Below are 71445 nucleotides of genomic sequence, written 5' to 3'. Positions count from 1 at the left end.
ACATCTATAAAGAGACGAGCCACAGGCCAGGATTCAGCCAGCCTGCCCGTCAGCCACAAGCTCCCACCGTCCACAAAGACTGTAATCCACAGCCACGCTTTCACAAAGACTCACAGGGAGCGGGCACACAGCAGGCTGGCACTGGCAGGAGCCGAATCGGCCCACGGCCCCCGAGAGGCTGGCATGAGGTGTGACCGTGGTGGGGGTGGGGGGGGGGAGGGGGGAGAGGAGGGGGGGGACACGTGCACGGCCGTCTCAAGCTGTTCAGCTGCCCGCGATGCCGTTTCTTCAGGGGAAGAGAATAATTAATCAATACTGCAGCCGAAAGAACCTCCTTTCCCTCCTTCCGTGGACGCGATCAGCGAGATCGCAAACAGGAGACGATGAACTGCAGCAGGGCCAGCGGGAGCAGCAGGAGCAGCCAGCAGGCCAATCCCAGGCTGACTAACTTTCAGCTCCTGTCAGATGGCACTTGGTCATGTGGCCACACAGCCTGTCTCTGATCCAGCACTTACGTGTGCAGCAATCTGCTCCTCCTGGAGCTGCAGCTGTCCCCAGCTCACCCCCCAAACCACTGCACCGCCTTCATACTGAGTGTACAGTCTCACGCCGGAACACTTCTGATGTGCTGCTGGGCTCCTAACAGGACCGAGCTCTCCACATTCTCAGCGCTCATCTTTATTTCTTTGGGAGCATTTCTCCCCCCCGCTTCTCTCAGCATCCGAGCTGACAGAAAAATGACTTTCTCCAGAAAGTGCGGGATGGAGTCCGCGGACGCTGGGTCCTAGCAGCACTGCGGTGGCTGTGGGGAGGAACAGGCTGGTGGGGGGGGAGACAGGCCGGTGGGGGGGGGGGCAGGCCGGTTGGGGTTAGGAGGCGGTTGTGATTTGGCTGGGCGGGCGGTGGGGGCCGCTCGGTGCCCGTTCAGCCCTCCCACGCTCCCCTGACTCACACGCGGTCACACGCTCAGCCGCGTCTCAGCGGCGATGAGTACTGACAGACACGTCACCCGCCCCCGCGGCTCGGGAAAACTGCCCTTCTGAGCACACACGCGTCAGGTCAGGTCAGGCCAGGTCAGGCCCACTCCTGCCACCGCCCCTGACCAGGGCCCTGGCCTCACAGCTGGAGCTGCTCCCTGGACCCAGAAAGGTAAAGGTGACTGAAAGCTATTCACACACTTCTCTGCTCCCCGCCCCGTCCTGCACAGGCTCCCCTCCCCGCTCCATCCTGCACAGGCTCCCCTCCCCGCCCCGTCCTGCACAGGCTCCCCTCCCCGCCCCGTCCTGCACAGGCTCCCCTCCCCGCCCCGTCCTGCACAGGCTCCCCTCCCCGCCCCATCCTGCACAGGCTCCCCTCCCCGCCCCATGCTGCACAGGCTCCCCTCCCCGCTCCATCCTGCACAGGCTCCCCTCCCCGCCCCGTCCTGCACAGGCTCCCCTCCCCGCCCCATGCTGCACAGGCTCCCCTCCCCGCTCCATCCTGCACAGGCTCGGGTGGATCCACAGATTGCACTCCACAGCCGCTGACAGCAGAAATTAGTTTTCCAACCGCAGGAGAAAAAAAAGCCATTTGTTTGGGTAAATTAGAATGATAATACACTCTGGAGCAGCAGAAGGTAATAAGCGATTTCTCTACTGTCTGTGAAAGTCAAATAAAGCTTTGAAGAGGAAACTGTTGCGCAGGGTTTCTGTTCTGAATTCTCAGGCGGAGCCCCTGATGTTATTTATAAGATTATGGGATGCCGGACATCATCATATTCAGGCCCCTACGGATCTTAAGCTACAGCCATGCTGGAAGACCCTGAAGGAGGGGGGTCTGTCTCTGGGGGGAGAGGGGGGGGGGGTTATGACTGTACCCACTGCTTTACTGTCACTGTGCGAGTGTAAAACAAATCGCCTATTTTAGGGTCATTAAAGGGAACAGCTACAGTGGGAACACTTACAGTACTGAGATGCATCACCCATTGGTCCATATGAATACCACTCAACAACAAATCTACAGACAACAAACACCACACTACCTTTAATGTAAAAAAAAGAAATAATAATAACTTCCCAAATCGACTGCCACCGATAAGACACACAGCATGCAGTAACACTCATGTCCACAGAGCCCTTCTGGCCATTTCAGCCGATTTTTCTGAAGTACTGCAGAGACTCACACAGCGGCCGTACGCTGCAGGCCTCTGCAGGCCTGGGGAGAGGCCCGGGCCTCTGGGGGAGTAAAACTGGAGCATTCTGAGGGCTGCACATCATCATCATTACCGACCCGTGGGAATACAGCCTGGCAGGGAGGCAGGGAGGCTCAACAGATAGGCCTCCAGGACTATCAAGAGTACATTTGGACTGGAGATTAGGAGGACATTAGGACTGGAGAGTAGGAGGACATTAGGACTGGAGAGCAGGAGGACATTAGGACTGGAGAGTAGGAGGACATTAGGACTGGAGAGTAAGAGGACATTAGGACTGGAGAGTAGGAGAACATTAGGACTGGAGAGTAGGAGGACATTAGGACTGGAGAGCAGGAGGACATTAGGACTGGAGAGTAGGAGGACATTAGGACTGGAGAGTAGGAGAACATTAGGACTGGAGAGTAGGAGGACATTAGGACTGGAGAGCAGGAGGACATTAGGACTGGAGAGCAGGAGGACATTAGGACTGGAGAGTAAGAGGACATTAGGACTGGAGAGTAGGAGAACATTAGGACTGGAGAGTAGGAGGACATTAGGACTGGAGAGTAGGAGGACATTAGGACTGGAGAGCAGGAGGACATTAGGACTGGAGAGTAAGAGGACATTAGGAGGACATTAGGACTGGACAGTAGGAGGACATTAGGACTGGAGAGTAGGACATTAGGACTGGAGAGCAGGACATTAGGACTGGAGAGCAGGAGAACATTAGGACTGGAGAGTAGGAGGACATTAGGACTGGAGAGCAGGAGGACATTAGGACTGGAGAGCAGGAGGACATTAGGACTGGAGAGCAGGAGGACATTAGGACTGGAGAGTAGGAGGACATTAGGACTGGAGAGTAGGAGGACATTAGGACTGGAGAGCAGGAGGACATTAGGACTGGAGAGCAGGAGGACATTAGGACTGGAGAGTAGGAGGACATTAGGACTGGAGAGCAGGAGGACATTAGGACTGGAGAGCAGGAGGACATTAGGACTGGAGAGCAGGAGGACATTAGGACTGGAGAGTAGGAGGACATTAGGACTGGAGAGCAGGAGGACATTAGGACTGGAGAGCAGGAGGACATTAGGACTGGAGAGTAGGAGCCTTACCGATGCAGACGTCGATCTTGCCCTTGATGGCGGCCTCGTGCAGGGGCGTGTAGTTCCAGTTGTCGCGGGCGTTGGGGTCGGCGCCCTGGCAGAGCAGCAGGCTGACCACCTCGGCGTGGCCGAAGGAGCAGGCGTTGTGCAGCGGGATGAGCCCGCCGTCGTCCCGCGCGTGCACGTTAGCGCCCGTCTCCAGCAGGTGCTCCACCACGTCCTTCCTGCCGAACCCTGCCCAGGACACACAAACCCAGCTCAGACCACGAGGAACTCGCCGACACACCAGTGGTTTCACAATTCAATTATTAGTACTGAAAGCATTTCATCAGATAAGGGTGAACGTACGATTTCTGACAGAAAAGTGCGTGATCCATTCACCGTTCATCTAAATTTTCAGGGTAACATATTGAAATGCTACCGCACCATACTCCCAATTTTGAAAGCACACTGCAACATCAGTTTAATATAAAATTAATCTCTAAAATAGACTTGAATTAAGAATGAACACATTTTAATTAAACTGGAACATAGCCTAGTTATTCAAACCACTTAAAGGAACAAACAGGATATTCTTCAAAACAAGCAAATCACAAAGATCTGCCAAAAATTAGCATTGCAGCTGTACTTTGATATATTTTTAATTTTTGTTTTGTTTTTTGGTCTAGTTACAGACTGTTGTCCTCAAATGTTCACAAAAAACAATTACAGCCAGCTGTTACATAAACAACTTAATTAGCACTAGCTACTAATAATTTAGTGGCATGTGTAAAAATATTCCATACCACGCACAAGGACCTCCAGCCTCATGCACCTTGATATATATACAGCCTATATATTTTAATTTATTTATTCCTGATAGACAGCTCCATCTTTGTCTTAATTTTACACCATCAATCTGTGAGTCAGCTCTGAGTCACCACAGCCCACCAGCATCCAGGTGCCGTGTACCTGCCCCCCCCCCTCACTCCACTGGCACAAGGCCACCATCATCTCCGCGATATGATCCACAAGCTTGGCACAAACGCAAAGGATATATTGGGCTTCGTGGCTTCTGTATCAGTGCTGACATGATTTGCGTGTGGATCAAAGAGAGTGAATGTATTACCAACTTCAGTGTAATTCAAACCGGCACCTCTTAACGTTTCTTTTTTTCTCCCAGCTTCATAAAATAAAACTGTGCTTGAATAAATGTGTGCCACACCATTTAAATCACAGTCAATGGTTTCACTCCCATTACTTCTGTTACTGCAGCACACAGAGAGCAAATTCACTGTGAATAGCCTAACATTTACTAGCCGCAACATCCATTATGCAGAGGCTTTATTTTACTTTTACAAGTTTTATTTACAAGGAAGGTCAACTAAGCAGTGAACCCTCCTTAGCAATGATGTCCGGGGCCCACTGGCCCCCCTCACAGTTCACTGTTCCAACAAGAATGACAGAAGAACCCAGTCGAAAACACGAGCCAGGCAGCAGCAGGAGACGAGGACGTGCAGCGCATTGAGCTGCAGTGAGAAAGAGAGGGTTCACTTAATGCATCAGCACAGACCCACCATGACACTCACGCTAAGGAGAGTAAATGGACACAAATCTCTGGAGCTTTGCAGAAATGGAGTGTGGATTTGAGAGCCCCGCAGCTCAGGGCTTCATCGCCTTAAAGGGCAGAAGCACAGGCCGTGTGTTCTGGGCTGTAATTGGCTGGAAATCCCCGCTGAACCCTTACGGGTGATTACAGAACTCTTCCTCCATTTATCACAGCGTGTGGGTCCAGATCCCCAGCCTGTTCTGCAGCAGCCAGGCTGCAGCGTGTGGGTCCAGATCCCCAGCCTGTTCTGCAGCAGCCAGGCTGCAGCGTGTGGGTCCAGATCCCCAGCCTGTTCTGCAGCAGCCAGGCTGCAGCCTGTGGGTACAGATCCCCAGCCTGTTCTGCAGCAGCCAGGCTGCAGCGTGTGGGTCCAGATCCCCAGCCTGTTCTGCAGCAGCCAGGCTGCAGCGTGTGGGTCCAGATCCCCAGCCTGTTCTGCAGCAGCCAGGCTGCAGCGTGTGGGTCCAGATCCCCAGCCTGTTCTGCAGCAGCCAGGCTGCAGCGTGTGGGTCCAGATCCCAGCCTGTTCTGCAGCAGCCAGGCTGCAGCGTGTCAGGATTTTAACAGACAGTCAGACCTGCGCTAGCATCCGCTCCACATTTAGCCTCACGGCTACCTGGCCGTGGCCCTTTTAAAAAATAAATCAGGCGGCCGAAAACTATTCCAGCACTTGAATGCCATCTTGATCTAGAAGGAGGGTCGAACGGTAAGAGTGCAACGGTACACTAATGTCAAAGGGGCTGGTTTTCATACAATCAGGGGGAAAAATAGGAGTTGTCAGGAAAAGAAATTAGAAGTGCAAATGAAAGCGACCAGCAGCAGCACACAATGACTGTATCCAGCGCACTTCTCCCGCACGCACCTGGCTCTCTCCAGACCTCTTTAGACAGGAGGACTGTGGGAGCTGACAGGCGGTGTTTGACAGAGGCGCCCGAGTCAGACGGGCCTGGACTGAGCAATGAGGCAGGAATCCATCAGGCCTGGCGCTGTCAGCCTCCCGACTCGCTGGAGCGCGGCGCTGAGAGGAATACTGATGCCGCCTCTGAACGCCTCCTTTGTGGCGTCGCTCACAGCATCTCCACAGCCGCGGCTCAGAGGCTCAGAGCCAATTAACACTCAGAAGAGTGGAGGGTTTATGGAATGCTCTTTCAGTCAGTGTTCTAGAACTTCCACTGCTTTCAGTTAACCCTCTGTGATTGTGACATCAGCATTAGAATGTTCAGTTAAGAACATTCTAATCACACATCTGTGATCGCACACATTAAAGGGTTTTTTGAGTTTGAAGCGTCTGATACTACGCAAGACAGAGGCCATGGCCGTGTTCTGAACCAAGGACAGGTCACAAGAAGTTTTTTCACAAAAGATTTTTCTAAAGAAATACAAAGGCCCATTCTGTCCTCAAGTAAACCCAAAAAGAAACAACCTTCCCAACTTTCACGACCACCAACTGGTGAGTAAGTTCGCATTATGGCAACATGTAATAGAGAGGTACTGATTTGAGACTGATCAAAATAGCCAGCTAGCTATTCTCTCCCTGTGCCTTATCATTAGCATAAATTATTTAGGCCCTTGATGTCATAGGCAGTAGAACATGCAACCTCACAAGCAGCTTCTTCTACATTTCAAATTTTCAACTCCCTGTTTTCAGACAATACTGCCGCAAGAAGCGAAGCGTTTTTGCATGCAGATTTATTCAAATGAAGTAAAACAGGCCGACACCCTAAAGGTGCTTATGACAAACACTTAAAAGGATCACTTGATACAACAAGCTTTTATTCTCGTGAGACAAACCCATCTTTTTTCTAATGAAAATCTAATGTTTACTTATACACCAGGAAGTTCTAACTGTTTTATTCACACACCAGCAGGAACACATTCATTAGCATATCTCAAATAAAAGCACAATAGAAAAATGATTCATGCTAAATTACGTCTATTTGCATTTGCAATCTTTTTCTAGTTAGCTGATAACATATCCGTACCATTGGACAATACTAAAATAAAATAAAAACATTTTAAGCCCTCTTTTTTTGTGTAATGCTTTACTCTGCCATACTTTTACAAAAAGCACAACTGCAAAAAAAATAAATAAATAAATAAAAGATATTTTTCCTGCTGGTGGGAGAAGAATGAAGAACGAGGAAAAAACGGCATTTTCCCACCAGATAGCAAATTCCTGACTCCTCAGGCCAGCCCTCTGGGGACCACAGCACTAAGACCCACATATCCTCCGTGGAGTCCTGCAGACTGAGAGCCTGTTCGATGGAAAGCAGCCATATGACTGTGCGTTCAGAAACGCAGGCTGCCTTCTGGCTTCTACTGCTGCTCAACTCATTTCAGTGCAAAAAAAAAACCTATATCTTCATTTTCTTCCTATACACGATCACTCAGAGTTCATGAGCTGTGAGTTCCTGAGTTCCTGAGCTTGAGTGGATTATTCACACCTCAATCTCAGTCACTTCTCAATCTCAACCAGTCGTCTGTTAAAGACTCAATGAGAAGTGGCGCTGATTCCCCTCTTATAATGATGCTTTATGCACCAATAAAACTTTCACCGAAACTTCAATCAAAACTGGGAACCGAAATGCGATACTGCAACAGCACTGCAGCTGAGCCCCTTCCTGTCTGCAGCACTTCAGTGCCTGGCATGAGCACCTGCTCATAAACTTCACGCTTCCTGTAGAAAGACAGGTCAATTAAAAAAAAGATTGTCGCCCTAGTTTCCCCAAAATGTTGCACTGGTTAAAACCTACAACCAACATCTCCACAACCACCCCAGCCAACCAAATTAAGCGGCAATCAGATTACAGCAAGCCTATGGCACAAAAGCCAGCCGAGTTTACCATATCCTCCGTCAGAGTTTGAGCGTCTGTAAATCTACACTTAAGGAAATGCAACTGCATATTCCTCTTCAAGCCAGACACTCTTTTTTATCTTAAGGGAAACCCTTTCTGCATTCCTTTGACTGGAAACTGTCATTGTGCAGTAAGACTGAAGACCTGAGCCCCTGGTATAGCTTACCATCCCACAGTAAAACTGGCCATAACTGAGGCTCTAGTCTTTTGAATGTTAAATAATGACTCTGCCCTTTAGTGATGCTGCACGTCAGTATGTTGTACTTTTTAAGACCTTTTAAATCCAATATTTCTAGACTGGCAAAAGCCTAGAACAATAATTATCTCTTAAAGAGATGCATAAAAAGACCGCACAATGCCTGCCATTGTCTACCAGGCACAATTAAAGAAAGAAAACTAGTAATTTCATATGTTAATGTTTAAATGCGTTTTGAAACGCCTTTGTTTTTTGTCAATGAGAGACTAAAAGAGGTTGAATAATCTCTTATAATATCCCACAGCAACATCCTTTCCCTTCGAGTAAACAATGGATATATCTGTCCTTCCAAAAATAAAGAGTAAAGTTAGAAGTGAGTGAAATTTTTCAGTAACCCATCTGAGAAAATGATTTACCAAAGCCTCGAGTTGTTTCTAAACGGTTGTATTCAACATGGTGGAATACGGAATTGAAAATTTAAGCATTGAAAATTCTCCCAGGGTTCAATTTTCATCTGATCAATCAATCAAGTAAAACGCATTTGCTATGGCAATTTTAAAAACTGGTTTATGAACAAGCCCTGAGATTCTGATACATTCCAGTACTTCCTCCAACATCAGTGAATCGTAAAATTAATTGACATTTCAGTCAGTGATCGGTGAAATTAGATGTTCATCCAAGTTAGGCCTAACTGTTCATAATACAGATATGACTATTTTCTTTCTCAAATGTCAGGTGTAAACACAATATCTACATAAATATTTATACAGCTCATTGCATGAGCTATTCTAATTCTGCATCCTAATGTCCAGTCTAAAAACTGGGTGGGCAAAAACTGAGAACTCACAACCATCCGGAAATGACAGTAAATGTGTTTCAATTACGCTTCCCGAGTCAAAACTAAATAAGATAGTTAGCCAAATTAAATGAATTACGAGAACTAGCCTAAACGTCAACTAAAAAGTTAAACCATTTTCGTTAATCCTGTTATACTATTGATACCCGTACAAGGCAGAACTATGATGACCAACAGTTAACTGACGTTAGTTGAACTCGTTTGACTAGTTATGGCTTCTACTTGCACTGATCCATCGTACCATCGTATCAATTTGTAATTACGACAAATTATTTCTAACTGTTAGCTAGTTAAATTAGATCAGCTAATGTCAGCACTGTGTGTATTTACGTCAGTTTGCTAGCTACTTAGCTTAGCCGGTGCGATCTGGCCTTAAAACAACCTCTCGTGTCGAGAAAGCTAGCTGTTGTTAGCTTGCTAACGTTGCTCGCGATACATAAACAGTCTACACCGTCAGCTAGCTAGCAAGATAAAGGCGATTCAAAACGAAAACAACGACGAACTGACCTGCAGCGAAGTGTAGCGGAGTAGATTTGCGCCCAGCCATGTCCTTTGCGTTTACATTCACCGAGTCCACAAGTCTTTTCACCCGCGATACGTCTCCATTGCGACAGGCCTCAAACAGCTCCCGAAAAGCCCCACTGGTTCCGCAGCCGCCGCCCCCCGGACTAGTGTTGCCTGAATCGGGACTCGAGCCTCCGCTGCCGCCCCCGCCGGTGGTTGTTGTACTTGAGCTGGTGCTGCTGCTGCTACTCAGGGCCGGAGCGGGGTGATCGGGGGAGGCCAATGTTATGTCCGAATCCCCGTTCTTATCCTGTTCGGCGCCCACCGGAGCCAAACTCGCTGCGCCCACTGGCGCTGACGGAGAACCGGGAGGAGTCGAAGAGAGAGAAGTGTTCCGAGGAGGGGATGGCAGGCTTTGCTGCTGCTGCGAAGAGCGACGAGACGCCGCCATTTTCACAACATAAGTCCCTCTAGTAACAAAAACAGGTCTCCTGGACTTCCGGGAAATGGACAGTTCCTATTTCCGGTTCAGATTCTCCAATGGTTCAAAACTTGGGCGAGGAACCATTGAGTTCATTGCGAGGGACCCACATACATTAGGACTAGCGCATACTCGTTCTTTCCCAATGGCTTTAGTCGGATTGCTAGGGGGACCAAGGTAATACCTATAAAGGTAGCCAGGTTCAAATTAATAATGTCGATTGCACGGAAATGACTTAAATTATTCTTCACTATTTCACTTTAACACTTAAATAATAGTGGCTTTGAATAATTTCTGTCACCACCAAGGTGTAGAATTATTGCTCATTTTCATCTGCAGACTGAAAAGGCTTCTCTTCAGTTTGCACCTGGCAAGTAGATTATTGGATTTTTCAAATATAAAAGAAAGCCGTCTGCATATAAAGTTATTTTATGGGAAGCATCTAAAATTTGCATTCCGGTACTGTTTTTGTTTTGGCTGATGCAGCAAGGGTTTCTAAAAATATGGCGGATGAGGCTGGAGAGAGTGAAGATCTGTGATTTGTGGCTCGCTGCAGTGTGAAGCATTATGACGAGAGACCATCAGCGGCTGGGGGATGCTGTGAGTCAAACAGGATTTCAGTCCATTGAATAAATGAAAACCAATATCTGAAGCTAAACTTCAACATAGTGAATAAAAAGTTCCAGTTGACACTGTCAAAATGCTTTTGGTGTTGTGATGCAATGACTTATTCAGATTGTAATTTTTTATTTATTTATTTATTTATTTATTTATTTTTTTGGGGGGGGGGGGGCTTATTAGACTGATTGTTTAAATGCAGGTTATTTGTGTGGAGTGTCTGCCTTTGATGATGCTTGTTCTGCCTGGGTGAATTAGATGTGTGATTACCAGTTCCGTTCTGTTGGCTGGTGCATTACTGGTGATGTTATGTCACAGTTGATCAAACCTATGGGGTGGTAATTGTAGCAGAGGGTTGGATCCTCATTGGCTTTAATCAGAATCACAATGAGTGCAGCATTTCAATGTGTTTGAATAGATGAGGATGTCTTTAATTTCAGTGGTCAACAACAGGGCTAATAATTGCCCAAGTGCTAATAGAATGTAGAATGTAATGTAGTGTGTTTTTCTGTTCATCGGATAGTTTGGAGAGGTCAATATTGTCCGTAAATGACCAATAACTGATGGGCTGGGCTTATAATGAATTCTGTAGGAAACAAAGGGAATCTTAGGCAAACTAATGAAAGGCAAATTAACATGTTTTTTTCTACTGGTGAAGGCCTTGTCACCGTCTGTTTTCTGGACTCTTAGATAAGTATAATAAAAAAGAAACTGCAACCTTGGTAAAAAAAATAAAATAAAATAAGCATGCAGCGCTGGTTTAAGAGGCTTATGTTTTGTAGGGACAACATTGAACCCGTGCCTGCAGCAGAAATAACGGGAAGGAGTCTGCTGTAGAAACTTACACAGCAGAATTTTAGTAAAAGCAGCTTAATGCAGTTGAGGTTTCTACTACAATCATCCATCTTCTCAATATGATGGCTGCAGGTGCCATATTTCTGAGGGATCTGACTGTGCAGAATATAGAAACAGGATGGTGAGTAAAATAAAATGTTGTTCCCTTTTTATCTTTCCCTACATGCTGACTTACAAATATCAATCTGCGTGACTCTGGCAATATTCCTGCCTAATGAGATTCTGGAAACCTGTATTAATGATGCTCTTGTCATGCCAAGAGTCGCAGCAGAGTTCGTGATGGATCGCTGAGAGGGATTAATATACTTGGAGGAAAAAAAGGAGGAAAAACGCTGCCATTTGAGAATAAAACTGCATCCACACAAACACAGACACACAGCACGTCTAAGTAAATAAGGACTTACGTGATGGATCGGTTTGGAAAAAGACATTTAAGATTCAGCTCCACCTTCAGCACATTTTCAGGATCAAACCTTACGACCTTAATAAACGCTCCAGAAGATGGAATCGTTCAGTCCTGGCTTTCTGTTATCAGAGCTCAGACTGGTGATCCGTACCTCTCATTTGTTATGTCTCTACACATTAACATGCTGTCTGTAACAAGCAGCCATTACAGGCATTTACTTTGCTATTCGGTTCTGCTTGGAGTAATGAAAAACGGTCCTAAAATGTCCTTGAAAAATCTAGAAAATAAAGGGAGGTCAAAGACGTGATCGCCAGCTTTCATCAACCAGAGAAATATTACATTTGAAAGGCGTCTCTGTCTAATGCTAAGCGTAGTCCACTTTCTTACCAGGGTCTGAGCTTTCCTGTTACAGAATATTATCCGCTTTGTGGATATAATTTATGACCAACCAAAGGGCAATGTTCTCTCTCAGGTTCAGGATGCTGTGGCATTAACATTTACTGTGATTTCATCATGATGCTGAATTTCCTGCCAGATGTAGGTCCCACTCAGCAGAATAAATGGACAGGTAAGTTTCAAGCGGGCAGGTGACTGATTAATTTTAGCGCAAAATGATTCAGAGACCATTACTTAGACAATGACATTTTGAACTTCCGTAGTTTGTGAATATGCCTCCTTTTACATCATTTACAAGTATTTTGCAGTGGGTGCAAGGCAAAACACAACATAGTAGGAGGCCTAGCTTCCATAAATTTGATTGCCCCCCCCCCACCCCCCAGCACACACACCATTATAAACATACTACACACAATTATGCTTGAATTTGTACACTGGAAAGAACACCCAGATGTTCCATATGAACAGATATATAATTGTACTGCAAAATAAAGCTTAAACAGAGTTCTGTTTGAAGACCATAACAAAAAGTGTTAATGTGCACATAAAAATACTTTGATTGAATCCTTATATTTGAGATATGATTTAAAATGAAAAAAAAAAAAACATCTGCCAGCGCAAGTAATTGGTTGAAATGTTAAATGATGGTTGCTGGTTCTTTTAAGAGGGAGTGTTTTCACCACTGTTCAATAATGCACAATAAAATGTGAGTGAGTCACGCATGCCTCTGTTGCCAGGGAAACAACAACAAACCTTTCCCCACTGTGGCGAGAAGTGCCGGGGCAGGACCGTAGAGGAGGACTACAGGACCCCGTAATTACAACAACTGGAGTCTGAATGCAAACTACGCAAATCTCCGGCTTCTCTCCTGGTTCAGTGGGACTCCACAGGTAGATACGATCACCTCCAGAGCAGGGTTCTGCGCTGTTTGTGTTGTTTTTGCCGTCTTGCCCGGCGCTAACATGTAGATTTGAGATGCCGATCTCGTCGGGAGCGGCAGGGCGAGTGGGGGTGGGGGTGGACGCCTCCATAACGTGGAGCCCCGAGGGATGGAAGCAGGACCCCAATCTGCCCCCCAGGAACTGCGACTCCTATCTGGTGAGGTGAGTCAGGGTTACAGTGGTTTGAGGACATATCTAAATGCAGAAAGAAATGAAACCAAAACCTGTGGTTTAGGCAGTTGATTCACAGTGACATATATTTTGAAGGCCACTTTTGGCATTCATGTGAAGTTAAATTTAATCTGAAAATACATCTTGGCCAAAAAAAAAGTACTGCATACCCAATATACTGATAATATTATACTATGTATTTTACTATTATGTGTGTGTGCATGCACGCATGCATGTTGTGTGTGTGTATGTGAATGGGAATGGCCTCAGCCTTAAAGTGGAACTCATAATTTGGTATGTTCTGCAATGCCCTTGGAATAATCGCTTGTGTCAGGAAAGAATCTTTCATATGTTATCTGCAAAAGGGCACTTTGGGTGTGGCTACCCCAGGGTTGCGAAACATGCCACGCGGGCAGGCAGCTCCAGGATGGAGACAAATAGTCAGAATATTGGAACATTTTAATTAAATGCTGTAAGTTTTTAAACCATATTTTTATGGACAAATCAATTCATCATATAGTGAAGTTCCCCTTTAACTGAACACTCTCAATTTATCACTGAAGTGGCACCAATGAGTACAAATTACATCGCCCTTTTATTAAGCTGTATTCATAGTGTGAAAACAATACATTTCTGTTTATGAGTGACAGGTTAGTATTTTATCTGCGTATGAGTGCGGGGGGGGGGGATAAAACAACACAGGTGCATACAGACTAAAGCATCTTCATTATTGAATCTGTTCTTTCTTAAAACTCTGTGTGGTGAAAACCTGTTAATTGTTAAAAAGTAATAAATGATGCAATATAATACATAACTATCTGCAAACACTGCAGCCAGTGGAAATTGGAGCACAAGCTTGTTCACTCAAAGGTGGCTTTACCTCATGTCACAGTTCACTAGTCTAACACCTTCATCACACCAAATTCAGATGTAGAGGAGACAGAGATGTGCTGGATTTCACCTTAAGTGCCGGATGCAAAATTAGCAGGTCTTCTAAAAATACCACCTCTTCTGACATAATGATAACACACAGAAATAGTTCAAACTCAACATTGTATTAACCTCAGACAATAGTAAATATTTTAATCCCATGTCTACAAAATGATGTTTTCTTGTGTTTTTTCAAAAAACATTTTTGTTGTATGAATAGTTTCCTTTAATTTCTGTTTCTACTTTTACAAAAGTAAATTTTCCCTCTGTCCCTAAGGACAGAAAGGTGATCACTCGTAAGTATCAATCAAGGTGATCGCCTCCCTCCTCTTCAGGCTTATGCACAGTAACAGCACCAGGCACCCTTATATTGAGTTGTGTACAACATTTTATGAAATGACAACTGCAAATTGCACATGTTGCAGATACTTAGAAACGCACCCGGAGGCGAGGAGAAGAGGCAACACTGACACTTCAGCGGTAAGTGAAACCAGCGCCGCTGCAGCATTCCGGTCTCAGAGAGGAAGTCAAAACAGCAGGAAGCTAACCGCTAATCCTGAGACACTGCGAAAGGTTCCCTCGCCATCTCCAGGGACGCGAGCAGGAATGAGCGAGATGAGGAATGTCTTTTTCTATATTTACTACGTCTGATATTCCGTTATGTTCCTGGTCTCGCAAAACCTCTAATTGTTATTTCCAGCAGGACAACATCTCAGAGGATGTATAATCAATATTAATATGCAGATGGCAAATAAATGCAAGCTCAATTCTGCAGAGAAAGTGCACTTTGATTATGGGGCTTGGCTTTGCCTCTTGATAGTTGGTAGTGCTCAGTAAAACCACATGCCATTGTTTTTATGTTTAATACACAACTGTGATGTATTTCTAATACCACAAAAGGTCACCTGTGATCACACGAGCGACCAGAGACCAAAGGGCAAGAACAGGACCGGTTTCTCAAAAGGTAAGGGACCGAAACCTGACCGGCCACCATGAAAATAGTCAGCTGGATGTGGTATGAGTAATTCAGTTTCATAATTACACAAATCAAACAGAGTTCAGGCTTTAAATAGCTTTTCGGGATTTCTAATAATACTTAATGCTGCCAGTATTGCTCAAATAAAACATTAGTAGTGTTATCAAAAATAATAAACAGAATACAACTACTGCATGATCAATGACCTGTGACCCCCTCCCCCCCATAATATTTTACCAGTTGTGCTTTATTGAACATTGCTGCATTAAAATATAAACCAATGCCTGGAACAGGATTACATTACATTACATTACAGGCATTTGGCAGACCCTCTTATCCAGGGCGACGTACAACAAAGTGTATAACCATAACCAGGAACAAGTATGTCGAAAACCCGACATACAACTCTACTGTATTGCATATTAGCGTCTCTTTACTGCACCTGTTACAGCCCTAAATGGAGAAACTGATGCACAGCGACAACAGGAGAGCCAAGATGGCGATGCCGCTGGAACCCAGTGCAGCGGACCCACTTCTGACAAATCTTCCATGTGTGCGATCCTATAAAAAAATCATCCTCACATAACCCTGGCCATATACACCGGCAGCCTCTCTATATCCTGCAGTGCATCAATCACACAAAGAGTGCCACAGATTATCTTTGCAGTATGAAAGTTGTGAGGACCAGTGGTGGCCTGTTATACCACAGCTCCCCAGCTGATGCCTGTGTGTGTGTGTGTGCAACAGAAGAAGCATTTCTTAAATACCTGAATATTCAAGGAAATCAGATATTTGTGTAAATCGTTTGATTCAGTATTTAAATTATGCTTTCACTGGTTTTGTGTAATTGTCTTCTATTAAGTATTGTGTAAGACAGTATTCTACTGAAGTTCTATATATAGAACAGCCATTAAACTGTATTTGCATATGAACATAATGGAGTCTTTGGTGTTAATGGCATTTGATCGTCACTTTGTTCTTGAGAAACCGTTTCCAGCCATTTCACACAAACCCACTGCAAGAGCCGACTGCAATTTTCCTGTCACTGATGAAAGAAAATGGAGTGAGAACCTGAACTCAGCGAGAGTGCATTCAGACGCCGGCATAAAAATGCATGAGATATGAATTATGCATCCTGCATACACAGAACATGCAAAGGCATGGTTAACAGACCTTCTGTACATTACTACATGGCTTAAGCACAAAATGATTTTTGTATACTGTATATATTTTTGTAGTCATAATACGGTTTTTCAAAAAGGAAGTAAGATCGCTTCAATGTGCTTTGGATACTTTATTTTTATTGTGAATTATTGTATAACTTTGTACCAGACAAGACCAGATATAATTGACAGAATTTAGTCATCTGGCTTTTAGCAGAACAGGTGACCAATTTGGCACAATTCACAGATCTTCTGAATGCAAGGCATTAAAAGCTCAGGGTGGTTGACAAACACCAGACGGGTGAATTAATTCAAGGGATTTATTTTAAATCAGTGATTCCCAGACCTCTCCACAGGTACCCTCAGTCAAATCCAGGTATTTGATGTGTTCCACCTCAAGAACACCTGATGCAACTAATCTTGAGGAGTTGCATCAGGTGTGCTCGAAACCTGGATTCGGCTGGGGAACCACCGTTTTAAATTTATACACAACAAAACAAAACAAAAAATTGCAATATCAATATCCTGTTAACATTCCCATCACCACATACAGAAAAAGTGGAGATAAGAAACAGGTTGCCATACTGATGAGATTACGTGAACACAAAAACACACACTGCAATACCTCAGTGGCAAATGAATGTGTACAGGAAGAGCATACTGTAAAGGGGATTCTTCTGTCTTTTTTATCATCGTCATGCCCAAATATTGGTGAAATACTTCAAAAACACTCAATTTTCTGAAATTGAGCAACATGATACGTGACATATACTGTATGGCAACAGCAGGCATTTTTCTGCAGGCATCTATTCACTCTTTAAAGTAAACCACTGTAAGTATGGATGAGTCATTACACATAAGCCTCAATAATGTGGCTGGAAGTACATTCAAATTCCACACTTAAGCAAGTTTTTTTTTTTTTTTTTTGTTAATATGCATTTCTAAGTGGGTGACTCATTATGGGTGAAAATACCTTGAAACCTGAAAATACCTCCTAAATGTTAGTCAATGATAACAACAAAACAAAACGAACCTGTCCCTTGGTTGTCAAACAAAGCGTTCTCATGTCCATATGTCCAACAGAAAGAAAAACAAAATGGCCGCTGTGCTGAGGCGTCCGGGTCATGAAGCACAGTTCAGATCAGAGACCTCCCCGCCCCCCCCGCGCTCTCTGACACGGGGAATCCGGAGCTCGTTAGCCACGCGCCGCGATCAGTCACTGCTGTCGTCCCCGACAACCATGTTGCTGTACATTTTCTGCTGCTCCTCCTTCAACGTCTCCTTCACCTTCCCTCTCTTCAGGCCCCCGTCCCTGCAAGGCCGCGCGGCGCACCGTTAGCGCCACAGCGTTAGCGGCCCACTTTCACCGTTCGCAGCGGCCATTTTGTTACGCTTGTTACAGACACACGCATTAATCTAATTACGCCACGCTGAGGACGTGTCTAAAGCTGACAAAGTGACGAATGTACTAAAGAGCCAGGCTATTTCACATCTTGACTTGCTAAAGTGTTTTTCCTAAACCAGTGTCAGTGCTAATTCTCCTGAACGTAAATATATTATCACAGTTATGTTAAGTTTTCAGTCACATCTGGCTCATTTTGTGATGGGTCCTAAAATATCCCAAACATTGTAAAAAAATCCCAGAAAGTCAGACATTAATTTGCTGGTGGTGTTTCCACGGTAATTAACGCTACATCTGGGCACAGACCGTGATTGACAGCCTGGAGCCGCGTGTGCAACAGCACCCCCTAGTGGCTAGAAACTGCAAAACAATCTCCAGCTCTGCCCAAGTATTATAATGCACAGCATGGGTTTGATCCACAGCTGGAAAACAGCAGTCTTAAATAAACTAAAGTTCCAGCCAGAGGATCCCACTGAGGCAGAATAAGGAAGGAGAAACGTCACAGAGAAAAATTGCCTCACCTAATTTAAATTCAGTTTGTCACATTATGTATAACAGATCGGTTCATAAATTGTTTGACAAGCCGTACATTTACAACAAATTATAGAATTGGTCAGATGTTACTAAGGAACATAGTATTGTACAGCAGTGAACTGAGTTGGTAAACTAACACACTGAGAACGTTCACTCATTGTGTACAACAGCAGACCGAGCATAGATTTGCAGCGTATACTGAACACACGTTCTCACATGAATACTCACGTTAGGATGTTGCAGTAGAGACAGAAAAAGCTGAATATCTTACCATGACAAGTCCACCAGCCCTCCCTGGTGTGCGATAGCAGATTTCACCCGGTTGGCAAACTGGACAGCATCCTCTCCTTCCTGTAGTCCAAACAATCGCAAATGCAAAGCGTGTTCACACTTGTGATTAGCATAAATCTACACCCCTAGAATACCATATAAGGAGGTTGGAATTCCATTTCAGGCAATTTAAAGAGATGTGCAAAAAAAGAGGTGGGGAAGGTAGGAGGGGCAGGTATAAGGGAGAAGGGGCAGGTATAGGGCAGCAGGGGCAGGTATAGGGTAGAAGGGGCAGTTGAGAGCTCATACCTCCTGCTCCATGGGGGGCAGGTACCACACGTTGCAGACGATGGCCCAGCTGGTCATCATCCTCAGCAGGTAGCTCACCATGCTGTACTTGGCACTGTTCCAGAAGGCATCGCCAAACTGGGGGTCGTACTGAGGGACAGACACAGTGAAAGAAAGGGTCACAGAACAACACTCCTCCTTCAACACAAGCATGTGTTAAACTGGAAATATTTACATCCTGTTAGAAGTAGTGAGAAAGGGAGCTCATACATGTGCTGATGTGTGGGTGCATGTGTGTGCGAGAGAGAGAGAGAGAGAGAGAGAGAGAGAGAGAGACAGCAATCCAGAATTCTGGAATGTTGGGCAACACACACACTGAAGGTCCAACAGTGGAAAGACAGAAAGAGGAGGAGAGACAGGCCCACTCAGTCTCCCACAGTGACAAGGGACAGTATTACCTTGATGGCCACAGGATATATCGTTCCTCCAATCTCAAAACTGCCCTTTTTAAACATCATGACCGATGTGTTGTTGATGCAGGTCCCTGTGACAGTGGCACAGTCATTTCACATAAAAAAATCCCACAGCATTGCACACAACCACAAGCACAACCACAACCACAACCATGAGCACAACCATGTTGAACAAATGACAACAAACTGTGTCTCTCACCTTCAGGGAAAATTAATATGGGAAGCTTGGTCTTGTCAGCCACATGATCTTTCAACCTAAAAACAGTAAAAGTGGACAGTGAACACATTTTCAGTGGTGAATTCTTAAGGTTCCTGGGTCCTAGCACCAGGCTAGCAAAATAAATGAATGAGCGTGTGTTATTAGCCTGTTCGATATGTAAACACTGCGTTAATGCGCCTCAACGATCTCTGATCTTTCCAATGTCACCTCCTCCACCTGCTTTATTATACAGCTGCCTCAGCTTCTGTGAGCTGTGTGATTTGTTGCGGAAATTCCAGAGTATTTCTGGGGGGGCGGCTAAGGCTAGGAATCGTGCCTGCCTACACAGAACTGCATGCCAGGGAGGCAGAACACGGCATGCTGGGAAGGGGCACTCGCTGCAGGGAGAGGTTTTATATTTCACATCTCCGGAGTTACCGTACATTTATATGAACCGTATAATAAATTGCTTAAAACTGCTGTTGAACACTGCAGCTAATGCCAAAGTCGCAAACTCAGATACAGACCGTGGGGCCAGCTGTGCAGTAAAAACTATTCCAGAGACTGATCTGCTATTCTGAGCATAACTACGGTGTTGCAGAAAATACGCAAAAAGTAAAATTAGGTAAGAGTTCAGAACAGAGTTTGACATGCGGCAGGAAGACGCTTTCATTTACCATCTCACCTCTGGGTCACAAGATGGCGATCTTTCATCTCTGATCTCTCAAACCAAATATGAGGACAAGATCTCACCATTGACCTCTGAATGACCCCCATCAAGCCACCATGCACCTGACCCACCTACGAATTGTGGAAAATTGAGCATTAACCCTTTTAGATCACAGGCGTGTATATTTTCAAGCAGAGTTTCACTCAGATCTTTGTCAAATAAGATAAAAAGAGATTCTTGTACTTATAAAGTTCCAAGATACAAAGCTAATCTCACTAACCATAGCATAGCAGCCATCATTGGCCAGAATTACGACATCAATCGGCGACGTGTGATTGGCCACACAAATCCCTCCCTTTTTGGGTCTGTTTTCTCTGCACAACAGAAACACAATTACAAACATAAACACAATTACAAACACAATTACAAACAGAAACACAACATAAACACAATTACAAACAGAAACACAACACAAACACAATTACAAACATAAACACAATACAAACACAATTACAAACACAGCAGTGCATTCCATCATACAGGATCCCACAGGATCCCACAGAGCAATGCTAGCTGTGATAATGATCGGAATCCACAGTGATCGGGTCACAGCTGTGCTCTGATTGGTCCTCACTTGTTGTGGTAGTGGATTGTGGCAGACAGGCCCCTGGCACAGATCCTGTAGCACATGAGGTGGACCAGCTCACTCAGCCAGTTCTTCGCCCTCAGGGAGAAAAATACACAGAGCTGAGGACAGCAGGATATCAATACCGAGGACATGCGGTATTTTTACATTACATTACAGGCATTTAGCAGATGCTCTTATCCAGAGCGACTTACACAACCTTTTTTTACATAGCATTTGCATTGCATCCATTTATACAGCTGGATATATATGGAAGCATTGAAGGTTAAGTACCTTGCTCAAGGGTAGAGCGGCAGTGTCCTACCTGATTAGATTACAAGCCCACTTCCTGACCCATGATGCTCTACGGCTGCCCCTCCTTCGCTTAGTAACCACACGGCTAATTCAGCCACTCACTGAGCTTCTGACCACATTCTGTACCGGCAAACTCACCTCTCCGTGCACAATTGACTTGATTGATGAGTTATTTCACGCATCATGCATGACATGAATCTGCACAAACATCAACCGCCCCTGACTGTTCCTAAGACGTTCACACATTAGTGTGCCCTGATGTAGATTATATTAGCTGTGCGGAATGCTTTCTCATCACGACAGCTTTTAATCTTCACTGACAACATAAAGACTGTGCAGGAGTGAAATGGCGCTTCGCAGCATTACCACGGGAGCTGCGCAATAAATCTGAACAGCCTGCTGCCGTTTACCCCGCTCTCGAGGTTCGGCTGCCAGTCCGAATTTATTTGCAATTCTGATCAAAGAAACACGGTGTAAAACAGTCGGGAGACGAGCCGTCGAATGACTCATGAACTACGCGCCGGGGAGGCGCTGGAGCCAAACCATCGATGATTAATTACCTGCTGCTGGGCAACAGCCCGACCACAGACGTTCCGATCACCAGCCAGCTCAGACCAATGGCCGCCAGGGTGATCCTGGAACAGAGAGAGAGTGGAGGAAAGAAGAGACTTCTCAGACAAAACTCCAGGTTTTGTTAACACACTATTCAGCTATAAAGACCAGACGACACAGCAGCGAGACGCAGACCCCGCCCATAAGCACAAACACTGAAACTCAGCTGGGAGGAAACACACACAGACGTGGGCGCAGTAGGCTGCTGGGTACACACGGCGAGATGGAGACAGCGTGTGTGTTTTTGGGCAGGTACGTGGCAGACGGGCGGGGCGCACCTGAGCGGGGCCAGCAGGCAGTAGCGGATGGCCACGCCCAGGCCCCAGAGGATGGTGAGGCGGAGGCTGATGTACTGGAAGTCGTTGTTGGTGCGCGTGAGCAGGTTCCAGGAGACCAGCTCCTCGGAGCTGAAGCGCTGGGTCACCTGGTCCTCCACGATGCTCTCGATGCCCTTCCTGTTGAAGTAGAAGACGTCGCTCAGGGTGAAGTCCCCGCCCACCGGGGGTTTGGGACGGCACCGCCGGAGGTCCCCGATCTCCTGCTCCATGGACCCGTCCCCCCGCTGGATGATCCCTGGGGAATACGGGGGACACGGGGGATTTGGGAGAAGTGGGAAACGTGATGAGTCGGTTTAAAGGGAATGTTAAATATCGCTTCAGTCCGGCAAGAATGACAGCCCACGAAGTGGGATATTAAAGGACTTCCACAGAAAGTGTTAAGTGCTGGTCAATCTTAGGAAGCTCTATAAAAATACTGAGCTAATCTATGCTTAGGACTATGTGGAAGAATTAAAAGGCCGCACACAGTAATGCAGGAACTGAAACTGGTCTAACCGATAGAAGGATATTATGTGGTGGGGAGGAACTAATTCTGAGAAAATGTTAAAATTATTTTGATAATTTTTGTTCAATTCCTTGGGTTCAGCCCATTTCGTTGGTTTCTGTTTCTTTAGGTTAGCGTTAATCTTTCTTCTGTTTGTTCGCAGTGCTTCATGAAGCAAAATAAATAAATAAATACAACAAAGCGCACAAAAAGGGAAAAAAGGTTCATAATATGATCATAATTCAAAGCATTTCCTCTATTTTAATTGGAATGTTTTCATAATTTTTGGTACTTTTTCTCTGTTTCTTGGTGTGAGGGTAAAATAATAATAATAACAATAATAATACTAATAATAACAACAATAATAGAAGACTTTGAAATCCGTTCAAAGTCATCCCAGTTGACACAATCACTTTGAACTGATTTCAATGTCCGATAAAAGTAGGAAGCCATGACACTGTACACTTGGTTTGGGCACGTATAACAATGAGTAACCAGAGATATCTGGAAGACATTACAGCACTCAATGTAGGTCAAAAGCCATTATCTATGAACTTGTACCGACTGGCTACGATTTCATCAGAGGTCTAACTGATAATGTCACACAATCTTCTTCCATTGACAGTGAAAGCGATAAAGCATCATTTTAAAGAACGAAATATGACAGAGAAATGTTTGTTAAGAATCTGTGACTGTATTTCCAGTGCACCTGAGGGATTTGAGCCAGTGTTGCATTTGGATCTCGAAGGTTCAGCTGTAAAGGTTTGTCGCTGACCTGTTGGCTCTGCAGCTCCTGACGCATTAAGTAGCGGAAAGAAATTTCCGCAATCTACAAATCTTGGGCGCAGCTACAAGAAGTGAGTTGCGAAACGCGGATTCTTGCAACACCTTTGGTGCCGACTGGCACAATCTGCCCGGTCTGCCTCAGCAGCCGGTGCCCGCGCGAGGCGGTCTGTCGAACGACCTTGACCGACACGCTCAGACAGTCACGCTCGTGTCCCCGAAACCGTCTCTGAGCGCGTGCGACCGCGCGGGGTCTGAAGTCCACCGGACGGGCCAGTGGGGAGACTCTCCGCCCGCGGTTTTGAAATTCGACCCGGAGATCAGGCCCGAGTGCCCGCTCATAAACTGGCACAACAAACCCAGAACGGTCCCCACTGAGACACGGCCAAAGGCTGGGAATCGGGACGGGCCAACAGTTTCAACATACAGTATACAGACACGCACACAACGAGGGCCAATTAGTGCACATATACAGCAGTGCGATTCTGTAATCAGACTGTAACAGAAAGCAGAGATAAAGGCATCTGATAATATCGGGAAATGTTTAGCGTCAGTGTCTGCAGTCAGAACCATTTCACAACCCCCCCCCCCCCCCCCCCATCTCATCCAGGACATCGAAGAGACCCCAACCCAAAAAGACAAGAGTACAACCTTATCAATCATCAGATCCTTATCAGACTCCAGTTTGATTTACAATGCAGCCCGACACTGTTATTGCACCGTTAAATTTAAATGCAGCAGACGGAAAGTTCCTGTTTGACAAGAACACAAATCATGCGCAAATTCTGCCAGCGCGAGTGAGTCACGCTGGCGCTGCGCAGCGACGCACTCACCGTTCGACGGGGAGGCTTTGAGGCGCTGCTGTTCGCCTCTCCCCCTCTGGATCCGCAGGGTGGCCCACTGCAGGAAGGAGAAAGCGCGGGTTATTCGAGGTGAGCTCCCACACACCACCGGACACGCTCCGCGCGTGGCTGACGGACGGTAAGCGCACACATCGCCAGCTGAGAGCGCGCACACAGCCACCGCTTAACATCAGAAGCCCGACTCACTCTTAATTAACGGCTGCAACCCCCCCACCCCAACCCCCCGGGAGCAGATAAGCAAACCCCCGAGTGAATAGCACCTCCATGCCTACGGCGGCCGTTAATTAGCCTGCCTGGAAATGACACTGAAGCATTTTTACCCCTCAGACGTTTTAATTTGACTGAATGCGTAAGCAGGGCAGGGCTGAGAAACTCCCAGGACCGCACGTGAGACCGAGGATCAGGATGACAGACCGCAGGCGGACGGAGGGTTAGCACGTTAGCACACAGGGTTAGGGTAAGAGACTACAGTTAGGGATTCAGGGGTTACCCCCACAGAGTCGACGCACGTTAGGCGTCCGAGCCTTTACAATGGCTGTTATACTGAGGCTGGCCCGAAGGACGGCGTTACCTCCAGAGTCTTCACCAGGACCTTCATGTAGACCTCGGTGATCCCCAGGGAGACCCCAAACATGGCAGGAAACATTATCAGCGCCACCACGGCGGAGAACCACATCCTGAGAACCGCGAAGGCCACATCCCAGCCGTCCTCCATCGCTCGAATCCTTCGTTAGTCCCGCTCAGCTAACAAGAGAACTCATTAGTGAGGCAGAGCATAGCACATCAGGGCTGCAATGCAGTGTAATGGGTAAGGAACTGGTCTTGTAACCTAAAGGCCACAGTCTGATGTGAGTAGGACACTGCCGCTGTACCCTTGAGCAAAGGTACTTAACCTGGATTGCTTCAGTATATATCCAGCTAAATGGATGCAATGTAATCTGCTTCTCTCTGGAGTGTCTGATAAATGCCTGTAACATACGTAATGTATTAAAATATTGGCAGAAAGAGACCACCTCCCACTAAGGAGACCAAACACTCTATCTTCTGGCCAGGAGGTTCAGCTGCTAAATTGTTGAGGTAAAAATAAAAAATGCTTCTTTTTTTTTTTTTTCTTAATTTAATTTTTTTTTTTGGGTGAAATCTAAAACTCAGTAATCCACCGTGACATCTGAGGTCACTTCCGTAAAAAGGCTGCCTTAGCTTGCTCCATTGCAACATTGCTGCATGTGTTAACTTGCAACAATGTTGCAAACTATCGCTGTCTTCCCCTCCCTCGGGATTTTAAATGTGAGAAAACGCACCTTTCAGCATTTGTCCGTTTTATCTAAAAAAAAACAAAACAAAAAAAACATCTAAATTGTAAAACTGCGAAGAAGCAAACAGAGAAGTGTTTTGCATGTGCCTGACTACGTTTATCAGCCTAGGATTGCAACACAACTTTAAAGTCCACGAAGCACAACTCAGGATCAACTACTGTAACCGGGCACTCATAGGTTCAGTGTATGGCCGCGCCAGATTGTGTGACAATTTAACGAGCGCGTCAACCTACATATCCACGATATATACGTTATGAGTTTTAATCAAAATAACAGAACAATGGTAATCACCATAACCGCTGTTATGCAACCATAAAAGCGTCTAACATATCCATACAGTAGTTTGGACACCTACTCCCACCGCACAAACTTTCATGCAAGACATTTCGGCTCAATCCAAAAACAATACCCTAGTTAGCAAACAGGCTAACTGGCTGACATTACTCTAGTTTGAAATCGAATGCAACCAACCTGAAAAGGGTTCCTCAAAAAATATTCCTCATTGTTCAACTTTGAAATGTTCGTGGCTGTCTTGATCTACGCTCAATCGCATTTCAGGAACTGACCTACCTTCAGTACCTACTATCTTTCTACTGTCAGAATACTAGCTCAAAGTTCAAACAAAACACTGAAATGTCCGTCAACATTGTAAACAGCGCCATCTTGAGGCGAGTTCGGAAGGAACAATATTTGTCAAAATACCACGAAAAAAAAAATACTCAACTCCAGAAGATTTGTTCTTTGGACTGGGCATAGATATGGCGCCTTCCATCTTTCTTGTAGTTTTAAATAGATTGTGCTAAACGTTCAAGTTCAACACCAGGAGATTAGGTGCTCATTGGGTTTCAGCTTTCGCGTCTTTGGTGGGGTGTGACTCGTTATGACCTGTGCTCCAGATCCATTGTTAAACTGCTGAAAGAATCGAGACACGATACTTTAAACCGCATCCTGGAACCGCAGAGGTAACATATGGTGGACCAAAATGCCATGAAATAAAAATAAAAAATAATAAAATCTGACATAAATGGGGTATTTCTACATTTATTTCATTTCTTTTATTTCTTCATTCATTTCTGTATGTATTTATTTCATGATTCATTTATTTCTGTAGCCTATATATTTATTTCCGTTTATAATCTTCAAAGTCTACTGGTCTTCTGCAAACCCACATCACTGCAGGTTTGGGTATCACTCAGTGATGTTTTTACACAATACATAAAAGGGAAAATTTAAGTGAGAATCAACCTGCAGGACTCCATCAAGCATGGGCATGCAAAGCACCACACGTCAGCTCCTGATTCTGGTTCCCCATGATGCCTGCCTGTACTGCCCCCAGTGGCGGTGGAATGAACTTACCATGAAGGTTAGGAGATCTTCCACTGCAGTCTGAAGACTCGGCCGCTTCACACGGCACACCTTGCCTCCTTTTCCTCAAATTTCACCTTGATTTCACGACACGTATGTACTTGAAAACCATGCAGTTTGTGGACCTTTTGTACAACACACAATTCTAACATTGTGTCATCAGAATTAAAAAAAAATGGTTTGGGAAATCACAAATTAATTATTGCCACAGTGCACAACTGTAAATACATTGGCAATACATTTGGGGATGTATGAAACATTTTCCCAACGGACAACATAACCAGCACATTCTTGATATAATTCCACCAGCCTAAACGGGCTTACTTTCCCAAGAGCAACACTCACCCTCCCTTCTGAATATAGCCTACGGTTCAAGCCAGGAGTTTAAGTTTTCATTTGCATAAAGTCAAAATGTATGAACTAATGTTACTCCAGGGAGCCAGATTTCAATAGGAACGCGACATCATCATTTCAGGAAAAACACAGCAACACAGAAGGATACTGGCATAGCATTTATTAGTGAAGACACGGACAGTACATATCAGCTGCGAAGCGTTCCTCGAGCATCGAGACCCATCGTCAAGACTGGAGAGTGATGACCTGCAACACCTCATGCGCTTTTAAATGCATGTGAACGTACAGCCCCCAAAGGATACAACAGCACCATCGGACAGAGAAAACAAAACAAACAAAAAAATAAAGGGGCATCTGAAACGTCAGTTCACAATCACTGCATTCCAAATATTGGCGAAGGAAAATGAAATCGTAGACGGTACAATTTGGAATTTTGATTCAGTAGAAAAAGGTGCACTTATATCTTTTTAAAACCTTTATGAATCAGCAGAGTTATGAATTGTAAAAACAAATGCCTGTTTTTTTTTTTTTTTAATGTTTAGGCAGATTATACTTTGGAACTGTGGGTAATGACATCACAGATTCTGGTGTGCTGGATATCTGCATCCCAGCCCTGGTAAGCGATCACTATCTTTATTTTACAGCTGCTAAATGTGCTAAATCCCCATTGCATTTCTTCCTCGTAGCTAGTTTGTTAGGTACCCAGTGTAGATTCAGTAGGCTTCTGTCACATGTGCAATGAAGAGCAATCTAAATAAATTTTCAAGGTCTTATTCAGGAGTGGAGCAGACCCACAAATAACAAGCACCAAATATACGACTGAATTAGCTGCTCGTCTCAATGAGCTCTTTCTGCCTTTACTGAGCAAACTATCGCAGTGTTCACAGGGACGCGAATCCGCTCAAACCTTTCTGAAGCACCAAAAAAACATACAGTGTCCCGCAGTAGCAGGAGTGAAAATCTATTATATTGCTCAGCTGACCAATGAAATGTTCTTTCAGCTGCTACGGTTTGCATGTTATACTGATATTTGGGTATCTTATACAGCTGCTATCATAAGGCAGCTCATACTGTATCTTATACAGCTGCTATCATAAGGCAGCTCATACTGTATCTTATACAGCTGGTATCATAAGCTCATACTGTCTCACACATTTCCACCATGAGCCTTGGCCACACATTTCCTCATGAGTGTGTCTTAGATACACATTAGACAAACAACATTGCGTCATCATAACATCTTTTTTTTTTAATCTACTGCCTTTCGGTGGGCTTGAAGAGGGAAACTGCACTAGACTGAGATGAACTTAAAGCCCCAGTGTTAAGTGTTCTACCCACCCAAAGGATCTTTTTTTTTCTCGTGTCAAATTAATGGAACAATTAGTGGAATATTTGTTTCATTATGTACAGCACACATCGGTGTGAACAAAATTACATGTAACTTCCCTACAATTAAATCTCACAGGAGACAATCATTGTTTTGAGATCAATCCTTCACTTGCGTGGCTAAAGGTAAAGCCAGCTTCTTAAAAATGATGCAAATAAAGTTTCCAGTTGTTGGTAAAAGAACAAAAACATTTTACGGTTACAATGTTTTCAGAAAGACATGGAAAAGGGCCAAATCAAATATTTTTTCCTTGTTTTGGACTGATATAACAACACACCTGCAGTTCAAATTTTTCACAGGATTCAAGAATTTGTTCATTTTCTCTCAATTGACAGTCAGATTTATGGTTTTATGACAATACATTTATGAAAATAACATTAAACCTGATCACCAGGAAACCTGGAATTATATATTATAGGCAAAATAAGAACTTATCTAAAAATATCTAAAGAAATACTAATAGAATTCACATGCTGAAACTGTGCATTCAACATTCCATGATCTTGTTAAAAAATGAGTATTTTATGACTGGATAAATTAACAATGTGGTAGTTATAACCTCCACTAAAAAACTGCCAGAATTTGCAGTTATATATACACACCGGCCATTATGAAGCTATTTATTATTACGAGGACCAAAAACCCTCGATTCATATATATTTAATTTTTACATATTTATATAAAATAATTACAAAGGAGGAGAAATGCCAGAAAAGGTACCTGTCCTTGTTATGGCCTACAGTCTGACGCTGTGTATTCTTGAACAATACAGTTCAAGAAATTAATAATATTATAGATATTTTTGGGTTTTCATACTGCCATTGGAACTTGGTAGTTTGGGTCTGTTACAAACTTAGATTCTGTTGATCGGTTCATGATACAGATAAAAGACACACAGTAGGTTGTATTCATGCACATGTGCTTTCTGACACTTTCCACAGGCTTATATTCAGCCAAACTATTCACTCAGCTAAAGGGTCAGCCAAATAGTCTTGAACCAAAGAGATAATTATGCCTTGTGGCTCTATACACTATAATTGGGTCATTGTTCAATAATGGAGAGGTACCCACTTTAAGCAAACCTTTAATCCTTTTCATTTTCCCAAAAGTGGAATTAGTTCCCTGGGCGTAGAGTACAGGTGTAATTATCTGGTTTGATTATCATCGCTTGATTTTTCTTTTCTTTCTGAAGGTCACATGTTATGTCCAACAACGGCTCTGAATAGCTTCTGTAGCCCATGGGTATCACACACTGAGGGAAGCACACTCAAAATGAAACTGGTTTTCTGCTGTAATGATTTAATAAATAAGGAAATGTCTCTTAGTTACGGGTTCTGTTCTGCTCCTCATTTAAATGTGCAATCGGGTTAAATGTCCTTAACGGCGTTTTGGATCTGTTTTCAAAGCAGCCTTTTAACAAAGTTCTGAGAGAGAATACTAGGAATAATACGCAAGTGAGCTCTGAAATGAATAATGTATTTTACCACAGTATTCATCTTCAGGGATGAGGATGGTGATTATTGTTTTTGCCAAACGTAGTGCTCAGGGACATGGCTGTGCGCTGAGACCTGGTCTCCACAGAAACGGTTTCCAGTACGCACTTCATATAGCATTGTGTACTGATGGAACTCTGCGTGAACCAGAAAATATATCATGCATATATCATCATCTTTCCCCACCTTATTTGTAAAAGCTGTAAAAATTTGTAAAAATTTTCCCATGTCCTAAACAAAGATTGTTTTACTGAAACGGACCCTGTAGTAAAATACACAGTCACTGCTATTACAATCATTCCAAAAAAAAAACTCACGACTGAGTGGACGTTGCCATAGCACCAGCGTGAAACAGTGATGTCATAAGAGATGCTTTGGGTGGCCAGAGTACCCAGCGCTCTGTGGGAATGCCTCAGAGTCACAGACAGAGGGTCTGTTCTGAATCACAGACAGAGGGTCTGTCCTGAATCACAGAGCAGAGGGTCTGTCCTGAATCACAGACACAGGGTCTGTCCTGTCTGGGTCCGGTTTGCTGAAACACTGAGAACAGACTGTACAGAAAAAAGCACCATAAGAGAACGTACAGTCCCACGCACAAAACCGCCGTTCCTCAAACAGACCGTCCCACCCCTCGGTGGGGTCGTGCCGAAATGGAGTGGAGCTCCTGCTTCGTACCACAGCAGGCGGATGAAAGCCTGCAAGCTGGGGGTGCGTGTGGATGAAAGGGGGTTTGTGAGACCCTGTCTGGGGTGTGAGCTGTTGCCTTAAGTCCATCGGAGGAGGGGTGTGGGCGGGGCTTGGGCGGGGCATGGGCGGGGCGTGGTCGCCATGGTTACCCCGCGCAGGTGATGCAGCACTGCTTGCGGATGGAGCTGAGATCGCAGCGGCCTAGGAGCTTCAGCTTCTCGCAGAAGCGCGTGGACATGCTGTCCTTACTGCACCACGGGACTACAGGGGGGAACAGGCAGGAATAAACGGCCCATGCAGTAATATAATAATTACTATAATAATAATAATAATTACTAGATATAATGGCGGGTAGACTGCCCTACCTGGTCTCCTCCTGCACTCCCTCAGGTTGCACTTGCGGAAGCTGTCGGGCCTCGTTCTCTTCTCACACTGGCTGCCGCTGTCCCCGAGCTGCGGCTCGCCGGATTGGCCCACGCACCGGACCACCCGGTGCTGCACCCCTCCCCCACAGCTCGCTGTGCACTGGAAACACAGCACAACAAATACACATTAGCACCGCTAGGTTCTTTTGGAATGTTCTTTTTTCAGAATTCCAAGTCAGTGTTCTAGAACCCCATTGTTTGCAATAACCAGCAGTGATTGTGACATCAGCATTAGAACGTTCAGCTGAGCCTGAGCTGGGATTTGTATAAATGCAGGTGAAAGAGAGATTTAAATCATCTGCCTTCTGCACTCTAAACTATCAAGAATGTGCATGAAGATGATATATGATCATGATATATATGTGTCACAGCTTAACTACACAGCACACACCGCCTCTGTCTCACTCTCTGCTGCAGGGAGTCTGACCCTCCTCTTACGAGCACTGAATCTGCTCTGAGAGGAGGAGGTGATGACTGTTCTGTTGCAGCATGCTCAGTCTCCATTCCAGCTGTCACGACAAGTCCTGGTGAGAACCAGCTGAATGTGTTTGTGTTTCTCTGCAGAATCCGCACTTAAACTGGCCATGGAATAAAGTTTCAAAATAAAAGTAGCGTGCTTTTTTCAGTAAATAAATTTTAATAAGAGAATTCAGTAATGTGATCTATCCCAAAAAGAATTGCCTATGTGTGCATGTTACTTTTTCACCTTCAATCTTAAGCAATGTATTCATACTTATATTGAAAAAAACTTCAATAAAACCATTCTTGTGATTATCCAGAGTGAAAACAGTGATTTCAGTTCAGTTAAATACATGTAAACAGCTCTAAATGAATGGAAGACACACAGAACTATCCGCAAAACTACAGTCAGCCATAAAGGTGGATTACTACTGGTACCCATTTTGTTTATTTTATAAATAGCTGACTACAGGCTCAGCCACAATTTATATAATCTCCAGAAGTTCCCAGATGAATCATCAGCTGAAGGGTTTATCTTGAAGGGAGATTGTGAAGCATGCAAAGATACCATCAGTAATGGTGAGCATGTGTTGTAGTGGAAAATTGGCTTAAAATTGAATGTTTATCAAACTTAACGGGTGCTTTCTGGAAGGAGAAGCAGCCTGTCATCACAATACACAAATCTGAAGACAATGACCCTCGTTTCCTGCAGTTTAAGGGCTTTCATTTGATAAGAAGTTGCAGCAGACAATCGATACTGATGTGATTTTCAGGAAGTTCCAGACAGTTACTGTCCTTCAGTTTGTCAGTGAGACGTTTGTGTTATCAGCGTATCACTGCTAGGTTTATGGTTTATGCATAAGCACACCGGAGTGGGAGAGTGAGCAGAACTCATGCAGACCCGATCAATACATCGATCAGAAAGGCCAGACTGACAGTTAGTGCACGCCAGAGTGCAATGGGAAGGACACTGAACAGGCAAACGTCTCAGACGATATGCGCTCTGCGTCTTCCCTCTCCGTACTAATGCGGCCTGAGCGTGTAAAGCAGCTCGTTTACACTCACGCCCCGATTCCTCCGCTCATCTCACCTCCTCCCAGTCCTCCGTCACCCACTGGCTGCAGCGGCGCTGGCTGCAGGCCTCTGTGCTGTTGGGCCTCTGGGCCGGGTGGCAGCGGTTGTACTCGGGACAGTAGACCAGGCGTTCTTTCAGGCCCTCCCCACAGCTCTTGGAGCACTGACGGAAGAGAACGCAAACCCATTAGGCCCCCCAAATTACACTGAAGTTTGCCAGACAGTAGGCCCCCCCAAATTATGCTGAAGATCACCAGACATTAGGCCCCCCACATTACACTGAAGATCGCCAGACAGTAGGCCCCCCCAAATTATACTGAAGATCACCAGACATTAGACCCCCCACATTACACTGAAGATCGCCAGACAGTAGTCCCCCCACATTATACTGAAGATCACCAGACATTAGGCCCCCCACATTACACTGAAGATTACCTGACAGTAGACCCCCCCAAATTTACACTGAAGATCGGCAGACAGTAGGCCCTCCCCACATTACACTGAAGATCGGCAGACAGTAGGCCCTCCCCAAATTATACTGAAGATCGCCAGACAGTAGGCCCCCCAAATTACACTGAAGATCGGCAGAAAGTAGGCCTCCCAAATTATACTGAAGATTGCCAGACAGTAGGCCCCCCAAATTATACTGAAGATCGCCAGGCATCTGCAGTCAGTGTCCTCACAGTGCACATTCTGCACTGAATCTGCACTGAATAAACAGGTCATTTATCTCCCTCCTCTCTCTGTGAGGCTGTGAATACAGAACACGTAACAGCTGGTGAAAATCGCAGAGCTTGCTATGGAGGTGCTGCTCGAACTGGGGAAATGCCAGCAGCTGCCAGACTAGAATTTTAATGCATTATAAAGATAAGAAATGTCTTCTCAAATGTAAGAGGAAAGCTCATTGTTGCACTGAAATGTGGCCATATAAAATAAGAACATGTGCTTGCTGTATTTTTTTTGTTCAATTCTACATTGGCTAATCTGTTATGTAACAGATTTGTATTTAGACTTGGTATTTAAATAAATAAAATGAAATGTACTGAAACAGAAATACATTTTAAATCCGTTCAGACTGAAAAAGCCCTGCTCTAGCTGTTGAATGAGGTGTGCTTTGTTAGGGCTGGAGTGAAAACCTACAGGATGGTAGGGTTTGTCACTGCTGTAGGACTGGGGATAGGGTTAGGAGACTGAAAGAGTGCTGGAACATGGGACGCTCGCTGTACCTGGCCCCAGGGTGAGGTGTGCCAGTCCAGGCAGGGCAGGGGGGCACAGGGCAGGGAATTCTGGGGCTTGTAGGCCAGAGCCTGGCAGTGGAAGGGCCGCAGCTGCCGCTTGCTCTGGTTGTCGATGCACTGCACGTCCCTATGCCTGGTCCCGCCCAGACAGCCTTCTGGACACTGCGGAGAGCCAGGAACAACCAGGAACAATGTTCCCATCTTTAGGAACACTGTGAAACTGGTCGTGGAGGTCAGGAGCTTCAGAAATACGCCCCAAATGAGGCTCAGTAACTCTGCATACTGAAATGATTTCACGAGGGCGATACTGATCGCCATACCACACATTCCATTTTTACAGCTATTTTTAGTGTTCCTGCACTTCAGCCCTGACCACTACCCACTTTCCCTCTTGCTCTCCATTCTGTTTCCTCTCTCTCCCTCTCTCCTCTCTCTGACCATCCCTCTCTCTGGTCCTCCGCTCACCTTACTCCAGTTCCCGCTGTGCCAGGTGGCACAGGGACGCAGCTGGCACCTCCGGGCCGGTTCGGGCATGTTGAGGCTGGCACAGTCGCTGTCCCGTCCGGAGCTGCAGGTCACCGTTCTCCACACGGCACCCAGCCCGCAGGTGGTGGAGCACTGGAGCAGGACAGAGAGGATGCTGGGAATCCATCGGTTTTAAATCACACACAGCCGGATCTCACCGGAAGAGTTCACACTTAAAGACCAGACAGACTTAAAATCCAGAGGATGGTTTCTGCCCCTACCTCACTCCAGTTCCCAACCACCCAGGAGACGTCTGCCATGGCGGTAGGCTTGGGGGTGGGCCTGGCGGTGGGTTTGGCAGTGGCCTTGGAGGTGGGTTTGGCGGTGGACTTGGCGATGGGTTTGGTGGTGGACTTGGCGATGGGTTTGGTGGTGGCCTTGGCGATGGGTTTGGTGGTGGCCTTGGCGATGGGTTTGGTGGTGGACTTGGCGATGGGTTTGGTGGTGGACTTGGCGATGGGTTTGGTGGTGGCCTTGGCGATGGGTTTGGTGGTGGCCTTGGCGATGGGTTTGGTGGTGGCCTTGGCGATGGGTTTGGTGGTGGCCTTGGCGATGGGTTTGGGGGTGGCCTTGGCGATGGGTTTGGCGGTGGGCCTGGCGATGGGTTTGGCAGTGGGCTTGGCGATGGGTTTGGCGTTCGGCTTGGCGGTCTCGTAGTCGCTTCTGTAGTTGACCGCGGCACCCACCCGGGGATGGTGCCCCTTGGGCAGTGGGCTGGCACTGCTCTTCCTAGGGGGCACGGTGGTGCTCCTCAGCCCAGTTTTTAGGACCCTCACGGTTGGGTGAATGACCTCGGGGGTGCTGCCCCTCTCCGGCGTGCCAGGGCGAGAGCGCTGGGTACCCCTGGGCCCGCCCCCCCCGGGCCCGCCCCCCCCGGGCCCACCCGCGGTCCTCGGCCTCCACTTAGTGTCAGGCTTGATAAAGGGTGGGGGTTTCGGGGCAGTCCGTGGGTACTGTCCCATCGCCCTCAGCGTACGGGGGGTGCTGGTGTGGGGCGATGAGGTCGTAAAGGTCACCGTAGAGGTAGCTCCCGTTTTGGGTGTGGTCACCGTCCGAGAGGCCCGAGTCGTAGCACCGATCTCCACCTCGTCCTCAGTGGCAGCAGTGGCTTGGTCGCACCCAGGGGTGTATACGGTCTCTGGTTCCGACAGCAGGAAATTGGGCGTGCTCCCTTCTTCCTCCTCCGTGACACCCGTTTCTCCGGATTCCCAGCCGGCGGGACTGGGAATCGGGGTGACCCCCCCCTCGTCCACGGCGTTGGGTTCCTTCACCACAATGAAATTAAACTCATAGTCCTCAGGGTCAATGATGTCAGGAGGCGGGGATGGGGACAGAGAGCGGGTGGGGGTGCTGGCAGTAGGGGTGGAGGCAGGGTTAGTGATGGGGGAGGTGCCAAGGTTGGTGGAGGTGGTTGGGTAGGTGGCAGGGTTGGTGGTGGGGGAGGTGTCAGGGTTGGTGGAGGCGGTTGGGTAAGTGTCAGGGTTGGTGGTGGTGGGGGTGGGGGAGGTGTCAGGGTTGTTGGTGGTGGTGGGCAAGGTGGCAGGGTTAGTAGTGGGGGATGTGGCAGGGTTGTTGGTGGTAGTGGTGGGCAAGGTGGCAGGGTTAGTAGTGGGGGATGTGACAGGGTTGTTGGTGGTGGTGGTGGGGGAGGTGGCAGGGTTAGTAGTGGGGGACGTGGCAGGGTTGTTGGTAGTGGTGGGCAAGGTGGCAGGGGCGGTGGGTGATGGTGCCACGGTTGAGGAGGATTGATAAGGCCCCCAGGGCTGGGTTTTGGGGGCCAGGGTCGTTGCCTTGGGGACGACCCTCCACACCTTCTTCCTGGTGCTGGAAGGGCAGCTCTGCAGAGCACACAGGGACTTGGAGCGGGGCTTGCTGGTGATGTTGCACCTGACTTTGGGGGCGGTAACGCAGGTGACCGTCCGAGACCTGACTCCTCCCCCACACGTCACAGGGCACTGAACAAGAGAGCAAAAACCCCGAAAACAAGAACAAAGGTGAAATACACAAAATTCACCGTGTTAAGAAACAATGCACAGGCCCAGAACGGAGCTCACCTCTCCCCAGGAGCCCACGGCCCATTCGGACCCGCAGGGCAGGTCCCGGTGGCACGGCACCACGGGTTTGGGTTTGAGGAGACTCCGGCAGTCCCCGGGGTTCAGGACGCGCTCCTCCCCCCCGACGGTGCGGACGCACAGGACCGTGCGCTTCTTCACCCCAGAGGGCCCACAGGTGGCCGAGCAAGGCTGCCATCCCCCCACCCACCACCTGGGGGCGACACACAGAACATGGAGCACACAGCAACACGGTAAGACACGGCAACACGCAGTAGCACGCGATAACACATGGCAGCACGCGGTATGGTTTGCTCGATATGAAAATAATTTGGGCTCTAGGGTCGGGAGGGCTGGCAAGTATGCAGCAGTTCTCAGGGGGGCTGCAGGTTGTACTGGTTTTGGCTCAAACCTTAAAATCAACAACCCATTTAGACTTGGGAAACCAGTCGATGTACATTACCTGTGCCATGAATCTCTTTAATAAATAGCAGAAGTTGGAATTAAATGGCTCTGCTACCCCTCCGTGCCTACCTCTGGGGTGGAAAATATGGGGGTCATATGTGTAAAATTTAAAGAAACTACATTTAAATTTTTTTTTTTAAGAATTAGGGAATTGGCTGATGTTTGACGGATTTAGGCCAACCATTCATTTCCTACAGCATGGCTGTGATATGTGGCCTACCTGGCGGGACAGTCCATTTTCTTACACCTGCGGTGTCTGTCTTCTGGTCGCTTGTCTGCATTACAGAGGGACTCTTCCACCACCCCGACCTCAGCTTCAAAACACCGCACCGGCTGATGCTGGAGCCCTGTGATTGGACAGCGAATAGACCCTGAGACACTGGCTGCAGTAACTGACAGCTGCCACTCACACATACACAGCCTATAGACTCACTACATACATTTCCCTGTAAAGCTGAATCTCTAATACAGCTAATGTAGGACCGGATAAATATATATTCTGATATATATGAGAAGAAAGACAGACACACATTACCTGCCCCACAGGAAGTGCTGCAGTCGGTCCAGGCCCCGAATTTCCACCTGTACTCAGGTAGGATGACCTCGTTGCCTTTCTGGCGTCTCTTCTTGATGGTGTACTCATACCTGATGCCCGGGTTCTTCTCCTGGTACAGCAGCTGGACAACAGGGTGACATCATCACCTCCAGAGACCTATACTCTATATTATAATGTATGCAGACTTTGACAATATGTTTATCAGTCTTACTATGCTTACACATACTTCTGGAAGAAAATTTCTGCGGGTATCTTTATCTTGAAAGCAGAGGTATAATTTGTCCTGCCTAATGTTTCATACATACAGAGCAATGGGTTTATAGAGCACACTGCTTACCTGGATCATGATTGGCTCCTTGGTGGGCCCAGAGGAAGTCAGGTTCTCCAGGTTGCCTTTCCGTTCATAGTGGAACAAGGCCCCCCCCGCTTTGTAGTCCCCGTTCCACTGGATGATGTAGCGCCCGTTCAGGTAGTACTCCTCCGGGTCCTGCCCCCTCAGCGCCAGGAAGTTCCCCGACTCCTGGACCTCCTGCACCAGGATGTCCCGCGCCCCCTCCGGGATCAGGCCCACGTCCACATAACCTGCAGAGCAGGGGGGCGGGGGGGGCGGGGTGAGGGAACGGGGAGACACGCTCGCGGGGGGGTGGGGGGAGGGAGGGGGGAATGACTAAAAATGACTCACTGGGGGGACGAGAAAACCAGCGGTCACCCTTACCGTAGCCCTCCCCCCCGTCAAATTCTTTGTGGACCGTCTGGCAGGTGGTGCCGTCCCCCAGACACACCCCACAGCGGTCCTCCATGGCGTTGGAGTCGATGCCGTAGTCACAGCCCACGTCCTGGAGCCACGTTTCAGGAGAGGGGGGCAGACACAAACGCACAATAAACCACAACGCACAAACACACAGAGAGAAATGTGCACAGTACAGATCATATGCCTCTTCAAAACCCTTAAATGCCACTTCTTAAAACAATACAAACAGGGAGAAACATGTCAGTTAGACACTACAGACACTAAAATAAACTAAAAATATTGTCCTTACTTCAATTTTAGAAGACCAAGGGTGCAGTCACAGTCACTGATGTGTACCATTGAAACAGTTCAAACCTGCTTGCCTCATAAAAGTAAGCCAGTTAGCCTTGATAAGAGAGGTGGAGAGAGAGAGAGAGAAAGAGAGAGAGAGAGAGAGAGGTGCAGAGAGATGCAGAAAGAGAGAGAGGCAGGGAGAGTGAGGCGGAGAAGGAGAGAGAGGTGGAGAGAGAGGAGAAGAGGAGAGAGAGGTGGAAAGAGAGGCAGAGAGAGAGAGAGAGGGAGGAGGCCCGTTGGCAGGCAGAGAGGAGAAGAGGAGAGAGGGGTGAAGAGAGAGGCAGAGAGAGAGAGAGGGAGGAGGCCCGTTGGCAGGCAGAGAGGAGACATACCGCCACTCTACCTTGCACACGCCGTTGACGCAGATGCTCCTGCTGTGGTTGAGGGTGAAGCAGGGCGTCCCGTCCAGCACCGCGTCCAGCATCTTCTCCGAAAACTGCTCGTCCACCGGGCGGCAGTGCAGCTCGCAGGGGGTCGCTGGGGCCGGGGGGGGGGGGGGGGGGGGGGGAGAAAGAGAGGAGCGATTGGAGAAGTGGGGGAGAGGCAGGCGCAGGAGCAGGACAGCAGAAGGATATAGATGAAGGGATGAAATAGTGCAGAGATAGGGGAGATGAAGAAGGAAGGAATGTGATAAGAATAAGATAAATGCTGCAGACATTTTCCATTCTGAAAAAATACGAAAATCATAATGAAGCCTCAAAAAAAGAAGAGAAAATAAGGAAGCAGCTGAAAGTATTCGAATGTCTTCTTCAGGATGTTTTTTAAAATTATCATTCATTATCGTAACTAGCGACAGCTAACTAGTCATCATAACCAGCACCACCACCATGTGACTGAGAGGGTAACATGAATGATGCTGATGGGGACTGGGGTAGGGCCTGTTCTGAGTGGTTCTGCCGTTTTGTTTGTCGGGTGAGGTTGTGGGTGCTAAGAGAGAAAGAGGGTGGCGGGGGCGTTTAGAGAGAGAGAGGGGGGCGTGGCGGGGGCGTTTCGAGAGGGAGAGGGGGGTGCGGCGGGGGTGTTTAGAGAGAGAAGGGGGCGTGGCGGGGGCGTTTCGAGAGGGAGAGGGGGGTGTGGCGGGGGCGTTTAGAGAGAGAGAGGGGGGCGTTTAGAGAGAGAAGGGGGCGCGGCGGGGGCGTTTAGAGAGAGAAGGGGGCGCGGCGGGGGCGTTTAGAGAGAGAGAGGGGGGCGTGGCGGGGGCGTTTAGAGAGAGAGAGGGGGGTGCGGCGGGGGTGCTTAGAGAGGGAGAGGGGGGTGTGGCGGGGGCGTTTAGAGAGAGGGGGGTGCGGCGGGGGCGTTTCGAGAGGGAGAGGGGGGTGTGGCGGGGGCGTTTAGAGAGAGGGGGGTGCGGCGGGGGCGTTTCGAGAGGGAGAGGGGGGCGTGGCGGGGGCGTTTAGAGAGGGAGAGGGGGGCGTGGCGGGGGCGTTTAGAGAGAGAAGGGGGCCCGGCGGGGGCGTTTAGAGAGAGGGGGGCGCGGCGGGGGTGTTTAGAGAGGGAGAGGGGGGTGCGGCGGGGGCGTTTAGAGAGAGAGGGGGGGGCGTGGCGGGGGCGTTTAGAGAGGGAGAGGGGGGCGCGGCGGGGGCGTTTACCGGTGTACGGGACAGGCACCCACTCGTACAGCTCGTTCTGGTACGGCACGGTGTCGAACTCGCTGCACTGCATCTCCCGAAACGACGGGCGCTCCTTGGCGCACGGCTTGGTGTTGCAGACGCGATAGCGCTTCCTCTCGCCCGTACAGTACTTACCGCCAAACTCCGGCCTGGAGAAACAGCACAGTTTAGCATGTAGAGCCCTCTGGACAAACAGCAACACAGTTTAGCATGTAGAGCCCTCTGGACAAACAACAACACAGATTAGCATGTAGAGCCCTCTGGACAAACAACAACACAGTTTAGCATGTAGAGCCCTCTGGACAAACAACAACACAGATTAGCATGTAGAGCCCTCTGGACAAACAACAGCACAGTTTAGCATGTAGAGCCCTCTGGACAAACAACAACACAGTTTAGCATGTAGAGCTCTCTGGACAAACAACAACACAGTTTAGCATGTAGAGCCCTCTGGACAAACAACAACACAGTTTAGCATGTAGAGCCCTCTGGACAAACAGCACAGTTTAGCATGTAGAGCCCTCTGGACAAACAACAACACAGTTTAGCATGTAGAGCCCTCTGGACAAACAGCACAGTTTAGCATGTAGAGCCCTCTGGACAAACAACAACACAGTTTAGCATGTAGAGCCCTCTGGACAAACAACAACACAGATTAGCATGTAGAGCCCTCTGGACAAACAACAACACAGTTTAGCATGTAGAGCCCTCTGGACAAACAACAACACAGTTTAGCATGTAGAGCCCTCTGGACAAACAACAACACAGTTTAGCATGTAGAGCCCTCTGGACAAACAGCACAGTTTAGCATGTAGAGCCCTCTGGACAAACAACAGCACAGTTTAGCATGTAGAGCCCTCTGGACAAACAGCACAGTTTAGCATGTAGAGCCCTCTGGACAAACAGCACAGTTTAGCATGTAGAGCCCTCTGGACAAACAGCACAGTTTAGCATGCAGAGCCCTCTTATTTTGCTGAAACGGCAGAACAAAATGAGTAGAAAGCTCACCAATCTGTTTTTAAATGAGTAATATCCTTAAGCTGTCCTAAACTGAGAACGTGATGAGTCTGGGGTCACCTGCACCTCCAGGTAAAACCCGTCCGTCACAACCAGACATCGCCATGGAACGTCACGCGAACGGACACATCTTACACACGTTTCCGCGGCGACACATTCGCTTTGGTTGCCTGGGAAACCGCGCTGCATCATAAATCAACAGAACAATTCCCGGCTCTGATCCGCAGTGTCGCTATGATAAACTACCCGGCTTTCGCAACAATTGAGTTTGGGACGAAACGATTTTTCAGATGCCGGTAAATGTCGGCAATAAGGCTGCATCCATAACCTTCTCGCCATGAAAATATGCACATTTCTGGGAGTGGAAAAAAAAGCATCTGCCAACAGTATTTGGATTCTGATTGATTCTTTATTTCTACCCACATACACTATCTACCCCACTCCATACCCGTAAGAGAATAGACATTAAAAATAAGGGAATTATTTTTTGAGCTGCAGATAGGTGACTTCTTGCCATTTGCTCATAAACAAGAATATGTCAGTAACTGAAATATGCATTTCTCTTAATGCTTACCAAATGCTGAAAAACCATAAATAACATGGCCTCTGTTAACTGTTATATTTACTGTAGCTCCCAAGCTTCAGGTGCAAGTGTGTGTGTGTGTGTGTGCGTGTGTGTGTGCAGGTGTGCGTGTGTGTGTACGTGTGTGATTGTATGCGTGTGTGTAAGTGTGTGAGTGGCCATGGGCAGGTGTGTGCCCATAAAAACCTGAAAGGATCCCTAATCAGCAGCTGCAGGGAGGGGGAATGAGGGAGGAGGGAGGAGGAGGGCGGTAATGACTGAGCAGTGGTGATTGGGGAGGGGCGGGGGGGGGGGGCCCGGGGGGTGGGACGGGGGCGGAACGGTGACTCACTTGGGCTTGTTACACTCTCTGTTGGCGGCCTGTACGCCGGCCCCACAGGTGCGGGAGCAGTGGGACCAGGCGCTCCACGCCCCCCACCCACCGTTCACCGTCTCCGGAAGCTTCCCCACGACCACACACTCCCCGGAGATGCACCACTGCAAAGGGGGGGGGGGGGGGGGTGGTGACGGAACCAACAGCACACCGTTACACTTTCCACATGCTTCCAGAAACACATCGGCAAAATCGTCCATAACTGTCTCTGGTGACACTGCCTCTGTGAACGCGATGTCACCCCCACCGGTGATGGTGATGGTGACCCCTCCCTCACTGGTCGACCCCGTGGGCAATTATCTGCAGTTTTGCAGGGCCACAGTCAGCCAGACCATAAAATACACCAACAAACCGAAAAAACCAGTGTTTTAACAAGAACCGCTCAACAGCCCTCCATTTAAAAAACTGGGCTTCTCAGCCCCTGTCCCAGATTAGCCTCAAGAAAGTCGGTTTTTGTTCCAGACAATCTCTTGATAAATTAATGTCGTTAAAAGCTGAGCTCCAAGGCTGTGTAGCTCCATTATTCAGCGCTGAAACGTATTCAAACTCAACGCAGGTTCGGCTTCACTGGCGTTTCAGTTTCAGGTGTTTTTGGCTGATTTCAGCTGTTAATCAATACAGAACCATCTTCTTAAGAGGAATCATTTGCCACAGTACATTACAGATAATGAAAGCTGTATTTGCCAGAGGAGTGGTTTGACTCATTAAAAGTCCCTAAATGAACATGGAACATTTATTCTTTGTAATCTTCCGACATAATGCAGCATCAACAGGTTAAATAATCCCTCATTAGGCATTTGAAGTCCCTAATTAAAAACAAATAGCAGTTCTTTTTACTGCAGGAATTGCAATTAATACTTGAATTAAAAAGTTCTCCAGGATCAGAGTTCAGAATCCCTGAAATAGATAAGTTTTGTAGAAACTTCCTAACGACCACAAAACTATTTCCCCTTAATGTTAACAGAAATAGATCTACACCAACACACACACACTCTCTCCCTCTCTCTCTCTCTCTCACACACACACACACACTCTCTCTCTCTCTCTCTCTCTCTCTCACACACACATACACACACACTCACACACACTCTCTCTCTCCCTCTCACACACACACACACACACACTCACACACTCTCTCTCTCTCTCTCTCTCTCACACACACACACACTCACACACACACACACTCTCTCTCTCTCTCTCTCTCTCTCACACACACACACACACACACACATTACGAAGCATCAAGCTACATAAACAAATAAATGCAATGCTGTAGTGTAAAACTGAAATTCTGGTGCTCTTATAATACACCAGAGTCCAACACACCAAAATGAGCCTGTATGTACCTTGTCTTGCCCACATCTGGTTCCGTCTGCGGGGGCGTCCAGCTTGGAACGGCAGGAGCTGTTCACAGAGCACCACAGAATCTGGCACATATTCTGCAAGAAAAACAAAAAAAGAGAAAGAAGTCTTTTTTTTTTTTTCCTGTGTCACGTCCATAGACTGTGTAAAAATAGGTCACGTCAGAAAATCCCAATTATTTTCTACCATATTATACCATAAGAAATACAGTATATGTTCTTTATGCTCAACAATGTGAGAAAATTACATGATCTTATTCGGATACCACTGCTTAGAAAAAACAAACAAAAAATACAGTATTTACATTGCATATCCAGAGTGATTTACACAGCTTACATTCCATTTACACAGCTGGACATAAACTGCAGCAGTGCAGGTTAAGTGCGATGCTCAAGGGTACAACGGCAGAGCTCTAACTTAGAACTGGTCTCGCAGCCTCTAGGTCACAAGTCCAGTTCCCTAGCCATTATACTACACTGTATGTTTTATTTGAATCTTCTGGAGCTGAGGTGTTCTGGTCACACAGTGCAGCTCGAGCAGCAGGAGCGATGCAGAGGGAGGTTTAGATTAAAGAGCGGAGAGCAGTGAGCGTAGCTCGTCACTCTCTGCAGCTTAAGGAGGCCTTGCCCCAGGGGCAGGGGGAGCGGCTCCATCAGAACAACTAACCTGGAATGTGAGCTCAAATTATCAGAGGGGCGTGGCCTCTACACCAAACCTGGACCAAACCTAGCTGAGCACTCGAGTTCAACCAGAACCAGGAGATCAACCAGAACCAGGAGATCAACTAGAACCAGAAGATCAACCAGAACCAGGTGTTCAGCCAGAACCAGGAGATCAATCAGAACCAGGAGATCAACTAGAACCAGGAGATCAACCAGAACCAGGAGATCAACTAGAACCAGGAGATCAACCAGAACCAGGAGTTCAGCCAGAACCAGGAGATCAATCAGAACCAGGAGATCAACCAAAACCAGGAGATCATACCTGTTTATACAAAGTATCAGGGCCACTTCAATGAGTCAAGTAGTAATACTAACATATCAGTTGTGCAACTCTTTGGAAAGGCCTTAAGTTTATTTCATTCTTTCGTACACTCCTAGAAAAAGTGGCATCCATCATTTTACATTTGAGTACATTCTTGTGGTGTAGCTATGTGTAAAGTCATGTTTTTTATGTATGTACATGTTATTGTTGTGTGGGTCTGAAAGCAATAGAGCTTTGAACAGCATTTATATCTTTGGTTTTAAACACTATAATTTCTTACCCCTGATTGGCACTTTTAGATGAACTATGGTTTTAAACTGGATGGGGAATGGAATCCACTGGGAACCATAGATTTTGGGTTTTGTGGTATACTGTCATTTCTGTTTGGAATTTGTTTCTTGGATTTTTATACTAGTTCTACCAAACTACTAGTTCTTCTGTTCTATCTGTTTTACTGGGTGACCCGCCTGACCCGCAGAGGCGCAGGAAGTGAGGGGGCGGGGCTCCGTACCTCCACTTCCTGGCAGAAGGTGGCGTTGGGGCCGTACTGCAGCTGGCACTGGTGGTGTGTGGTGTACCTCACCCCTGGGGCCACCAGGGGCGTGGTCAGGTCCTTCTTAGAGGGCCGGTCATCCAGACAGGACCCCCAACCACGACTGCGAGAGAGAGGGAGGCGAGGAGAGGAGAGGCGAAGAGGAGAGGAGAGGAGAGGGGAGAGGAGAGGAGAGGAGAAGAAAGGAGAGGAGAGGAGGGATGGAGAAGAGAGGACGGGGAGAAGAGGAGAGGAGAGGAGAGGAGAGGGGAGAGGAGAGGAGAGGGGAGGGGAGGAAAGGAGAGGAGAGGAGAGGACGGGGAAAAGAGGAGAGGAGAAGAGGAGAGGAGGAGAGGGGGGAGAGGATGAGAAGCTGCCTGGAGATCCGGTGAAGTAAACTCACCATAAAGTAAACAGAAGCAGGACTAGGACGCAGAGCTCAAATAAACTCCACAAATACCACACAACTCCACAGCAAAGGATTAACCCAGCTGTAGTGATGGAAAAACCAATATGTTTGAATATACCGCATGTAATAATGAAGCACTCAGTTTGACTCACAAAAACCTTTAGCCAGTGATTCATATACAGTTTTTTTCTTTGCAAGCATAGTTTGGTAAGTTGTTTGATGACCTCATCGAACTCTTCTTGCACTTATTTTTAAGGCAAAGTTACTGAAGAATGTTGACTGAATCCAGGCCGCAGACCCTCTACACCCCAAATGGACCAGACAGCGACCCCACCCTTCTTTCATGTGTCCGGTAAAAATGATATTTCCACCAGACCTGTTTATGTTTTGTCTGCATCGATGCGTGTGGAAGATTGCAGACTGCAGATTTCCCAGCCCAGGATTACAGCTCAACTCTCTTTCATACGCTTTGGCTATCAAAGCCAAGCCCGGATACATGCAGTGGTCTTAGCAAAGAGGCGATGAATCAGATCAGTCTCGATTATGTCAGTGTCAGTCATTCCAACAAAACAAGGGGGAACACAAAAAAAAGCTCTTTTGAGTGAGGCAGCGCAACGTACCTCTCAATGCAAGGCCTAATCCCCGCTCACACAGCATGTCATTCACACATGCTGTATTACAAGACTGCGTACTGCACACGTGATAATCTCACACGCGAACACTGACCCTAATCCTGCTCTACTCCCCAGCAGTAATTACCTCCCACGTTTGCAGAGTGGGAGTAATCCGTGTTTACAAAGAAACTCCGCAACCTTTACAGAAAAGGGCCTAAACAGAAGAGAATTAAATTACCATTCTTTTGATTCTTCCTTTATTCTGGCTGGGTGACTCAGTGTTCATTCTGAACGCTGCAATTTAGGGGCAGATTTACACAAACCATCAAACGCGTACGCCACTTCCAGACAAGAGCGCATCGGACACGCGAGCTTTAAAGAAAAGGGAAATTAGAGGACTATGTAAATCTGCCTTTCGCCCTAAATAGCTGGTTAAAATGCCCTCACTTTGAATAGAACTTTTTAACCCAAGTTTACACTGAACAGTCTCCATTTTCAGGTCTCCTAGGTTACGTTCAGAATGGGACTCTGGCGTTGACGGGGGGTAAAGAGGACTATAAATGCCACTGAGAAATTCAGGACAGGGGTGAGGCCTCCATTGGGACAGGCACAGAATGAGCTAACATTACTTTGCGTTCAGTTAGCAGACACTCTTACCCAGAGCGACGGTGTGAGAGAGCGTGTAACGCAGAGCAGCGAAACAGACCAGACTGACAGCACTCCAACGCCCGAGCCGGTTATAACAGGTAGCAGGTGAAGCGAGGGAAGGGGGTTGGGGGGTGGGGGGGGGGGGGTTGTGGCGTGAGGGGCGGGGCACTCACTCCAGGAAGCGGGTTATGTACTCCTTGCTGCAGGGGGACCAGGTGAGGGGGGAGGTGTCGTATTTTAGCTGCCGGGACATGATGAAGGGGTGTTTACCGTCCAGCTCACAGTCATTCCCCTGCCCATCATGGTGGATTCCAAAACTGAAAAATACAACTTCTTTTACATACAGTTCACAGTTCACTTTAGTGTCACATTTGTTACACACACACACACACACACAGTATCACACACACACACATACACGAAGACTCACACACACACACACACACACCTGTGCCCCAGCTCGTGAGCCACGGTGAAGGCGACAGGTAGGCCGGAGTCCTCGTTGATGTTGCAGCTGCGGTGGGGCTGGCACATTCCCGACAGGTGAGAGAGACCCAGAGTCTCACAGGGCTGGTTCAGCCCAGCGCAGATATCCTTCCTGCCACACGCAGAGAGACACTGAGCAACATCACGCTGAGTCAACGCTCCAATCTTACTTTGTGTAAATTTATCTATGTGATCTGATGGCATGGCATACAAATAAATTTAAATCAATTAATCTTACTTCCCATAAGTATATTTTTGTGTACTGAAAGATGAAAGGCACTCAGTAACTGTTTTGAGAGTTTCAAGAGAAACTGTTTGTTCGTCACACTTCCTGGTCAGCTTTTTTGGTGATGGGTGGCCTCGCTGATCATGTGACCTGCTCTCTGGGCCTGTGTGGTGAGCCGTGGGAGAAAGGCAGCCAATGGGGAGAGCCCTTGCCTGGTGACGAGCACGGCAACGTCGTGGTGGGCGGGGTGAGAGTCGCTCTGGGGGTTGATGTTCTTCTGCCAGGAGCAGAAGCTGCTGAGCGTGGTGTCGGCGTGATGCATGATCTTCAGCCCCTTCTGCAGAGGGAAACCGGCACGAGATAACAGAATAACACACACAGTCTGCCTGGCAGTACAGTTCACAAAACCATCCTCTTTACCAAAACGAATCAGACATGTCAGTGCCAAAACGGGTAGACTTCCTGATTTACTGTGTAACGGTCAATATCTCTAGTGCAAACATACGTATGATCTGGCCTGAGGTCAATAAAAAATAATGCCAAAGTACATATGTATAATAAATATGCTACTCATACACATACCATATTTGCTTACATCTAAACAATATCAACACGGTCAGGCTACCACTCATCCTGGGTGGTGTTTCCTGAGTGCATGCATGACAGCTAAAGTTATGCCAGCGGGACCTTTGGGCCTTGTCAGGTTAAACTATGACAGACAGGTCAAAGGGCAAAGGGCACCCAAAAATCAGTCTCTCACTCTCCAAGCCAGAGGCTTGTTCAGGGGTCAGCGTCCCCATCCCCCTAAAAAAACAGAACATGCTACAATAACACTGACAAGAGAAAGTACACTGCAGAGAAATTTTGGAGAAAACATGTGGCTCCAATGCAGTGAAAGACTAAACAAAGAAACATCTAACAATAAAAAAAAACATCACTAAAATATCCTGCTGAAATGTAAGAACTTTGATGACTATGAAACAGAAAAAACACCAAATGCAACATCTCAGTGCTTGGAAAACTGAGACAAGGAGGACACAATCAGGTCAGCCATGATGTACTGCCTGCAAACAGGGTCAGGAGGATGTATGCGCACGGCACACGCACGCGGAGAGGCTTTGGCACGCTCCCAAGGGCAACACAGACCACTCGCTGGCCGAGTGCAATCTGAGGACAACGTCACACACTTCAGATGCCGCGATGGCGCCTAATTAAGATGGCTACCCACCCTGACAATGCTTAGCTCCAAGTAACAGCAAAGTGTGAAGAACAAGAGAAAGACTTTTAGCAAGTCTCTGCCCATTATTAGCAATGAGCCCTGCTAAATGACCTGCAAAATGATCTGCTAATGCCACTTACAGATGCAATGTCGTCTTGTGTTTTGAATATAATCGTTAGGGTAGTTGACCATGCTGCAGTATAGTTGATTAGTACGTAGTACCAGTTACACGCTCACTGGCTCTGAATCTGTACAACTACTGCACTTAGTATTTGATCCGAACATGCTTATCTGATCGGTTTCGTTAGTCACTCTGGATAAGTCTGCATGATAAAGGCTGTATTGTGATGCTAACCTTGGTTGAGATAATACCCTAAGCACTGCCAAAGTACTGCTGGACACGGCACCCAACCCCATAACTGCCCCAGGGGCGGCAAACACAGCCTTGATCTCAAACAGATTACTTACTGGAGGTGCCATATTTCTGCAGAAGTGTATGAAGCAACATTTTTCTTCAAGCTCTTCAAGCTAGAACAGAGCAATGTCTTGAAATAATTGCATTCACTATATATTTATTAAGAAAGTGCTAACATATTTTATCAGAGCAGATCAAATGCTACATTTGAAGCTCATTTGCGGGCTGCCAAACAGAAACTACATGTCTGAGCGAAGCACAGTATCCAGTAGCAAACAGCAAGAACAAGTCACAACACAGACACTCGCAGAGACACACACATCCTAACAGCTCTGTCTAATCCCGACTAACAAGCACCCGCCAAGCCCTGCAGAGCCAAAGGAAGCTGCCTTCAAACGCATTACGAAGGAAGTAGTTAGGGTCACAAAGATGCCATAAGAACAGCACCAACAAACCAACAAACCAGTTCAATTAGAGACGAAAAGAGTAGCTAGACGACAACAACAGTGGAGGAGCAACCCAAGAGGCGGATGGAATGGTCTGACAAACTCCAGAACATCACAGTGCCTGTTAATCCCCTTACACACCTTCTACGGAAACAGACCACCAACCCGGGGGGGGGAAAAAAAACAAATAATGAGAAAGTAAGCAAAGACATCTGACTCTGGGAGTATGGCAGCTCAGCAGGACCAGATGGCAAACCGACAGAAGCAGTTACAGCTGGTCTAAAGATCTCTGCCAGCAAGTTCACTATTTGTTAGGGCAAAGTTGACTTGTTGAAATCTCTACGGATGAGGAAAAAGGGCCACATAGGAAAACTAACTAAGAAACATGACCTACAGGAGTATAGTCAATAGCCCATTGATTGGACTGCCCTGTTCGTTCAAAACTTCATGGACTATTAGAAGCCCTTTGGCAACCTCAACATGACACAACACATCATCACAAACTGACTTCCTTACCCGTGCAGGCAAGACAAATATCCTATAACACACAGAAGGTGACTTTCCACATGGATTTTTGCTAAACCTGTAAGCATAAACTTAATAACACAAACACCAAACCCACCAGAAAGAGACTGGGACAGAATGTCAATGGACCACATCCCCTGAGGTGCTACCCCTTCATGACACGTGGAAGAAAATTCCCAAATGGAGCAGAGCGTTTACCTCGTCCTCCTGCAGAAGAATGAGCCGCACCAGGACGATGTGGATGGCGTTCCCGATGCTGGCATCGTGGAAAATCCCCGTCACCTGTGAGCATTACACCGGTTATCTGTTTTACTATCTGTGTTCATCTGAAAAATGTAGATTTTTACAATAGAAATGTGCGGCGTGTAGCTACACATTAAAAAATCTCATTATAAGTTATAATGAAACAGAGTCCAGTAGGGATCATAAGGAATCAGTCAATAGGGAATATGTCAGAGTAAAGTGTGCTGTAATACATTTTCGATCTTCCCTTGCCATAAGACTCTTCATTTTACACAAATGGTTTAATTTCAGAGACCTTGAGTGTCACACTTTTCACCGTCTGTCAGTAATTGCCATTCTCAATAGAAAAATATTAACCTCTTTCTAAGGAATCATTTACCATGTAACACTTTACAGGGAATTAAAGCACTGACTGATCTCACAGATTAAAAGTCCTGGGAAGAAAATACTAATGGAAATAATCATTATGGCGCAGCTATTCCTGACATTATCTGACCTTAACCAGGTACATCAATCCCTCATTCAATATAGGATACCAATCACTCAGTCAATATGGTATATCAATCAACTCATTCAATATTGTTTTTAAATCACTTATTCAAAGTGTAAAATTAATTATGATTATCAGTTTTCCACAGGTCAGAGTTTGCAGTTCTGGTCAGAGCAGAAATCAGCTCATAAATGGGGTCACTCCTGCTCTGGTTCCCCTGAGCTGCTCTCACAGAGTAACGCTCTTTTTCCTCATTATTACTGGGGCAGCAGCTGTCCCATCTGGCCCTGGAGCTCACATCTGCGCGAGCGTGTCCTTGATGAGCTCATAGCTGCTCCGCTCCGCTGGAGCCCCATATTCTGCCTCCCTGCTGACTACAAAATCAGACGTCCCTGCACACCCTGCAGCACTCCCCCCGGTCAGTCTCTGCCCCCCCCCCCCCCCCCCCCCGGTCAATCTCTCTCGGGCGCTCCCCCTCTCTCACCATGTTCATGATGGTGAAGATGTAGGACTCCACGTTGTCGCTGCCGTGGTACTCGATGAGCTTGGAGTCCGCCACCGCCAAGGTCTCCACCCAGCGTTCGCGGCTGACGGAGCGCTGGACCATCCGCCGGGGGCCTCCCGCCACCACCTGCTCGCTCTCCCACTGCTCGCGCTCCCTCTCCACCCGCCGGGACTCCTCCAGCGTGTCTATGGGAGAGAGGGACAGTGACCTCATACGTCCGCCATTTTGTAGTCAATATGATTTCATTCAGCCTCTCTAAAGCTGTATTATCATTTGCTCCTTTGCATTTTATTTTATTTGCATTTAAAAATGCAGAATTCTTAAAATTAAAAATACCTAGTTTCTCGTATTCTTAGTTTAACACAAAAGAGCATGGATAACATCATTCACCATGTGTGCACAAACCCCCCAATCACTCAACCCAAAAAATAACATTTCTTAAGACATTATGTTCCTTCAGTGAGAAATATCTGAATATCAGCTATTCCCTGGTGTGTTTGTTTAATCTCACTTTCTCGGGAGATCAGCTATTAGACAAAATCACGGAAGCACCCACACAGACTCCCCCGTCCCCAGTTAAGACCCCGTGGTAGGAAAGATGGATGCCCTCAGGGAAAGAATTTCCATGACTGGATCCAGATTAAAAAATGACATCCAAAATGAATTAATGGAACATATAACGAGCTAAGATTACAGAAAATGGTCACACTTTACAGAAAAGGAGCAAAAACCAGGCATGAATCCCCAAATAGCAAGCACATGACATACAAACCTCCCCGATGGGAGGAAATCTCAGGAGGAACCCAGCTATAGAGGGGGAGCCCATCCTCCACTGGCCGGCCTGGTGTAATAGTGAGCATTTCGTTAGCGTTTCGATAGCATCGCCCTATCACTGGGGCTGATGTGACCTGATGTCGAGCTCATGGTGTACCTCACCTTTCAGACCGCACACGCCCGACCGCCCCCCAGACTCGGCGCTGCGTGGGAGTCGGTGGCGTACCGGCCCGGCTGAGCTCCTGTACACCACGTGGGGCTCATGTCCCGTCCCACCCCCCGCCTCGAACCCCCGCACCGGCTCGATGAAAAAGTTCCCATCGGGCAAGCTGAAGAATCCTTTCTGTGGGGAAAATAAACACACACACAGACACACACATGTGAACAGGCACATACACGCACACACACGCACGCAGGCGCACACACAAACAGAACACATAAATTAGCCACACGGTGACTCACAGGATTAACAGTGTATTTTTAAAGCCTCCTCCTCACTATCTTCTACAAAGCAGGCATTGGCAGCAGCCAATATTTTATTCACATGGACTCTGACTTCTGGAAAGAAAGCACTGCAGCTGCCCAAAGTATTCCCACAATGACAGACTGCTTGATTAATGGTGACTGCCATACGGTAGCAGTAGCCCACAATGCAATGCTGCATTTACTGTCAGACACAGTTTGCAGCAGTGATTCTCAAAACTACAGATGACACGTTCCAACCAGAATGCGTAATGTGGGCTGCAATAAAGATCATTCTGTACTGGCTTCTGAATCCCCCCCACAAGATCACTCAGCGCTGATAATCAGGATTCGCCCCATTAGAGCACAGAGTGTGAATCTGTTCTGCGTGCTCGTGTACATTTGCATCGAACAGAGAGAACCGGCACGCCAGCATGCAAGCCAAACGCACTGAGCCGTTGAATTACATTTCCATACACTGTAAAAATAATACTGTACGGTGATCTGAGGTCGAGCATAAACATGTTCAAGGCATTTTTTTTTTTAATGAACAGTTTGACAGGTCCAGCAAGAACAAAGATTAACTATGACTGTGATGAAGAAAGCTACACTTGTAATGCAAGTCAAAGTAAAAAAAAAAAAAGAACATAAAAAAACACTTTGCTAGTTGTTCCTGACCTTTGAATGAATCTCCAGGCAGGTCAATACAAAACATCCAGGTTGGAACAGCATTCGTAAGCCACAAAAATAAAATCAAAAGGAAGAATGTCCTAAACAGTTAAAAAGTGCCAAAAGGCAGTTTATTAACGATCAAAGAAATGTTCCAAAGTGCAAAAAAAAACAGTTGCGATTTTAGTGTGTGTCAGCAGGGTTGCCGGGATAGCCTGGAGATCCGGCCGCCAAGGTTCAGGACAAAGACCGTTTGAACCCCGGCCAGCATCCCACACTGTGCTGGGGGGCTCCAATCTTCTGGGGGCATGACATCCAAAAAGGACCCCACCCCCTTCCTTTCATGGGACCTTTTCCTCTCACAGAAACCAGTGAGATCTCTAAATAATGCCATGCGAATTCACACCGGTGCCCACACTTCCTGTGCTCTGCCGTAGCTCACACCTGTGTGCTTAAGGTGTGTTTCAGGTGTGCTTCAGATGAGCCCAGACACGCCCCCCTCATCCACAGCCTGTCAGAGGCACTTCCCAGTGAGCACTGAGACGGCCATTTTGAGGTTCTGCGGGGACAGACTCCAATCTCAAGACATTTTTTTTCTGTCTAAGAAGGTTTATGTTCCTTCACAGTTTGATTATTATCACTGCGTTGGACAGCCATATCTTTTTTAAGTGATTTATACCGCTTATATTTTCACTTTTCCAGCTTGATGCTCCAGTACCTCTCTGAAAGATTAGACTACCGTAAAACCTACAACGGGCTTCAAACCTACAACCTTCTGGTTATCGTGCACACTGTGCAAAAGGTCATTTTCTTTGAAGAGTTGGTCTCAACCATGCATGGAAAGAAAAACAAGACAAGGCACCAGGCTCTCTACGCCCTGGACAAAGACAAGGCTGAATTCTACATCCCCCTACAGCTGCAGCCCAGAGTCGGTACACCTCATGTGTGACTGAATTCTCCTTCCAATGCATCTGTCATTGAATGTGGTGTTGCCAGATTTTTGTATGTCCAAGCTAAACATTCAGTCACTTCCAAAAGAGAGCAATACAACCCATGTTTAAAAAGGCTAAATAGTCCTTTTACACGATCAGCTTCCAAAATGATACAGAATGCGATAGATAGAGAGAGAGAGAGAAAGACATTGAGAGATACAGGGAGAGAGAGAGAGATACAGACAGAGAGAGAGAGAGCTTGCACTGCAACAGGAGATTTCCTCTTTCATTTATTTCTGAATCTTAATTTTCCCTAAAATCAGGTTTTTCTGCGCTTAGCTGAACAGGCTCCCTGTTTCCCCTCCGAGCCCCCCCCCCCCGGGGAGACTAAACTAACAGAGGTCCCTCTTCTGAACACAGAAGCCATGTGGAAGTGGTTTTACTTCTTCCTGTGCTACCTAAACTCCCTGTAGAGCTCTGCGGTGACTGCCAAGTAAGCAAAACAAAGCTCACAGTTTAGTATAAAAAAGGTTTTAAAAACCTTATTGAAGGTGACTGAAGGCTTTTTGTCCAGTTATGTAACTTTTGTGATTTCAAGATTTCCGTTTCAAATACAAACGGTCCATGTCTAACGAGGAGTTAAACATTCTCAGCACACAAAAACCAGCACACAAACACAGCCAGCTCCTTCGGTTCCCTTGTCCAGATATCAGCAGCTGATGTTTGCTGGATTAGAGTCAATGTTCAGGAATGTATTTAATATTTAGGAGGAGCACGGTGTTCCTCTAACTAAACACTCGCCAAGAAGATCAGTCCATGGAGCAGATATCAGCTTTTTCACATGGAGACTTTGAGAAGATCCAGTGAACTTTTGCCAGATACTGGGTGTAGAAGCCCCAAGCTATTTAATGAGTGGCAGCTTGTTATTAATCTATAAAAAACCTTCAGTAATTATATTTATAGATGACCTCATTGTACATACAAAATAACTATACATATTAAATTAATCAATAATCGCAACCAACAATAAAATTACATTTATTTACTTATACAAGTTATTTATTAACATGATCTGAATAATGAAAAAATTATAATGAAAAAATAACTCAAATCCAATACACATTTTCCAGTCTGATAGAGTTTGAAAAAAAAAACAGGCTGCAGAAGCCTTCCAAGCAAAATGGCAAGTGAGATCTTACTCTAACCTTAGCACAGCACACATCATCTTTGAGATGCTCAATGGACAGAGGACTGGGCTGGCAGCCAGAGGTTATTGGGTTCAATGCCCAGATGGGACTTCTGGGTTTTTTTGTTGCAGAAGCACAGTGTGAAAAGCATGTGTACAGCTTTAAAGCACCTCTTAAAGCTTTCTAAACAGATTAATAATCCTGCGTGTGATATTTCAGGGAAAGTGCACATAATTTATTTGTAAGAGACAGGCCCTTAAACAGCATATGACTGCAGAATTAAAATTTTCAGAAGAAAATGAGAACACACAGAAGAGCTAAACAGGTGAATACCTGCTCTGTAAATTCTGCCTCCAGGCCACGCCCACTGATCCTGGCAAGGTAACAAAAGTAAAAAAAGCCCTGCTGGCTTCCCTGGCACTCAGCTCTGCTTCAGTTCAGCTCAGCCCATTCAACACAGCAGAACACCCCGCGCCAGTCTATAGGCTGTGCTCGTCTACCCAGGTCTTACGGACGAACACACAAATACAGAGTCAGCGCAGATTCAGAATGTGAATAAAATCCATAAAACATCTTATGTGCAGGGCTCCCTGTGTCCAGCTATTCCGTTCCTTCCAGAGGAGTCACGCTGCGTGTGATGTTTTGGTGCTGAAACCCAGGACAGAGGAGTCCACACTGCGTGTGACCCATCAGTAACAGCTGGAAGCTCAGAGCTGTTCCAGATGTGCACTGAACACCTGACCCACTTTTTCCCCATTTATGCCTCCCGTACACCAAACGACTTCTGGACAATTAAAGTCTGACACACTCTCACATTTAACAACAATCTGTCTGAAATCATAGGGTTTTTATCACGGGTTTTTAGTATAACAGTAAAAACAAATATGTCCTTCCACCATCTCTGAGACTTGAATCTACGGTATGGTCAAAAAAAAGCATGTATGTAGTTTCAACAAAAATTGATGTTGTCATCATTCAGGTTTTCAGTTTTAGGTTCATATGAATTATACCACATATGAAGGACAGCCCCCCCGCCCCCCCCCCCCCCCCCCCCAAACAGAAGCAGGTATTGTGAGTCATGTTGCCAGGGGCCACATTTATATTACTCCACTGCACTCCCCACTGAGCTCCAGTCATAATTCATGTGGATTTCAGGAAATCAAAGGATGTTCAGAAACCCAAAGTTTCATCTGTTTCAAAGCACTTCAGTTCCGTTGGCAAGCCTGGAGTTTAGTATAACTCAGCCGTGGCATCCCTGTCATATGGAGGCTTTCTATCCCCAAAGAAATTCTACTATCTTTTTTGTTTATAGTGGCCTATAAATCCAAGCCAAGGCAGCATGTTTATCACTAGGCATTTTTACACAAATGGGGTTTCGAGTGCTCTGTTTTATAGACGCCATGCAGACTAATTGGTATTTTCGGACCGCCCCACATAAAGCTTTGATGCAGCATCTGTTATGTCTGGCACAAGGGCTCCCTGATTTGACTAATCACACTAATCGTTTTCCACCTCAAAGGGCCCATGAAAAAGCACCACCATCAAAAAAAGCTCTGCTCCACCATCAGCTCCTCTCTAAACACCTTTGGAAGCAGTTCAAGAAAACATACCTGCCGGTCTCTCCCCATCATGACTCAACCCGTTCCATGGTTTTATTTGTCTTGCAAATTCACAAACGTCCATCGGAGGGTTGTGTAACTTTTCAATCCCAGGTGGGCTGGAATTCCCTCTCAGCCCTCCTCCACACAGAGGGTGGGGGAGGAGGGGTGGACAATTACACCCACCTCAGGCTCAAAAAATAAATCAGGAGAATCACCTACGCTCTCCGTGAACACAATCACATATGAGCAGCAGGTCTCCATAGGAACCAGCACACAGGTAAGCAGAGGCTGCAGGGACTGGGGAACTACAAGACCATGCAGGAGAAACATTCCTCACCTGAAAACATAAATGCAAATGCGGAGAAGACAATCCAACTCTGTGTGAGGTGTCAGTCAGAGACAGGACACTGGCATGCACTGCAAGTCCAGGAGCGTGAAATTAAAATCATTTCAGGATCCAGAGACAATTAATCAGAATATAGAACATTCAGGGATTCATTTTCACCAAATACTTCACTTCAAAGTCAAAGCTACAAAGAACGACATTTTAAAGCTTTTTTTCCAGTTCGTTTTTATGAGTGGTGAAATGTGGGTTGGTTCACAGCAAAAACACTGAACAAAAACACTCAACAAAATGAGTGCACCAATCATTTTTGCTATTCATGTTCAGGATTGAATAGCTTTTCTTACGGGGAACTTCTGGACTGATCATTTTTAGAAATGGGCGGCTGCAGACGATTTGACCTCACAGTGTTTACCATTTCAGTCCACTGATGATTTGCGAAGCGTGAAAGCAAAATGTTGACTTGGATATGAACCGTTCTGAAGGGGCACCAAATTGCCAGTGTCTCCCATTTATTTTGGGAGCGCGGCGTCTTCCACAGACAGACCCTGTGCTCTGCAAGCACGCTCCCTTTCTTAAAAACACTGCTTACGTTGCAGTTAGAAATGAAAGCACCAGATAACACAGGAAACACAGGAGCACTACAACTTTAAGGCACATGATGCAAGACCATTTCATTTATTTTGGAGCACTGTACTTCGCTCTGTTAAGAGCTAATTAAAAATGCGCAGGAAATCTATCCGAAGGCTATGACTAGTGTATCATTGCTTATAAATGTCCGCACTCTGCAATGGAAAAGTAGGCTGTTCCTCTTAAGGCAAAAATGTGCCCAATGGCAAAGTTAGCATATCGAAGATTGTCAGCAGGACTGTCAGCGAAACAAGTGGTAACACTGGAAGCCTGGGGTAAAACAAAAATAATTAAACAGAAAAAAAAAGTTCCCTGCAGTTTGGAAAAGTTAGTCAAACCCACACAAGCCAGACACTCAGGAATTACTCACAAGTCGTGTTTTGTGAAGGGTGAACAGAGCAGAGCGAAGTGGGATTTAAATTCAGAAAATGCAAATCTGACTAAATTGCGGAATGTGGTCCTTCAACAGAACCCTCTCATTCACTGCAAAGAGTTCAAAGGTGAAAATGAAGAAGGAAGATTCATACAACATTGCTTTAGTCAAGCTTTAGTCTACATTTCAAGGTTTATTTTTTCCGCAAGATAATAAATTCACCACAAAACAGAATCATAATATTTGGTAAGGCATTTAGTAGTTAAATACTGATGCGGCGCTGCTACACTAACATTTCTGGCCATCATTCCTCAATAAGGGGACCATTCCAGAGTTCTTCAGGTTCATCCTAAATATGAATGAATGAATGAATGAATGAATGAATGAATGAATGAATGAATGAATGAAACATTGCATTTATATAGCACTTTTCCAGACGCTCAAAGTGCATTACAGTGATGAGGGGGAACTCACCTCACCCACACACTAAACACTTTTTTTGTTGTTTAAGAGTGCTAAAATATGGCAGCATCCGCCTTTTGATCAAATTTATGATGACAGTAGGACAAAAATCTTTCTTGGACCAGATTTTTCCAAAGTTTCCTTCAGAGCTTGAAATGGCGCAATTGTTAACAGTCACAACCTTATTACCACACACTTAATAAATAAACCGTTTCGAGCTGCCTGTGCAGGAGCACAGTCTTTTCATCCTGAGATAGCTGAGGCCATGCTAAGGGAACATGAAAGCCGAGGGCTGCTGGTGCTGAAGAGGCGCCAGATGCATGAGGCTGACCTATATTCCTTAGCAAGGGCGCACAACCCCGCAAGGCTCAAACGTTTCCAAAGCCGCCGCTCGGTCCTCGCTGCGCTCCGCCCCCTCCCTGCGTCGTCCAATCAACTGGACGGAATACTTTCATTCCCAGTTTGGAGAGAGCTGCGCCTGCACGTCTGCTTTCCTAATGTACCGCTGAACTTCTGTGGTTAAAGTAGTCCGCTTATAGCAAAAGCCTTCCGGAAGTGACACTCTAAACAAAAACAAGGATATTTGCTGACAGGCATTTTTTATGAAGATGTATAGCAAGCTTTTTTTTTTTGTTAAATTACAATATCTTATACCCAGCGGGCTACTAGGCTCTCTGCTGTCAGTAGAAGAACTCCACAAATAATCCTTCCACTGTTTGCATTAGACCCCAAGGATTGCCAGTTTCAATCCTGTTTCCACTGAAATGCCAGTGATGCTATTCAGAATGCAGTGGAACTCTCCGCTGGCTGCCAGCCTGCCAATCACAACGCAGCCTTAAACTTCAGGTTTCAAGTGTGGCGAAGCATGCCTGCTCCCTGTCTAATATACCACAATGCAATAGCACCACATTCATGAAAAAACATGCATTCCAGGGGGGGAAATGCAACCCCGCTAGCGTTCAACCCTTTAATCAGAGCTGAGTTATGCAAAGCTGGTGAGCAACTTCAAGAGCTGCAAGCGACTCCACGTTCCACGAGCATACCACTGCTGGCCTTCTCAGTATCACACTGCCAAAATTACATGCCATTTGAAATAAATAAAAAAATAAGTGCAACAGAAGGGCTATTTCCTATTTAAGCATTGCATTGTTTGTCCTGATGTGACCTCTCTTTTAAAATTCATAGTTCAAATAACATCAGTGTTTTGGTTCCTATGCTTTTAATTTCCATATTTCTGTGCATATAGCCTACTGCTTTTGCATCAGTACTATTTTGAGCGCTAAAAGACTTCGGTGCTGGTGTCCGCGCTTGGGTTTGTCACTGTAGGGACAGGGCTGTATAGGGTGCTGTGCTCTATTCCATTCCACCACAACAAATATTATAAATAAACAAATAAATAAACATTGAGAAATGATGATGTGAACCACTATGGTGTGCCACTTCTCCCAAAAGAATTAAAAGAACTCATAAGAGTTCCAACTGTCTGATCCCCCAAGTGAACATCTCAGACTACACAAGCGAAATGGCTGTGGGAAGGGTTTGTCTTGTTTACCCCACAGGGGCAGATGGGCCGCAGCAGCGCGGTGCATTAAGGCAATACGCACGCCAGCATTCCAAACCGCTTCTTCTGAGCCAGACGTACTGTAGGCCATCCTGCATTACCGAGGGCGATGAGCAACATCATGAATTTACTGATGACGAGCAAAGTGGTAAAAGCTCCAGGATGGATATTCGGGTAAACTCTTCACAGTTCAACACGTAGATGTGACTTTGTGGAGAGGATGATGTTGAGGGAATTATTTGTAAATAGTTTATATAAGATACAAGGCAGCTGCATTACCAAATAGAGGAGTATTGGCAGAGAACAAGTAAAGAAGGACGCAGGATCAGATGGATGGAGTTTTGAACAATGAAAAGGCCAGAGCAACTGCAGGATAAACAGTAGGAAAAAAATCCATTACAGTCCAGAAACAATAATACCAGTTACCGTAAGAGTATGACATGATGGAACAGGTACATCAACGGAACATGTGTAAGAAGATTTAGATGGAAAAATTACAGAAAATGAACGAATCAACTACTTTAAGCATATTTTGACAATGAATTGCTCATTGAACCGCCAAAGCCTGTGACATCACACTGTAACTTGATCCTTGTGAGCGTGTCAGGAATAGGTTGGGGTTACTGTACTGTAAATATACAGCATACAATGTATACCACAGCTGTGCATTTCATCTTAGTTTCCAAAAGCCTCTGCAGCACACAATGGTTTACTTGTGGTAGCCAGATTTAATTTGCATAGTGATGACAAACACACAATGACCACTTCTGGTCAGTCTGGAATGAAGTTTGAACATGCAAAATATAGTATTGCTTTTTTGACTTGTGATGAAAAAATGAAATCACTATTAAAATCCTAAAAGCAGTCTTCATGTGCCCATGGCTTTTGGAAAGTAAATACATATGCAGATTAAAAGGTTGTACTGAACTGGCTGTAGGAATAGTGAATGGCTATATTAAGAAGTCTTCACTTTCATTCACTAAAACTCTTGCATTTGAGCGCGTACGTCATCGTGCCACATCCCAGGTATAAAAACCCATCCTTACCAGCCCGTTGCACGTGCTTACTGCCGCTGTCCCTTGGACGCTGGAATTCGTCACCCTCCCCAGAAGGTGACAGGCATTATGCCCGGAGACCTGTCGCTGCCGGGTTCCGTTAAAGACCCCGGGTCTTCTCTCCAGCACGTACTGGTCCGAGAGCAAATGGCTATTGACTGAGAGGTTAAAAGTTAAATTCCAGCCTCCATGTGGCACCTTGTAGTACACGTACGTTTCCGCGGCGTCCAGGTCACGCTTGCTCCGCCCGCGGTCGAAGTGATGTGTCAAAGAGAAAGAGACGAATTCTCCGTCCCTGCTGACCTTTTCCGGATGGACCACGGAGAACTCAGGATGTGACCTGATAAAGTTTTCTGTGGGGACAGAAAAAAAGTGATCTAAAATTGCACTTCAAACACGAGACTTGCACATTATAAGTTTGTATTCCGACGGTCATTTACATCTCGCTAAATAGTCATGTTAATATCCCATCTGCTGACACTTGGATTTCCATTTGACCAGTTGAGATGGCTCCAGAAATATGCTGGTCATGACATAAAAGTAGCCTGTTAACATTCTGTTAAGTACTGTTTTGATAATCCACATCAGCGTTTAAGTGCCACGAATTCAGAACCAGATCAAGTGCAAACACGACTTTTGAGAAATGGGCAACAGACGCGGGAAACAGTCTTGTTTCGAGTTTTGTCCCTTAAACTAAATCGGACGCACAGGATTAAACTGTAATCTGAAACATGGACACAGCTACAAGACCTAGGGCTATCATCAAAAGGATGAGTGGGTGCCGGAGACTGAGGTTAACAAGGACTCATGCAGTTTGCAGTTAACTGTAACTGTGGTCAGGATGGTGCTCCCGCAAACAATAAAATATATGTCTTTAAATTAGATAGTTGATAACGGCTGCAAAACAAACACTAACCTTGCTCTGTGTCTGGAAAGTAGAAGCTGTCCGGCTGAAAGCACTCGACGTGGCCGGTTGCCAAAAAGAAAACAAGCTTTAGCAGAAAGAGAACCCGGCTCTCTAGAAGACATTGCATATTTTAACAATCTAAAATAACCCAAAAGGGCTAAACGCAAAGAGTCATAAAAGTAGCATTTAGCATTAAAGGCGGTCTCGCGACCACTGAGTTCTAATAGCGACGAGCGGCATTGCAGGGTGAAGACGTGATAGGAAACATACATCGAAGACAGTGGAAAGAAGGAAAAGATATCGTGAAAAGTAAGACAGCGTTTCAAGATTGCAAGGGGTGGAGTATTCCAAGACTAGTGTCTTGTTTCTTTTTAGGGGAGCCGAGGGAGTTGAGGGGTAAGCGTTCTAGCTGCAGCTGTATCACTGTGAAGATAAATAACGTTCACCCGTCCCGGGGCAACGGTAAATCAAACATTAGGCTACGCCGCGAAATTGAAAAATCATTAAGAACGTGAACGAGTCATCGCTTTTAAATGTCACGTCAAATGTACATTCTATTTCACTTACAGTCAGCGTTCAACCGCCAACAAAAACCATAGCAGGCTGCTACTTCGTTTCCAAACTGTACGAGAACGTGAGAATGGAATGAATGTTTTGATTTCAGAATGTCTATATTTTGCATTAGCATAATAACTCCTTAAAGTGAACTGGCTCATTGAAACTGCAAACTGGAACCTTAGCTCAAACTGCAAAAGGTTGTTCAGGGGCAGCTGGTCTCCAAACTGAAATATGATGAAACTAACATACTGTTATGTTTATATCCCAAATTATGCAGGGGACTAGCACTGAAACCTGCTGTAGAATCTGAACAGGAGCAATAGAGCATCTAGATTAACAATTTATGGCATGTCTACAGCCAGATGTTGAAAAGATATGCACTAGTATGGTTTTTATTTATTTATTTATTTATTTATTTATTTATTTATTTATTTATTTATTATTTTACTGCATTTACCATAATGCTACCAAAAATCTTATTCCAGCAGTGGAAACTGGGTCAATGAATGAGTGCAAGTGCATTGCATGTAGGCCTGTCTGCCAGATAAGATGTCCAAGCCTACATGGCTATGATAAACAAATGCAACACTAACAAGCTGTAATGCCAGAATGTCCCCCCTTATGTGTGTATTGCAGTTCTACTGCCAGTTCTTTTTTTTAGTGTGCATGAAACCTCACTTCACCCCTGGATCCGTCATTAAAAAATGGTAAACCAGAGGATGTTGCATTCTCAGTGGCCATGTTCAGTTTCAGGCAATATTACTTGCTCCACACCAGCCCAGGTTTGATGGTCTTGGCCAACTGTGGCATTGAAGTCTCCAAGGATGATGGTGTTGCAACAATCAGACAGTGAAGATAAATGCAGTCCATTTACCAAGATCTTCATAGTATTTGCCCTTCATATCCTCTGGATTAGTCAATGTAGGAGCATAGGCGCCTGCGATGGTGGCATGCTTTTCATCTACAAGAGTGATTTTGAGGGTCATCAACCAGTCAATTCACGGTTTAAGGTAACTGGTTATTTCAGAAGCCATGAAATTGCTTATAGCAACACCTGCTTCACAGGGAGGGGAGTACTGTATTTAGTTGCTTGGATGGCTGCCTAGTTTATCCACTTCTTCTACAACTGGGTACATTGTCCCGGGCCCTGGGGGTGGGGGGGGGGTGGGGGGGGGGGGGGGGGCGGGTCAATGGTCTGTAAACTTGTGGTAAGTATTACTAGTCCGGGCCAGGGAATATATAATTTAATAATACAAGTTTTTTCCCGGGCCAGGGAATTTCACCCGGCAGCTCTGTGTGTTCTTAATTAAATTAATCATAATTCCTGTCTGCACAAGCAAATATTGAACATGCATCACCAGCTCCTGCCTTGCTCAGTAATGTCAAAATGTCAAAAATAAACGCATATGCAAAGTTCAGACTGTACAGATCTGTGGACTTTAAGTGAAATGCCATTGCCATTGCAGCCGATGATTTAAATCCACCTTCCTGGTTAATATAGACTGCGAGAAAAAGGAATCGCTCGCACTTTGCAGAAGAAAAACAGCTGATATAACTGGCAGCTTCATAAATTAATGATAGCACAACAGCATTAACTATTAGCATAACAGCTAAAGCTGCTGTGCTGAAGTGCTTGGTTAGAATTGAGATAACCCCAGTGCCAGTTGTGGCCTTCAGCCAAATACTTGGGCATAGCTCGTAAGGTGCAGGTTAGGGTACAGTGCCCATCTTTGCCCAGCATCTTCAAAACATACTGTATGTAATGAGTTGAAGATTTTCTGTATACTCTCAGTGTATATATACTGATGTTCATGTTATATTATTAAGCCTTACGTGGGCTAGAGAGTGATAATTGTTGCAATAAAGAACCATTTCTAATGTTGATCTTTTGAACCTGGGAATTCTCCTCATCGTATTACATTTGGATTGTAGCAAGTAAATAGTTTTGAATGCAAGGGAATCAGACACGGTGGCAATATTTCAGTCCAGATTACAATACCTCGCAGTCAAGCCTACGATCAGTTACAGTCCAGACAAAGCTGGAGAAGTCTGCAGTGTTTTGTGGGGGCAATAAACTTTCCTTACTGTCGCCTAACAACAGCGATGTGTTGTTTATGGGCGAGCTCCTGAATAGCGGGGAGGATTCTTGCCTTTCACGTGTCTGCGTGGATAATCCGTCTGATCTGGAAGCTGTACCGCCATGGAGAACGCTTGGCGAGGCCCGCGTGTTGGCATCTCCACACTGTGCCCTGTTTACCCGTAGCTTTTCCCCAAATGCCTGCTCTCCTGTTTGTTACCTCGTTCCCACTAATGGGGTGCCTGTTCAGGGTCCCGTTGCGTCATACAACTAGTCCTGAACCGACTAGATCAGTGGTGTCCGATCTTATCCGAAAAGGGCCGGTGTGGGGTGCAGGTTTTTGTTTTAGCCCAGCAATACGACACCTGATTCAACAAATGACTCATTTGAACTGCAAACAGCAGTCAGCACCTTAAGTTGGCGCCAGTATTTTTTCTGGCCTCTTCTGGCACTGCGATGGCACGCGAAGAACACGATGAAGCTTGATACCAACCATTTTAAACCACGCGTGAGCAGAGACCGAACCCACAGGTGTGGGGTGCATTGAGCTCCGTGGAAGCTAGCCGCTGGGGTTCAGATGCTAACGAGAGCGGCCGTTAAAGCAGCCACCCATTCTGCTCCCCGTCTGAAAGTTTCCCCCGTGATTAAGAAGCGGGACGAGCTCGCACGCTTCATTTCACTGGAACAGCAGGGCTTAAGCACGCACGGCTGGGCCAAGCTGCTGGGGAGTCCCAGGCCCAGGAACAGCCTCCCTGCAAACACTGTAATGGGCCACCAGTGGGGGGGGTGCCACATTCCCCACATACTCACCTGTCTGGAGTCAGTGAGCTCTGGGGGTCACAATACTGATGTTACTCTCAGTCTGGAGAAAAAATGTTTATTGAGATGGACCTCTGGAATTTGTTCAGTGTTAACAGAAAACAGCTCCGATTTAATTAAGAGGTACCCCACCCCCCACACACGGGAGCTCAAGAACCTTCTTTCAGTTTAAGCAGCCAATGACAAATTGATCAGTTCTTACAATTCACTTTTAAAAGACATTTTTCAAAGCCATGGCCTGGGGAAATTAGCCTTAGGGTTTTTAAATGGCTAAATTATGGTTGGGTGAAATGGCTCTGGTTCTCTGAGATCTGTGCGATCAGGGAAAGTATTAGTTTAGGTGTACAGTACCAAGTATCACTTAACCCAGCACCATTGCAAGAGCAACCATGGTGTGTGCTGGGTGGGTTCTGTAACGAAGTCTTGAGCAACAAAGTAGTGGAAACGAACAGAACAACTGGCTTGCAGATTTGGTTGCTTTACAATTCCTCAGACTTATCAGTCCAGCCCAAGAGAACTGAATTGGCCCAAGAGGCAGAGAACAATGCCAGGAAAAATAGCTGGTCTGCTCCCCTGCCCTGTCAGTCATTCAACTCTGCTGCAGCAAGCTGTCGAATGCTGTGTTAACCCTTAAGAACCCATTTCAGCTTGTGTGTGTAATTTCACAGTGGTGAACTGAAGTCAGTGGGAGACTAGGAGGTAAGCCGTCTCTCACCTGTTTGACCAGGCCAGCCTGCTACTTCTGCTAGGTGCTGGTGTCAGTGTCCATGATCTCTCGTCTAATCTGTTTCTTTATGGATATTTTATCCTTTGTGATTTTTTGAATGATTTAATTTTATGCAGAAATGTTGCTTTCCCAGGGTGTGTGATGCGCTGCAGGTGAACTAAAGGAAACATTCTGCACCTTTCACAGCACAAGAGGGCGAGGCTGTCTGTGTGCTTACGACAGAACCAAAACCATGGTCACCCATCCAAAGAGGTTTTTGTGTACCTTATATAAAGGAGCTCAATGCTGTCAAAAAAACTTTTTGAAACCCTTTACATGTCTCACTGGATGCACATACATTGTTACAGATTGTATGTTGCAAGCATATTTCTTTAAGATATATTCAGGCTTTGCTTGGTCATGCAGCGTTTTTGGTAATTTGACAACAGACTGATTTCTTCTTGTCTTTACTGCTGAATCACTGGATGTCTTCCAGCACAGACTGAAGATCAGCCTCCTGACCCAACCCCACCCCTGACTACGCCTATCTTATGCAACAGAGTTAATAGTTATTATAGTTATTATAGTTTTTTGTAAAGATTTTATGTTTTTATGGCTATGCTGTAGTGATGTTGTTTATATCGTGCATACACTCGTTAGGTAATCTAGTTAGCCGGGTCAGGTGCTTTTGCTCATATAGCTTGAATTGATGTGCTTATGTTCTCTCCTTTTTTTTTTTAAATGGACATTTTTTCCTCTGAAATTGCCATTGAGCTACCTGTGCTTCCTAAAACAGAGCAGACGAAGTGTGCTCACTGTTTACTACCCTTGACCACGATCTGTTGCCTGTTTTCCACATTAGAGGACACGCACAGTACTACAGGCTGGTAGCAGCACATCTCAGGGTTCATGTGGCAGTAACCTGAGGAATGTTGGCCAAGTAAAACCCTCCCTAGCCTACGGTGGGTAATTAGGCCCTGGCACTTTCACCGCAAACAAATATCACGATTCGTTTGAACATTTGGTCCTGCTGATGTTTCACTAGTGAACCCCGCACTTCAGATGTTTTTGTTCTGAGGTGTACATGAATATGACACACATATTTTATTCTAAAGTTTAAACAATGTAACCATACAATGGACAGGTCTTGTTCCAGTAATATCCAGTTATACAAGCTTGTCATGTGCAATATTAAGCTATGAATTATGTAATATTTAGTTGTAATTTTGCATCATACACTGATGTGTGTGAACTAGAAACTGTAGAGCTTCTGCACATTACTGTGATAATTAACAGTAACAAATGTACATTGCTTTTTATTATATACTAAATCATACAGCTACGTTGCCCAACATTTTGGGAGCGTTCACTAAGACAAAGTGAGGAAAGTGTTATTGGGTGTTGCCCATCTGAACGTTCTTCTGCTTGAAGCAACATGGAAGGACACAGTGTCCAATCCTGACAATCAGAGTCAATTAACAAGCTTTGATCGAGGTTCAGGGTTTGCCTCAAGGGCTTGTATTAAAACCCACACCTTTGCAGCACTCCTAGAAGACCTCACCCTCACCCAGCGTGTCCTGGTGCGGTCTCTTATGAACCCTCACCCAGCGTGTCCTGGTGTGGTCTCTTATGAATCCTCACCCAGCGTGTCCTGGTGCGGTCTCTTGTGAACCCTCACCCAGCATGTCCTGGTGCGGTCTCTCATGATGCTGCATCAGGCCGTGAGGCCAGCTGGGCTGGAACTCGTTCAGGGGGCCTCGGACTTGGGGAGAGCGATGCAAAGTCAGGGCGGAGGGATATTCCCGCCCGCATGCTTTCCCATGAAAATGGCCTCTCACGGATTTCGCCAGAGATTGGTGGCCAGCATCGTCCCTCTCGTGTCAGCAGTAAAAGCGTGAGCGGGGAGGGATAAGTGCAATGCTCTGCCTTCCTGTATTCTGGTGAAATTCGTCTTTAAACCCTTGAAGAGACTGACTGTGAGAGCCTGACTGTGCTCAAACGAATAGTCAGAGGTTGAGGCTGGTCCATCTGTTCTCTTAGTGTCAAAATGGGAATGGGAGCAGGGAAGGTTTTAAGGTGCCATTTCCAGGTTCAATAGAACATGGTAAGTATGGATAAATAGAACGGCCAAGGTTTTGTAAAAACTAATGGTTAATAGGGTGGGGAAATGTAAAAAGGTTTGGCGCATTGTGATGATATTAAAGATGTAACCATCGAACTAGTAGTAGCAAACTGGGTATACTTAAAGTTTTACAACAGTTTGCCACTGGTACTCTAGTTACTTTATATTACTTGTGAATGCATGTGACTTTAGAGTGTCAATTCCCAATTTCGTGTAACATGCCTCATGGAATTGAATATTGTGCACACAAAAATAAAAGTTGATTGAACTTGAAAAAAAAAGCTAGGCCTACCTTGTTTTTACGAAGCCAGCATTTCTGCGAACCTGCAAAATGCCTACTCTGAATGTAAATTAAGCTAAATGTTGCAATCTTGGTTACTTTGCAAAATCAAGCAGTTTAAGATGCAACATTTAATTACATTACCACTGAATATATTATGTGGAGCATACGCAATGGTGTGATATCCTTCCTGAAATAAAATCTGTCTCAAAACACTTAAGATGCATTTTGAAAACAACATCTATATTAATATTCCTATCCAGTCATCAAAAACTTACCCTGGAGCAATAAAAAAATGCAAGTGTTTTCAGATTTTTCCACGGAAGGTGGTATCACACCATAGTTATATATACTTGGTCCTTCTGTTGAGTGACAACAACAACAGACTCCAAATGCAAATGTATATTATTTCTTTAACCACCATTTATAAAACTTCAAAACTGACATTAACATTATGGACAATTAAAATAATGTACCAGAAGTTTGTCCCCTAAGTCGAGGTGTGAATACAGAAGAGGGAACTGTAATATACCTCACCTCCGGGCCACAGCTGGCCCGCAGCTGGGACAGAACACGAGGAAGACGAGGAAGACGAGTTCCAAGTCACGAACCCAACCGCTGTTAGTAATCAAACAGTAATCATAAACGGCCTTCCAGTGTTAAACATGTAACTGTTTTACAAGGAATCATATTTGAGATCAATCCAGCTTTGAGCTCTTGGCCTGGCTGTTAGTTAAATAATACAGTGCTGCATCACAGCAAGTAGCCATTATTATTTCTCTAGGTGGATATATGCTGGGCTAAGCAAGACAACACATTGAAAGCGGTATCCTACATTCTTGAACTGACATTACCTTTGCTATAAAACTGTAGACTCCACTCTACAGAGGCTGTGCCCTGTTACCTCATACTCCGCGCTGTACTGTATAAATGATGTATTGTGTTCGGTTCCCTTGTTTTGTGGAGTCTGTGTGGACGCCTGCGCCTGGGTCCGGCAGGTGAACCTGAATGATGAGCTGATTGCTGATGACTCACACCTGTGTCCACCTGACAGCCCAGGTGAATACAAGCCTGGAGGCTCTGGCAATCCCATCGACCTCCGCTCACCTGCTCGGGTTTCTGTAGAGCTGGGGTGTCAAACCGAACCCCAAGGGGGCCGCAGTGTCTGCAAGTTTTTTGTGTTTTCCTTTCAATCAGCTGTCAGGTAAAGCCTTGAAAAAAAGGTGTGTGGATTCCTTAGCCAATCAATGACTTACATTAAGTGAAATACCTCAAAAACCAGCAGACACTGCGGCCCTCCAGGACTGGAGTCTGACGTGTGTGCTTTAGAGGAAAGGCAGCTTCTTTCCTTTGTTTTAACACCTTTTTGGATAGATTTAGGTCAGAGCAGGAAAGCTGTTTCTAGAAAGACTCACTCCTTTTCCTTGGCCTCTGTAGAGAAGGAGAGCGCACTGTGTTTTTAGGTTTGGAGAAGCTAAGCTCTGGCCCGTCTGCTGTTCTGATCATCCTGTCAGCCTACCTGTGGTAAAGTGATGTGTATTTTTGTCTTACTGTTTGTTTGCAATAAACAGTACCCTAGTGGATGAAATCATTGTATAATTTGAGCAAGCACCTGTACACTCAGTAAAAATGACTACATACACATTCCAATCTTCTGTGCAAATATAATGAGTGACACATACAGTAAATTGAGTGCTTAGTAAACATTTTTTTGCAGTTGAAGGTATCTATGAATTCATTCACAATGTTGTGCATTTATCAGTAAACAAACTGGTTGAATAGCTGAATGTTGAAGTGCCACAGATTTCTTTATGGAGATTTTTTCTCAGCTGATGCCATAGCATGTAAGACTCCTTAGCCATGTTAGCTTCTGAGCACGTTTCTAATGAGAACAAGATCTTTTAAGAGGATATTTTATTACTGATAGGGATGTAACTGCCCATACATACTCCAAAGGACTCATCTTGTCATTCATTTTTATTATATTTTTTTATTTATTTTGAAAATATTTTAAAATATGACCTTTATGATTCAATTTGAATTGAGGCTTTGGGAGCCTTTTTGATGGATTAATAAGACCTACAAAAAGACATTTCTCAAAGTAAGAACAGTAATGAACAGCATTCGTTTTTAGGGTCATCTGGGCCCGTGTACCTTTCATACATATACAACAGCTTGCAGACTTTGGAGACTAATCCAGTTTCTGATACTGCTCACAATTGGAAACAGTGGAGATCAGCTTCCGCTGATGTGATTGGACCAGCCCTCGCGATCTGAATGAGGAAGTAAAACGATTATCCTTCATTAATGCTATGTTTGGTCAAACACTGCCCTCTGTTGGTGAATTTGAGATCAACACCACTCTTGAACTAAGCCAGCGGTGTTCAATCCGAAACAAGTCCGTGTGGGCGCAGGTTTATGTTTTAGCCCAACACTACGACACCACGTGCTACCTGTCAAGGTCTTGATTAAAGACCATGATTAATTAATTAGTTGAGTCAGGTGTGGTAGTGCTGGACTAAAACAAAGGGGCAGAAAAACGTCTCTGGTAAACTTCTGTGTGTTTCTGTTGGCAAGCAGCGTTCTCACTCGTTTAGAGCTGTAATCGATTCATTTACACAGCAGCATCACAATGACAAAGCTTTTATGCACAAGAAAGCTAACAAAAGGTCTAGAGTTGATTCTAGGCGTGAAAT

The 71445-nt window shown here is 45.9% G+C and overlaps 3 protein-coding genes across 7 annotated transcripts in view; all 3 read right to left on the bottom strand.

The window, feature by feature from the left end:
* tnksb (tankyrase, TRF1-interacting ankyrin-related ADP-ribose polymerase b) overlaps nt 1–9751 on the bottom strand; it is a 52497-nt gene extending 42746 nt beyond the window's left edge. For all 3 annotated transcript variants that reach the window (XM_035379899.1, XM_035379900.1, XM_035379901.1), the window contains exons 1-2: nt 9276–9751; nt 3283–3507 (exon numbers count right to left, since the gene is read on the bottom strand). In XM_035379899.1, the coding sequence (XP_035235790.1) occupies nt 3283–3507; nt 9276–9723 (673 nt within the window). In that variant the 5' untranslated portion in view covers nt 9724–9751. The remainder of the gene's footprint in view (nt 1–3282; nt 3508–9275) is intronic.
* A 6574-nt stretch (nt 9752–16325) lies between these two features.
* On the bottom strand, nt 16326–26009 carry agpat9l (1-acylglycerol-3-phosphate O-acyltransferase 9, like). 3 transcript variants are annotated; one of them, XM_035379903.1, is made up of 14 exons: nt 25853–26005; nt 25367–25389; nt 24637–24809; nt 24036–24102; nt 21876–22170; nt 21546–21620; nt 20680–20769; nt 20326–20419; nt 20061–20176; nt 19376–19431; nt 19162–19247; nt 18725–18853; nt 18417–18496; nt 16326–17521 (listed from the first exon to the last, which is right to left on the bottom strand). In XM_035379903.1, exons 3-14 carry the CDS (start codon nt 24778–24780, stop codon nt 17422–17424), a joined length of 1332 nt encoding a protein of 443 aa, XP_035235794.1. In that variant the 5' UTR covers nt 24781–24809; nt 25367–25389; nt 25853–26005; the 3' UTR covers nt 16326–17421. The 3 variants fall into 3 exon arrangements, with proteins under 3 accessions (XP_035235794.1, XP_035235793.1, XP_035235795.1); XM_035379902.1 differs by lacking the exon at nt 25367–25389 and having other exon boundaries at nt 25853–26009; XM_035379904.1 differs by lacking the exons at nt 16326–17521; nt 25367–25389 and having other exon boundaries at nt 18413–18496; nt 25853–26009.
* A 1236-nt stretch (nt 26010–27245) lies between these two features.
* On the bottom strand, nt 27246–62621 carry adamts12 (ADAM metallopeptidase with thrombospondin type 1 motif, 12). Its single transcript, XM_035435629.1, has 25 exons — nt 62197–62621; nt 61272–61633; nt 52168–52348; nt 51211–51416; nt 50192–50275; nt 47601–47725; nt 47125–47274; nt 46850–46993; nt 44985–45129; nt 43474–43566; nt 42086–42231; nt 40134–40303; nt 38888–39021; nt 38176–38296; nt 37798–38042; nt 37440–37581; nt 37125–37251; nt 36443–36653; nt 36011–36343; nt 34610–35653; nt 34329–34481; nt 33852–34025; nt 32642–32788; nt 31033–31192; nt 27246–30928 (listed from the first exon to the last, which is right to left on the bottom strand). The coding sequence occupies exons 1-25, from the start codon at nt 62312–62314 to the stop codon at nt 30813–30815; spliced, it is 5031 nt and encodes a 1676-aa protein (XP_035291520.1). The 5' UTR covers nt 62315–62621; the 3' UTR covers nt 27246–30812.
* Nucleotides 62622–71445: the final 8824 nt, after the last annotated feature.

Source organism: Anguilla anguilla, chromosome 10 (assembly GCF_013347855.1).
Source record: "Anguilla anguilla isolate fAngAng1 chromosome 10, fAngAng1.pri, whole genome shotgun sequence".
Lineage (NCBI taxonomy): Eukaryota > Metazoa > Chordata > Actinopteri > Anguilliformes > Anguillidae > Anguilla > Anguilla anguilla.
The sequence above is the reverse complement of the archived record's forward strand: the minus strand, read 5'-3'. Positions and strand labels throughout refer to the sequence as shown.

Bases quoted from the DNA above. Each gene is read 5' to 3' on its own strand.
- agpat9l (XM_035379902.1), bottom strand. From the start codon at position 24,780: ATGGAGGACGGCTGGGATGTGGCCTTCGCGGTTCTCAGGATGTGGTTC. The intron at 18,854-19,161 runs GTAATACTGTCC...TCTGTCCCTCAG, and splicing joins TATATCCTGTGGCCATCAAG to TACGACCCCCAGTTTGGCGA. The intron at 18,497-18,724 runs GTATGAGCTCTC...TTTGGACTACAG, and splicing joins TGCCCCCCATGGAGCAGGAG to GAAGGAGAGGATGCTGTCCA.
- adamts12 (XM_035435629.1), bottom strand. From the start codon at position 62,314: ATGCAATGTCTTCTAGAGAGCCGGGTTCTCTTTCTGCTAAAGCTTGTT. The intron at 51,417-52,167 runs GTGAGGTACACC...TCTCTCCCATAG, and splicing joins GGGCGTGTGCGGTCTGAAAG to ACACGCTGGAGGAGTCCCGG. The intron at 30,929-31,032 runs GTAGGGCAGTCT...TCCCCCCTGTAG, and splicing joins GGAGTGCAGGAGGAGACCAG to TCCCGTGGTGCAGTAAGGAC.